The sequence below is a fragment of the Dasypus novemcinctus genome, chromosome 14, assembly GCF_030445035.2.
Source record: "Dasypus novemcinctus isolate mDasNov1 chromosome 14, mDasNov1.1.hap2, whole genome shotgun sequence".
NCBI lineage: Eukaryota > Metazoa > Chordata > Mammalia > Cingulata > Dasypodidae > Dasypus > Dasypus novemcinctus.
Window position 1 is genome coordinate 82,897,977 of NC_080686.1, and position 72,089 is coordinate 82,970,065.

Genomic DNA, 72,089 nt, shown 5'->3' on the forward strand with positions numbered 1-72,089 from the left:
CTGGATAGCTCAACTAAACTTGGCACTTGTAAATCAGGATTGAAGATGCAGTTATGTCAGAAAGACTTGTGTAAAGTCTTATTGTCTGATGGCTTGGACACCTGCTTCCTGCATGCTAAACCAAAAAGGTTTTGAAAGAACTGTATGAACAAAACCACAGTCAGCTTGGACAAAAAAGGATATGGAAAGGAGAGTTTGAAGGACAAACTTTAAGAAGAAAACCATGGGAGATGAGATCTGGAAATAGGACATCACCCTTTGGCTGACTAACATACTATGTGTTAGGTACTGTGATAATATTTTACAAGTAATATATCAGTCAATATGGGAAATATTACCACTTTCCAACAAAAGTATGACAAAAAAGTAGAGACCAGGGATCCATGAGAATAAATGACACTGAATGTAAAACTAGAATATCTCCCCATATGTTTGATAAATTTTTATATCCTCCCATATGCTGAACAGATTAATGTGTACTCACTATTTATTACAACTTCATATTTGTAGAACATTCCACAATTAAAAATGACTTCCCATCTTCTATTTTATTTCATCTCACAATAACATTGAAGGTAGGATAAGGATAGGAAAATAACCCACATTTTGTGGATGAGGAATGAGCTTCAGGGAGGTTAAATGATTTGCTCAGATAAACAAGTCTGCTTATTCCAAAGTTTATAACTACTTCCTCATGGAACTGCTTCTTCATTTGTCATTGGATGGTTTTAGCATTTCAGTGCCAATACTTTCTTCATATAGTGATTAGATTTCTTTCTTTAAAATGTGTAGCTCATAAATTCATTTCCCTGCTCTAATCTTGACCTGTCATTATAGAGTTCTTAGGATAAAGTTCGTAATCTTAAGCATGATATACAATACTTGAAGGACCAAGCCCTCTCCTAACCCTCTAGCTTCACCTCAGAGTACACTGATTTTACTTAGTTTCCTAAACACCAAACTCCTTGAATAAGGACCTTCACGTATATTGTTCCTTTTGTTTAGAATCCCTCCATCCTTCAGTCAGGCTAGAATTTATTCATCTTTCAGGTCTATGCTTAATCAAAGACTTCCCTGACCACCCACATTAGGTGAAGACTGTTATTCACTCGAGATAAAGAAAACATCTGTCAACATCCTTTCGACTGCCTAGCATATGAATCAATTTCCTATGTCTGGTCAGTTTCCCAAAGTATGAGTCATGGTAAGAGGGTCTCACAATGGAGGTCTAAGAGGAGATACTCATGCTCACAGCTTTTCTTTCATCTAGGTTGCATATATATGTTCTAAGATAAACAAATTAGATGCATCTGTTTTCAGCTTTGAATGGGAAGCTAGTGATTCAAAGAAGCATGGAATAGAGAATTTATTTCCAAGGTGGTGACAGTATTTTTAATGATTCCATTTTATCTCCTTTGTGGGCTTACATATTAGTCAGGGTTCTCTAGGGAAATGGAACCAACAGGAGATACCTGCAAACAGTGTAAGATTTTTTTTTTCATTTGCTCAAGCAATGATACCACATTTGCATTGGAGCCACCACCTTGTTAAGTTTATGATAATCTACTGTCATCCTCCAAGATCCACCTGTCTTCTGCACAGGCCACATAGGAAAGCTGAATGGGGATGTGGTGGGAATCATCACCCCTGCATACTTCAGATCCTTGATGGTGACACTAATCTTTGCAATTCTTCCAAGGAATCTGGTATTGCTTTTGATTTACTATTTTCCCAGGTAGGGGCAATCCTAGTGGCTTCCATTTGGCCTTTCTTACCATAATAACCTTCACTCCACAAGTCAGGAACTCAGTGTGGTGATTCTCCCAGTTACTGAGTATTGAATACTCAGTAATACTGAGTGTAATATGTAATACTGAATGTATTACAAGAATGCATTCTGGAACTGGGAAAATAACCATCGAATTGGTCTAGGGACCCGCTGCACCTACTGCGAGATGGAGCTGAGCTAAAACTCCATCAGTCACCTGACATCCATAAGCCCCTGCTTTGACTGGTGGACTACAGTGATATTTTGGGTCTTCTAGAATTAATGTCACTTCTGAGCCAGTGTCTAATAATGCCCTAAATATCTCATCATTTCCTTTTCCCCAAAGCACAGTTACTCTGGCAAAAGGCTGTCGGTCTCCTTGGAGAAAATTGGGAGAAAGATTAACAGTATAAATTTTTGGCAGTGTAATAGAATCTTTCCCTGGGACCTGGCCCTCCATTTAAAGGAGTCTGAGTCTGTAAACTGTCTCAAGTCTGGGAATTGATTAAAGGGCCATGATTCTTTGTGTCTGTAATTCATGTTAGGGTTTTGTTCACTCAACCTAGAACATTTCTTCTTGTACAGAACAAGTAGGAAGTTAGTAGACTGCACATCTATTTCACTTCTTGTTACCCCATGATCTATTAGCTGATGTCATAACTCTATGTGACTTTTTTGATTGCTGCTTTGAGTCTGCCTTTCATTACAGTAGTCGTACCCACCTTGTCTTTGGTGATTAGCTGCCAATACCTGACTTTTACTGGCCCAAGATCCAATCATCCCGGTAATGTTTAAGGGTTCAAGTTCTATTACCACAGTTTCTACAGTTATATCCAGACTGCAGAGAAGAGCAACACAAAGCTCTTCAGGAATGATGGAGTTAGTCTTACAAATTTATTCCTCACAGTCCAGGTTAAAGGTGTGTCCTCTGGATATTCCTGGGGTAGGTGGGCTGTTCTTAGATTGTATATCCATTGTAGCATACTAATCTCTCTAAGCCTTTGAATTCCCTCTTCTACTGTATACTAGGGCAAATCAAGCTTCTCAACCACAGACATGTTAGGCCCATCTCTTGATCCATATTTCAGTCAGCCACCCAAACAATCTGTTAGAGCCCTTTCTAACTCTTCAAGCTACAGTGTTGAATCCAGAATTTCTGCTTAGTGGGCCAATATTAATAAATTCAGCCTGATTCAATTTTATATTCTTTCCACCATTATGCCATACCTTAGTATCCATTCCCACACATATTCGCCTGGTTTCTGTATATATAAGTTGGAAAATTCATGCAGTTCTTTTAGAGTATAGCATACTTCCTCATTGGTCACAGTCTGTATTTCAAAATACAAAGGAGGTTTATTATGATTTTATTCTAGTAATAGGTCTCCAAGAGAAGAGGGGTGGTGGGGGTTGGGTAAGGAGAGGATTAATTGCCTGCAAACTACTGACCTCAGGGCACTCTTTTGCATTTTCTTCTGCTGAGACAGGATTAATCTCTTCACGCAGCGGTTGGAAGGCAGATTCCTTAGGGCATGATAACTGCCTCAAGGCTGGAAGGAGGTCCAGAATCCCTGAGGCAGGCTGGAGGCAGGGTGATACAAGGTCAACATTGTGTGGTCTCCACAGGGCAGGCCATCACAGGTTTGTCTGGCAAACTCTCAGCAGAATTTAGGGTTCCAATATCCCCACCAATATCATCATCATCCCATATGTCTCCATCCCAATCCTCAGGGTTCCACTCCTGTCCAATCAATACCTTTACTTTAATAGCAGACACCCTGTGAGGTTGCAATTTTAGTTTCCTTTGTAACTCTGCTACTCATACAGTGAGACTCTGAGTCTGGTTTTCAGAGATTTCAAGTCTGTAGCTGCGTAAAACAAGATTTTCTTTCAGAGCACATATAGAAAGTTTCCTATCACTCATGTAGTATTAAGTTGCAAATTTGAAGCCTTTAGCTCATCCCTTTCTTTTGTAACTGTATCCAAAGTATTTAGGAAGAGCCAGCCAACATCATTGAAACTTTTGACTCCACAAAACTCTGTTAAGGTGTTGAAAACATTCTCACCCAGATCCTTGCCTGTTATAAGCATGAAAGTTAGGGAACCCAGTGATGATATTTTGTGTATCTCCATTGCCAACTCACACCATGGATTGTTAGTGGCCTCTTGATTATTGGCAAGTGAGTCATTAGTACCCTTGACTCTGATTAGAGTAGAGAACCAGTTGAAAAACTCCCATGTTTCAGAAATCCCATGTTCAAAATTCTGTTCCTCAAGAACCACTCCTGGTACCAAGCTGTGTTAGTCAGAGTTCTCTAGGGAAACAGAAACAATAGGAGATGTCTGTAAATAGTATGAGATTTTATAAAATTCTCCTATGTGACTGTGGAGATGCACAAGTCCAAATTCCTCAGGCAGGCTGCAAACCAGGGATTCCAATGAAGGTCATTGATGAGTTCCAAGGAGACATTGGCTGTCCAAATCAAGCTTGAAAATTCTCTCTGAATGCTGAAATCACTTCCCTTTTTAAGGCATTAAACCAGTTGGATAAAACATCACTCATTGCTGACGGCAATCTTCTTGGTTGATTGTACATATAATCAGCCATTCATGCAATAAACTGGTGACAAAAGTTCATAAATGTCTTTGTATTACAATTAGCCCAGTGTTTGCTTGACCAAATAACTGGGCACAATTACCTGGCTGATTTGACACTTTAACCTAACCATCACAGCTTATTAGCTATAATTTTGTCATTTTTTGGTGATTTCTTTGAAGTTTATAGTATACATCTTTAATTTTTCACAGTCTAACCATGTAATCTTATACTACTCCAAGTAGATTAGAAGGACTTTAGAACATTATATGCACATTTCCCCCTCATGAGCTTTTTAAAAATATTATGGTTATATAATTTATTTTCACCTACATTATAAATTGTAAATTAAACTGTGATTATTTTTGCTTTCAACAATTAGCCATTTTAATTTAAAAGATTTTAAAATATTATGAAAGTATTTTGTATTTACCCACATATTTATCCTTCCTAGCCATTTTTATTCCTTTGTGTTACTGTAGATTTCCAACTGGCACCAATTTCCTGCTACCTGAGAGACTTCCTTTACCATTTTCTGTAATGCATTTCTGCTACCAAAATTTTTTCACTTTTCCATATCTGAGAAAGTCTATATTTCACCTTCATTTATTTATTTATTTCTCCTGCCTCATTGTTTGTGCTTGCTGTCTGCTCTCTGTGTATGTTTGTTGTGTGCTTTCTGTAACTGCTCCTCTTCTTTTTAGGAGACACCAGGAGGCAACAGGAACTGAAACTGGGACCTCCCATGTGGGAAGGAGATGCCTAATCACATGAGTCACATCTGCTCCCACTTGCTGTGTCTCTCATTGTGTTTCCTTATTTGTCTCTTCATTGCATCATCTTGATGTGACAGCTCACCATGCCAGCCCATCAAGTCAGCTTGTTGCATTGCTCATCTTTCTTAGGAGACATTGTGAACCAAACTTGGGACCTCCCATGTGGTAGGTGGGTGCCCAACTGCTTGAGCCACATCTGCTTCCCTCACCTTCATTTTTGAAAGACATTTTTGTTGTATATACAAGTCTCATTTGACTGCTTCTCCTTTTGATGACTTAAAGATGATGTTCTACTCTAGTCTAGCTTATACTGTTTCCTATAAGAAGTCTGTTGTATTCCCATCTTTCTTTCTGTGTAATGTATCTCTCTTTGCTAGTTACTTTCAAAAGTTAATCTTTGCTACTAGTTTAAGCAATTTCATTATAATGTGCCTTAGTGTAGATGTCTTCATGTTTCTAATTCCTGGGATTCATTGACCCTATTAGATCTTTGGGTATAATTTTCATAAAATTTGGGTATCATTCATCTATTATTTCTTCAAATATTTTTCTGTTTCTCCTTCTCTTCTTCTTTGGAGACCCCAAATACATATATATTACAACACTTGAGGTTCCCCCATGCACACTAAATCTCTGTTCATTTTTCAGTCTTTTATTTCTCTTTACATTTCATTTTAGATAATTTCTATTACTATGTCTTCAGATTCACTAATCTTTTATTCAGCAGTGTCTAATCTGCTGTTAATTATTGGCAGAATATTTTTCATCTCAAAAATTGTAGTTTACATTGATAGAAGTTCAATTTGGGTCTCTTAGTATTTTCCATATTTCTATGTGATATGCTCAAACTTTATGCTTAGGACATATGGAATACATTTTTAGTAAATGTCTCAATGTTCTTTCTATTAATTCCATTATCTGTTTCATTTCTGGGTCTTTTTATAAAGATAGATTATTTGCTTCATTATGGATAAGAATTTCCTGCTCTGTTGCACATCTGGTAATTTTTATTAGATGGCAGATACTGTGGACTTTACCCTATTGAGTGCTGCACATTTTTGTATTCATATGTTCTAGAGCATTATTCTGTGATTTGGTTGAGTTATTTGGAAGCAGTTTGCACCTTTCAAGTCTTTTGAAAAGCTTTGTTGCAAAGTGATGTTCAAAGAGGAATTACATACAATTGCCAAAAGATGGAAACAACCCAAGTGTCCATCGGCTGATGAATGGATAAACAAAATGTGGTATATACACAGATGGAATATTATTCAGCCATAAGAAGGAATAAGGTTCTGATACATGCAATAATATGGATGAAACTTGAATACATCATGTTGAGTGAAATAAGCCAGACACAAATGGACAAATATTGTATGATCTCACTAACATGAAATAATTCAAATAAGCAAACTCATAGAGTCAGAATTTGGATTATAGGTTACCAGTGGCTGGGTTTGAGGTGGGAAATGGCAATTTAATGATTAAATTGTATAGAATTTCTATTTGAGTTTATTGTAAAGTTTTGGTGATGGATGGTGGTAATAGTAGTACAATATTGTGATTGTAATTAACAGCACTGAATTATATATGTGAATGTAGTTAAAAGGGGAAACTTAGGTTTTATATGCTATTAGAATAAAAATTAAACAACAACAACAAAAAAAAACCAATGGGGATGTATAATACAAACAGTGAACACTAGGTTAAATTATGGACTATAGTTAATAGTACAATTTAAATTCTGTTTTCAACAATTATAACAAATGTATAACACCCATGCAAGGTGTTAATAATAGGGTATATGGAATCCTTTATTTTATGCATGGTTTTTCTGTAAGCCCACATCTTCTCTAATAAAATAAGATAAATTTGCTGACTGTGAAAAAATAAAAAAAGGATTGAATAAACAGAGATTCAGAAGCTAGGGAGTTTGCTCAAAAAACCAGCCAGCAAACGGAAGATTCCATATTCTTTTAAAGGCCACAGACCATGTTTTTAAGGCTGGAATACAGTATGTACTATATTTTAAAGAGGAAAAAAGTTTTGTAAGGCAGGGATAGAGCTGCCTTTAGTCTGAGGCTGACTTTATTCCAGTACTGAGGCAAAAGTTTTTTGAGTTCTCTAGCTAATGTTCCATTAATGAGGAGATTTTCCACTCTGGCTGATGGAAACACGAACTATTCCTGGCCCTGTATAAGCTTCTGGGATTGTTCCTCTGCTCCTTTGGGATACTTTTTCCCTGGCCTCAGGTGAGTTACTTACCTGCATGTGCTGCATGTGCTGAGAACTATTACTGGCCCTGTATAAGCTTCTGGGATTGTTCCTCTGTTCCTTTGGGATACTTTTTCCCTGGCCTCAGGTGAGTTACTTACCTGCATGTGCTGCATGTGCTGAGAACTATTCCTGGCCCTGTATAAGCTTCTGGGATTGTTCCTCTGCTCCTTTGGGATACTTTTTCCCTGGCCTCAGGGGAGCTACTTACCTGCATGTGCTGCATGTGCTGATTAGCACTCATCTAAAGAATTAAGGGGAATGGCCCACTGGATGGAACGTGGGAGAGTGTGGGCTATGGTGTGGAACACAGGACATGGGGTGCAGCGATGCCCAGAGATGTACTCACCAGACACAATGGATGTGTCATGATGATGGGGGAGAGTGTTACTGTGAGGGGAGTGGTGGGGTGGGGGCGGTGGGGGTGAATGAGGACCTCTTATTTTTTTAATGTAATATCTTTTAAAAAATGAATAAATTGAGTAGAATTTGGGGAAAAAAAGAATTAAGGGGAATGATTTGCTGATAGCCAGATCTATCTATATGTATGCAATAATTTCCTCTCTGTACTCTGTGGACTCTAGAGCCTTTGGCCTCTTCAAATTTTCAGCTTTACCAGCTCAGCTCAGGAAGACTGCTGGTCTCTACCATCTTCCTCCCTTGCACTGTGGCCTGGAAACTCTCCAAGCTGGGGAGATCAGAGGATTTACCGCATTTCTTTCCCATCTCTGAGAGATCAGTGTCTTGAATTACCTGCATACAGTGTCTGAAAGCCAATGTTTCCCATATTTTTCTGAGATTTTAGTTATCTCAGGTGGAGGATCAATCTAGTTTCAGTTCCTATATTTTGGACAGAAGTGAGATGTTTAAATTTTTGAGATATGGGAAACTTGTGCCAGTTCTTGGGGGAAAAATTGAATATAAAATAGATATTGAAAATTGAAGGGAGAACCAGTAAAATTAATCAATTTATTTCTTAAAGAAAATACAAAGGGGGAAATAATGAATAGCTGAGATTGGGCTCAACTTTGGATAGGAAAGAGACAATGCTTATGAAGCCATAAGAAAGGAGAAAAGAAATGGTAATAATGCATAGAATTTTAGATGTAGAATTCATTAGTCAGAGGATATGACTTGAACTTCTATTACATAAAGTGAATAAAACTCAGTTACTTCCTGAAATGAGGAAAAGGGGGTGGCTGAGGGGGAGGAGAGTGAGGTGCAATTTCCATCACAGCTTTCTCAAAAGAAGTCCTCTTTCCAAACACTCTCATTCCTGAGCTTTTCATATTCTTGATAGAGCAAGGGTCTTAAAGATTGTCTAACAAGTTCTTTATCAGCCCACTTTAAAATTTCTGTTGGTCTGATCCCCCATTCACAATGGTATGTGCTACCTATCATCTCTTGGTGCCACCATTGAAGTTTTCAATTCAATATTCTGTTATACTATACTAGACAAGGGATATGAGACAAGTGAAAAACATCAGTTTGGTGAGATACATGTTTTTGTGTGGAGTAAGTACAGTGGGTTATGGAAACACATGGGAGGGGGTCCTAGGTAGTAATGAATGTGCAAAGAAAGGTTGATTGAAACACTGTCCCTGTGGCCTGGATGAATAATACAGGAAATAAGTAGCGGGCAGGAGAGTAGCAAAAGGGAGGTGAATGTGTAAATGTCTGGAGGCAGTAGAGAGTTATTGGAACTTAGGTGGATCAGCAAAGCTGGTGAGGTGGGTACGCTCATCAGAAGCAACACCCCAAAAGTGACTTGAATGCTGAGATCCTGAGATCCTGAAAATAGTAGGGGATCCTAGAGAGGTTTTAAGTAGAGGAGTGACTGATTATTTTTGTGTTTTAGAAATCATTCTGATGGCAGTGTAGAGAATATAAGGGAGTGAAACTAGATCATTAGAGTAGTCATTGTGAGAAGGAAACATATCGTGAGATAGAGTAAGAGTAGTGAGAATTGACAGGACTAGGCCCCATCCCTAGCCCCTGAAATGAATAACAACCACAACTTGCAGAAGTTGCATGTTTATTATTAACCTGCCCCATTGTGGAAGTGCGACCGGCTGTTTACTCAGAAGGAGCCACATCCCATGACATAGAACAGCCCCCCATCCAGAGCCTACATGTCCAGATACAGCTCACTTCCTCACAAATATAGACACACAAAAATAAACAAAGAAGCCACATGACCCCACCAACCCCTCCCACATCCCTAGAATTCACTACCCTTAGCCCACTACCCCATAGCCATCCCTATGGACCCTCAGATCTTACCCAAGCTCCAATTGACTCCCACTAATTAAGCATGTTCTTGCCTATAGATGTACTGGGTAAATTCATCACTGCCTCTGCCAGAGGCTGGGCTGAAGTTTATTCTTCAGACCCCCTCCATTGGGAGAGCTTCCCAATAAATCCTTGCCTACAGTCACTAGTCTCCATGTCCCAATTGTCTCACTCTGACATCTAACATTTGGTGCCAAAACCTGGGATCTGGGAAGAAGAGACCCCCACAACCATACTTTGCAACCTGGGAAGCAGTGAGAAGCAGCAGCTCACTTGGGCTTACTCTTACTTGTTGCCTGATCTTCGAAAGAGGAAGCAACGGGCTGCGGTGGCTCACTCGGGCTTACTCCTTGATCATGATCATGCACTCCAGGTCCTATCCTCCTTTTCATCCTCTCCCAGAACTCCCCAGAGTGAACCCAAGAGACACTTGGGATTGCATTGAGACCAGCAGATGGTGAGAGACCTACCCTTGCCACTGCTGTAGGTCCATCCAACACTGGACTCCGATTATCAGCTGAGTGAGTTAAGAAAATTCTTCTCTGGAGGAACCTGTCCTCTCTCCCATCGTTTTAGACAACTCTGCAAATCCTAGTGATCCTCTTCATTTTTGGGGACCATGGTAGGTGTCTGACCTGTGTTCTCAAAAACCCCTCAGGAATCAGAGATGTCTGGTCCTGAGTATGGACTTCCTGCTGATAAGTTTCTGTGACTAACTTGGGGACACCTGACTTGCTCAGTTAACCTTTGAGAGTCCCTGACCTCATCCCAGCTTCCAAAAATGGGAAACACTCCTTCAGCGCCTCTGAAAACTATACCACTGGGTTGCCTTCTTCAGAACTGTAAAACCTTATATCCTAAAGGAGATATCAGACCCAAGAAACGTATCTATTACTCCACTATAATTTGGTCTCAGTACAAATTAGAGCATGAAAGTCAATGGCTGGAACATGGTACCTTTGACATACAGATCCTTAGAGATCTGCAAAACTTCATCCAACACAATGGCAAGTAGCTAGAGGTCCCTTACATTCAGGCCTTCCTAGTTCTCCAAAATCGTCCTTCCCTCTGTCAGTCATGTTCCTCTTACCAAATTCTATTGCTCAATCAGAAACCTTTCATAAGACACCCCCATGTAAAGACTCTTCTGATTTTGATCTGTCTGAACACACTTCCCCTCCTCTGTATCATCCGTCATCATCCCCTTCTGAGCCTCCAACCTCACTTGACTCAGGCTCTCCACCTCCATCCTCTCCCTCCATTTCCACCTCTTTTTCTCCCCCTCATACGCATTCCTGTGGAATGCCTCCCTCCACCCCACAAGCTGAACCACACTTGGCCCCATACTTCCCCTTACGGAAGTGGTGGGAGTGGAAGGAATCATTCGAGTACATGTTCCTTTCTCACTCTCAGATCTTCGATAGAAGAATGATCAGGCTGCTTCTCAGGAAATCCTGCTGCATACGTTAAAGAATTCCAATACCTCACTCACTCCTACGATCTCAAAAATCAGGATATCTATGTCATAATAACTTCTTCTACCACCCCTGTGGTGGTTTGATAAGGCTATGAATTCCAAAAATAGATTTTGGATTATGTTTGTAATCTGGTCTGTACATGGGCATGATTAAGTTATGATTAGAGCTTTGATTGGGTTATGTCATTAGTGCATGACCCCTTGGGGTGGGGACTCAGATAAAAGGCATGGTAAAGAACAAAGTTGGAGCTTTTGATGCAAGGGTTTTTTTGTTTTTGTTTTTTTTAAAGATTTATTTGTATTTATTTCTCTCCCCTCCCCCCCTCCCCCATTGTCTGCTCTCTGTATCCATTCGCTGTGTGTTCTTCTGCACCCACTTGCATTCTTGTCAGGTGGCACTGGGAATCTGTTTCACTTTTTGTTGCATCATCTTGCTGCATCAGCTCTCTGTGTGTGCATTGTCACTCCTGGATGGGCTGTGCTTTTATTTTGCACAGGGCGGCTCTCCTTGCGGGGTGCACTCCTTGCACATGGGGCATCCCTACATAGGGGTCACCCCTGTGTGGCATGGCACTCCTTGCACATAGCAGCACTGCGTGTGGGTCAGCTCACCACATGGGCCAGGGGGCCCTGGGTATTGAACCCTGGACCTCCTATATGATAGGTGGACACTCTATCAGTTGAGCCACATCCGCTTTCCTATGCAAGGGTTTTTGATGTTGGAGTTTTGATGTTGGAGTTTGATGCTACAAGAAGTACACAGAGGAAAGAGAAGCAAGCCCCAGGAAGAGAGAACCTGAGCCAGGAGAAGAACAGAGGAATAGAGATGGCTCCTTAGACATGGCAGAAACTCCAGGGAGAGAGACAGAGCTGTTTGTCTGATGGTAAACAGCTGGCCTTGTGGAGAGAGGGAAAGTCTAGAGAGGCTCACAGTATACAGCTGACTTTGTGGAGAAGACAGAGGAGCTGAGCCCAAAGGAACCTAGGAAGCCTGAACCCTCACAGACATCAGCAGCCATCTTGCTCCAACACGTGGAAATAGATTTTGGTGAGGAAAGTAACTTATGCTTTATGGCCTGGTAATTGTAAGCTCCTAGCCCACATAAATACCCTTTAAAAAAACAACCAATTTCTGGTATTTTGCATCAGCACCTCTTTGGCTGACTGATACAATCCCCAAGGATAAAAGCTGTATTTGGGCTGAAGCCACTGCCTTTGCTGATTCCCTACACACACAGGACCCTCACTGACATGCCCCTGACACTGACACAGTTTCTGCAGCCTCCCCTCCATGGGAATATCAGGCAGGCCCTAGAGATTTAGATCACATGGCACATTTTCTAACCTGAATAATAGAAGGCATGAAAAAGGCCGACCTCAAAGCAGTAAATTATGACAAAATCAAAGAAAATTCCCAAAGATCAGATGAAAACCCTGCTGCCTCTATGAATAAATTGACTGAATCACTCCTCAAATATACTAATTTAGACCCAGATTCTGAATCTGGATGATAATACTTACATACCGACTCTATCGCTCAGGCATACCCAAACATCAAAAAAAAGAAAGGAAGAAAGAAGAGAAACTGCAGAAATTAGAGGAGGGCCCTCAAACCCCTCAGAAAGCCCTAATTAAAGCAGCCTCCAAAGTCTTTAACAATAGAGAGGACAAAGCCAATTAGAAAAACACAAATGATATCAAGCTAAAGCCTCCCTCCTTGCTGCTGCCCTCAGAGTCGATTCTCAAAAACCCCATCCCTCTTCTTCCCTGTGGCCTCCACCCAGACCCTGCTTTAAATGTGGGAAGGAAGGACAATGGGCACACAAACACCCTAATCCAAGACCCCCACTGGGACCTTGACCAGTGTGCCAATGTAAAGGCCATTGGAAGTCAGATTGTTCTGAAAACCCAGTTTCCAAGAAAGTCCTTCCAACACACCTTACTGGCTTAGAACTTAAATCATCTTCCCTTCCTGACCTACTCAGAATAACAACAAAAAACTGACAGGTCCTGAGTTCGAGGAGGATCTGAATCTCCATCAGTAAGTCCAAACCAAGAGTTATCATCAAGGTTGGAGGTAAGCTGATCTCCTTTTTAATTGACATGGAGATCATGTATTCAGTCCTTTCAGAACATTCAGAACCTTTAACATCTTCCTCAATCTCTATTGTGGGAGTTGACAGCATTCCTTCCTCTCCCTTAATTGCACACCCCCTTCCTTGCACTGTAGAAAATCTCACATTCTCACACCAATTCCTAGTTATACCACCATGCCTCCCCCACTCTTAGGATGAGACATTCGATCCAAACTGCACTCCTCTATCTCCTTTTCACTACTCTTCCCCTAAGCTAGCTTTCTTGTCCTTTTGTCCCCAGCCCCAGCCTTGACTCCTACTTCCCCTCTTATTGACATCCCTCTTATCTTACAACAGAAAGTAAACTCCCAAATCTGGAACACTGACTCTCCCTCAATAGCCTCACACCTCTCCCCTGTAAAAATCACCCTAAAAGGCAGCTTTTCTTTCATCAACATTCCCCAATATCCTCTCTCCTTCAGTGCCAAGTGTGGACTTAAAATCACCATCAACAAACAGGGCTGTTACACCCCACCAACTCTCCATTCAATACATCTATCCTAGCTGTTAAAAAACCTAATGGCTGCATCATCAGCTGGTGCTTGGAAGTAATCCCTCAGCAGCAGGGAGGCTCATCCCTGGGAATCATGTCCACACTGGGGGGAAGATAATGCATTTACATGCTGAGTTTGGCTTAGAGAGTGGCCACATTTGAGCAACATGGAGGCTCTCAGGAGGTAACTCTTAGGCACCTTGAGGCTCTAGGCCTAGTTGAAATTTCAAGCACACAGGCTCATAAGCATAGTCATCAGTATCAAGAGCCCATCATTGGAACTTTCTTCTTCATTGTTCTTTGTCCTTGTGCTTAAATGAAAGGGGGAAATGGTAAAAACAAATGAGTTTATATGGCTAAGGGATTTCAAAATGAGTTGGGAGGTCTTTAGAGGGGTTGTGCTTGTGAACATCTCGACAGGGTCTCAGAGACAGTCAAAGTAGATACAACCCCAGGTAGTAGTCCTCCTGAGGACTATGGAGACACCCAGGCCCTATGGTCATAACAGATGGCTCTGGAGTTCAGTGCCTTGCCAGTGGGCCCCACTTTGGAATTTGTGCTCCTGAGTGTGATGGAGTTGAACTCAGATGTGACCTCTCTACGCATGCTTCTTCTGTCACTTTTACTGAACCTGTGGTTGGTGCTGGTGTTGCTGTATGCTCAGGAGATTTGAATCTTTGGACTGTTTATATGCCAGCTGGGCAATGATCCTCAGCAGAGTTGTAACACCTACTCTCCAGTTTGTTGGACTTACCAAGGTCAGCTAACAGGAAGGTGAGGATGGTCAACCACCACACCAGGGAACCGAGAAAGTCTACACTTGCAAGCAAGAGAATTCCATCCATCAGCCATGTGGGATCCAAGCCTCTTCTCAATTTAGAGGTGGAGTGCACATCACCCTCCCAGGGTCCTCAGGATGGAGGAACAAAATATGGATTAGAGTAGACTTCCTGGTATTCTACTATAGAATTATTGTGACTCCAGCAATGGAAGAAATTATATCATTGATGTGGAGACAGTGACAACAGGAGTTGATGAAGGCAAGGAGAGGGAAAAAGAGGTGTGATATTGGGGCATTTCTGGGACTTGGAGTTGTCCTCAATAATATTTCAGGGACAGATGCAGGACACTATATATCCTGCCATAACACACTGAATGGACTGGGAGAGAGTATAAACTATAACATAAACTATAATCCATGCTGTGTAGCAGTGCTCCAAAATGTACTCATCAAATGCAATGAGTGTGCCACACTAATGAAGAAGTTGTTGATGTGGGTGGAGTGGGGGTTGTGGGGAGTGGGGTAATATGGGAACCTCTTATATTTTTAATGTAACATTTTGTGTGATCCATATATCTTTAAAAAACTAATAATAAAAAAGTTTTTAAAAATAAAATAAAATACAAGGAAAAAAAAAAAAACCTAATGGCAGTTATTGTCTAATACAAAACCTAAGAGCTATCAACCAGAGAGACCAGCCTATAGTCCCCTTAGTCCCCAACCCCTATAGCTTCCTATCACATATCCCTCCCCAAACCACTCATTACAGAGTAACAGACCTCAAAGATACCTTTTTCATAATTCCCGTAGATGAAACATCTTTGCTTTTACCTGAACAGACCCAGATGACCACACGAATAATTATCTTTCTCCTTCTCATGTGTAGCCCTTGTCTCCTACAACCCCTCACCAGATTCATCTACCAAGTTGTTCCAACAACCACCCAAGAATATGTAAATGAGGACTTCTTGTTACCGGAACAACAATGACCACCTCAGAATGCAAAACCCCACCAGCCAAGCCAGGCCCCAGGAGAAGGAAACCCCCTATGCTGCCTGACAGCAGGAAGCAGCCAGAATGAGTTGATGCCCCCTTTCCTCCACCCTTCCCATGTGAGCCTGGCTCTCCACTCTTAAACCTACTTTATTTCTTATTATTATAATCAAAACATGAGAACGACAGGACTAGGCCCCATCTCTAGCCCCCGACCCTAATGATAGCCATGACTTGTGGAAGCGGCAAGTTTATTATTAACCTGCCCCATTGTGGAAGTGCGACCAGCTATTTACTCAGAAGGAGCCACATCCTATGACATAGAACAGCCCCCATCCTGAGCCTACATGTCCAGATACAGCTCATTTCCTCAGAAGAATAGACAAAGAAGCCACATGATACCACCAACCCCTCCTGTACCCCTAGAATTCACTGTCCCTAGCCCACTAACCCCTAGCCATCCCTATGGGCCCTTGGATCTTACCCAAGTCCCAACCCACTCCCACTAACTAAGCATGTTCCCACCTGTAGGTATACTGTATAAATTCATGACTGCCTTTGCCAGAGCCTGGGCTGGAGTTTATTCTTCAAATCCCCTCCGTTGAGAAAGCTTCGCAATAAATCCTTGCCTGCAATCACGTCCCAGTTGTCTCACTCCAACGTCTGACAGGAATGAAGAGAGTAAAATGGTAGAACTGCCAGAATCTGGTAACTGATTAAATATGTGACATGAGGAGAAGCTACCAAGGGAAACCCCTCTATGTTTATATTGGGCAACTGGATTGACAGTGGTGCTTTTGATGAAATAAGTACTTCTGTAGATGTTCAAAAACATCTAAGTAAAGTAACAAAAACATCTAAGTAAAGTAAGGGAAAGTAGGGAAGGTTGGGAGTGTATATTGTTGTTTTTTCCTTTTTCTTTTTTCAGTCAGGTCAGTAAAAAGAATTTATCTGGGAAATGGGGGAAAGAATGGAGCTTGCTGAGAAATGGGAGAGAAAGGTGGAAATACCAAGATTAGGTGTGGTCTCCTCTAAGCGGGAGAGAGCCGGTACATTGTTTTTATTCATTTAACATATCATCTACTTGTGTCAGGCACAAGAAGAAAAGTGAGAGAAGCTTTAGGATAATAACTGAGAAATGAGGGATGGAGGAAAATGGCAACTAGGAATCCCTAAGGCCCAGCTACAGTTAGATAGCTTGAATTAGTAGTGGAACCAAGAGTCTTGTTTATGATGTGCTTTCAGCAACCTTTGGTATTCTGAGAGTAGAAAAATAGAGGGTGGATGTAGATGGTGAGTTGTAAACTAGAAGAGCCAATAGGGGCCAGTAAGAGAATAATGAAGGAGTAAAGAAGGAATAGTGAAGGAATAATGAAGGAAAATGAAGGAATAATGAAGAAGAAGAATATAAACATTGGCTGGAGGCCAATGAACTGGGAATAAAAGAGAGACAGAAACACAGAAGATGGTCATTAGAGAGAATGTCAGTGTTTGAGGGAATGGCAGTAGGAAAATTCCAAGTAATAAAGTGGGTCCAGATGTGGTTTCAGCTGATCGAAGGCAGCAACTGGTTGTGAGGCAAGACTGTTGAAATGTTAGAAATATGAATGCTGATGTCCCAAAAAATGAAATCCAAAGGAAATCTGTGAGTAGGCTAAGAGTCTTGCTAGAGATCAGTAAACCATGGAAACAAGGATGGAGAAAGAACAGAAAGTTGAACCTGTTACGAGGTCATGGTCAATTGTGTGGAGGAACAGAGCGTTGAGGTAGGGGGTGAGAATGAGTGTTTTCCTTCCTTTGATTCCAGAGACATTACCTTTATTAGAAGGAAACTGGCATTTTCAAGGGTACACAAGTAGTGACCATGAGATGGGAAAACATTCTAGAAAGGGTTCATTTTCAAGCTCATAATAAGTTGCAAGAAAAGAAGACTTAAATTACAATACTCTTCATTTCTGTGGGCATTGTGGGAGCAAGTAGAGCAGTGAAAGCAGGAATGGTTGGGTATATACTGGGTTGCAAGGGGCAAACTGGAAGGAACACAGGGTAAAGTTTTCCCCTGGTGGCAACTTTTTAAATAGACATATTGAGGCTTTTCTGACTAATTAGCACTTCTGCAAACTCCAAAGTCATTTCAAGTATATTCACTAAGATATTTTGGGCCCATCATAATTGCTGAGCATCTCCATAATGAATTCTTTGAAGAGGTCTTCCCTTTGAATGTTCTTTAAGTGCTTGTTGAAAACTTGCAGGCAGAAAAAAAGAGAAAATGAAAAGAAAAACAGACTGAAAGACCATTCCCTGCCAATCTGAATCTGAACACAAGATTCTTTGATCAAACAAATCAACATAGAAAACTTGCAATTTCCTGTAAAGTAAATGCCACACTTTAAATACCAGAAACGTATGACTAAGAAATGAAGATAGAAGGCATATACAAAAGGTTTCACCCACGCCCTGCTTTTTGGTTTACCCTGATGCCACCACCACGCCTTTGAGTTTCACTTATTAAATATAAAGGGGAAGAGTGACTAAAACCTGCTGACCAGAGCAGAAAGCTAAATATATACTAAACCTGACAGACAAGATCAGGATTAAGTTTGGAGGATGTCGGATGATGTTAGCTAATAATTTTTCCAACCTGGTCTATATGTGTTTGCTAATGTGTGTTCATATTCGCTGGTCTTTGAAATTACTTTTATCTCCTTTACTTCACTAACAAAATTTTGACCTTAAAGCCAAGGATAGAAATTTGGGGAAAACAATCCAAATCAAACATGGAAGCCACTTTTTAAGAAAATCCCTTTAAGCATTTAAAAGACAGACAACAGCAAGGAGAAACGAGTTGAAGACAGGTGAAATCAATGACAGTTCTATATGGAAAATATACCTTGTATGCAACATCGTGTGTACAGATATGTGTGCTCATGTAATAATTAGGAAGACAGCAGCCATCACATCAGATGTCATTTAAGCAGCGTTTACTACGCGTAAAGCGCTTTACATATGTTAAATGAACTGATCTGCACATCCACAAGAGGTTGGTACCCACATGTCACTTCACAGAACAGGACGTCGAGGGCTTCCAAAGCAGCCAGTTACAGGCCCGGGATCCACCGCCAGTTGGTGTTAAGCTGAAGCATCCGACCTCAGCTCACCATGCAGTCCCAGTGGCATTTTAAAATCTCCCCAGAGCCCCATTTAAGAAATATCCACCCCACTTTTCAAATGTGCCTGGAGACTTCCATTTTTACTTTCTGGGTCACAGCCCTACAACCTATGTCTCTTTTAAAGAGGAGAGGACTGTGAGAGTTGGGAGGGGGGCAGGTGGAAGGGAACAGGTGGAAACCAAGCCCATGGGTAGAAGGAGAAAAAATACGGAGCAGCGCCTTCGCGCCAGGAAGCGCTGGGCGCGGGCCGCAGAGAAACGAGCAGCGAGGGCGGCGCAGGAAGCGCCCCACCTGTGCACGTGACGCACGCGGGCGGCTGGGCGGAGGCGCGCTCACCTGGGCCCACGTGACGGGGCGGGGCGCCGGGGGACCGGGAGCCCCGCGGCCACGCCCCCTCCCGCGCGGCGCGCCAGGACCCCGCGGACCCGCGCTGCGGTGGGAGCTCGGGAGGCGGAGGCGGAGGCGGGAGGCGGCGGCGGCGGCGCGCGGAGACGCAGCAGTGGCAGCATGTCGGCCCCGGTCCCGCCGCCCCCGAACCCCGCCGTGTCCTTCCCGGCGCCCAGGGTCACCCTGCCCTGCGGCCCCGACATCCTGCGGACCTACTCGGGCGCCTTCGTCTGCCTGGAGATCGTAAGTGGGGCAGCCTCCGCCAGGGTCGCCCCGGGGCAGCCGTGGCATCCTGGCTCCCCGGCTGTTTCCCTCTGTGCCCCTTTCCCACCAGCCCACCAACTTCCCTCCACTCATCGTGGCCTTTTCCTGCGCCCCCTCCCGGGGTTGCCTCGGTGCCCAGCGCCACCCGAGCCTGGGCGGCGGCACAGCCGCGCGGGCCCTCTCTCCTGGCACCTGTTACCCTGCACCTGCTCTCCCGCCGCCGGCGGAAATGGCCCCTAGAGAGTGAGCAGGTGTCGCCGCGGGTCGGAGGATTGGGGGCTTTGAAAAGAGAGGCGTGTTTGGGCTTGGGGGCGCCGTCAGAGTCCTCCCGCGTCTTGGCCAGGGGTCGCGCTTCGCTGCGGCCTGAGCGGGCGCTCTCGGCCTCGCCTGTTGCTAACCTGCCATTTTGTTGGGTGGTGAAAGGTGTAGCCGGTGTGTGACCAGGAGGCTGGCAAGATGTGGAAAGCGGGGGCGGGAGGCGCCAGGAAGAGGAGGAGGACTGAGGACCTGGGCGTGTGTTTTTGTTTGTTTTATTTCTTTGCCATCTTTAGTGGCCTTTGGATCGGGGCGCGGGGCAGGGAGAAAGGTGAAGTATGTACGGTGCCCTTGGCAGTTTCCAAGCCAAGTGGGCATGAGAATGGTGAGGCGAAAGCTGGGAATGTGGTTGTCTCGTTCCTCTGCTTGCCTTCCTACTCTGCCTAGGCAACCCCAAGCTTCATCAGCATGCTTTGGCCCAGGTAAGGGTGGTGCCACCTGGCCTGTCATGAAACTTTGTTAGGCCAGAGACTTGAACTTTTTAAAAGGAATTTTATGGAGTTGGAAGCTTTTGAAGCTTACTATGAACAAGGGTAAATGTGCAAATATGAATTGGGCAACCAGAAGTTGCATCATGCCCGAGAATGACAAATAAAGAGTGAATGTTAGCGAGTCAGTGCCTTTCCTGCAGGTTGGTTTTGTTTGCTCAGTTTGGGATTTTCATCTCCTCCTCATCCCTTCCTTTGAGTTTGCGTAAGCTGGATTTGAGCTGCTTCAGTTTCACGTTTGTGCTGTGGGGCTGGGATGCCTTGTTTCTGTTCTATTGTGCCAAGGTGTCCAAGGCACCCTAAGTTAAGTTTAGCTCAGATTTGAATCAGAAAAAGGAGACACAAGTAAGTTACAGGCTGTGACATCAGTAATCAGATCCTGACTATGAGGCTAGCAGAGGCGGGTTTGGGTTCGAGCCCAGATCAGGAGCATGGGAGTGCCTCTGATGCTGTAGTCTCAGCACCCACATGTGAAAAGTCCAGAGAAGGGTATTGGGCTGGCTGCATTGCTATGCAGAAGGAGACAAGTTCAGAGAACAGTGAGATCTGTGACTAAGGATTTTTAAGGTTCAAGGCAGCATTAGGTTCCGTCTTCCCCATACTTAAGTTGCCTACCTACCTCCTGTACAAGTTTTTGCCATATCCACATTCCATTTGTACTAGAATTTACATAATGTTCACTTAAATAGACTCATTTCCTAAACTACAGTATCTACCTTTGTCTCCTCCTCAGCAGTAATACCCATGGAATCTCAAATTTTATATGCTAGTTTTATTTTTGTAATATTTATTCAAATATTGATGAGTGATGGATAGGTAGCTTAGCCATGTGTCATCAAATCAAATACCACCTCAAGAACTACCTGTGGTTCTTGTTACCTTACACCTCTGGTAACACTGCCTAATTCTGAGGGATGAAAGTGGAAGGTGACTTTTAAAATTTTTCCTTTCTCCCATTCCCATATCTTTTTCATCTAGCCCAGTGGTTGGTTCTCAACTCTGGCTGTTCTTAATTACTCAGGCAGCTTTTACAAATACTGTTGCCAGCCCCAGACTAATTAAATCAGAATCCCTGGGGGTGCACCCAGACTCAGTTAGTTTTTTTTTAAACGCTCCCTTGGAGAATCTAATTTACAGCTGTGTCTGGGAACCACCTTGGTCAGGGCTTTGTAGAGAGAAGACAGTGCTTTTCTTGCAAATGTGAATTTGCTAAAACTTCACCACTCCCCTCCTAGGAGGGATCCCAGGCTCTTTCCCCTGATCTCTTCATTCCCTCTGCCTTCTTACCTCTTGAAACATGTCTGGGACTCCTATCTAGGCAGAACAGCATTGCTTCCAAAGGCCATTTCCGTTTGCTTTTCACTTTTTATGGGCAAATATCTTGATGGGCTTAAATCTAAGGCCCCATTACCTCTTTTACTTAAATATCCACCTTCCCCACCTCTCAAAAAAGGACCAAAATGTTCCAATGAAACAAGTGACTTTGGAGAAGCAAGAGGCCACACTGGAGCAATGTGGCTCTCATCCTTCCAGATCACTTAGGGATCTTGGATTTATGTGTTAAGAAAGCCAGGACCTAGGCTACCTTCTAGCCCTCTATCTAGAATGCCCACAGCAGGTGGATGTACAGTTGGGAGCTAAGGGAACATTTTTGAAGCACCATTGATCCTAGCTTACTCAATTTCACTCTGATTTTCTGTTTCCTTTAAAATATTTGAGGTCCTATAGCTCCTTCAGAAATCTCTTACCCTGTAGATTAAATGTGAGGATTCCCCAGATATAGTCTTAAACTCTGGGTGATCTCTTACTGGGAGTCCATTATTTTAGCCTTTGCCAATGTGTCTAGGTAGCCCCAAACTCTTTCTTAATTTTGATTTTCTATTCAAATCCATTTATCTTCAGGATTTCTCCATTTATTTCCTGTCATCTTTTGAAGCTTTACATGTGAAAACTCTATCTGACAAAGATGGACTGGGCTATCAATATTTGACTAAGATAATGAGATCATGATCATTTTTCACACTAAACAGGTAACCTTGCTCAAAGAATTAGATTCCAACGACCTTTTCCATGCCACTGTGCAATCTCTGGTATAAGCCTTTTTTTTTTTTTAGGCAAGGAAGTAAAGAGTTTATTAAGAAACAAGAAAACAAGAAAAGTACACGGTCTGAGGGTATACGCCATTTTAAAAGAAAGTGGGTATTATGGAGATCATGCAAAAGACATAAATAGTGCCAGCCTACCATGCCCAGGCCAAGCAGTTTTATAGCACTGTTTTCATAGGTGGTGAATAATGCAGCCTCACATGCATGGTGTGGTTTTTTTGAAATAAGCGTGTTCCCCTCCTAGATACAGAAATTGTCAGTCCTTTGATTTTGGGCCTCAGCTACGTTTAACAATGTATGGTACTGCTTGCCACAATAATTTTAATAGTAAGTTAGTTTTGCAAAGCAAAGCCTTTTAGTCTAGGATGGAAAACATCACCTTCAAAAGTTATTTGCAGTCTCTTAATATTTGCTTAATTAATGTTTTCTAAATTATTCACCAGGTATTTATTGAATGCCTACTGTGTACAAGACACTCTTCTGGGAACAAAGATGTTTAGATTCTAACTTCTCCAGAACAGCTTATAAAACAGTTGAAGGGCTATGCACAAAAATAGCTACCATTCAGGAAAGAAAGTGAAGAATGGAAAGTGCTACAGCTAAAGCATTTTCCAGGTGGGTCTATCATGAAATGCCTGGGAGAGCGTTGTACTGGAGACGGGCTTGCTTCCTGAAAAGACAGAGTTATTTTCAACATCATTGATTAGTAGCTGAGTATGGATGGGTATGTGGTCTCAACTAAGGGCGGAGGTAAAAGTAACTGGAGCTATAAGAAAATGACATTGAGCATCTGTCCTCTTGGGTTGAGAAGATATTTAGGGCCCCTGTCCTTAATGAGCTTATATTATAAAATGCACAGGAAAGATTGGATATAACATAAAAATAAAGGTCATTGAACTAAATGTGTTTCACAGTTCCAGTGTTTAGGAAACTGTCTATATTCCTCCAAGTTATTTATTACATTTTTCTACTTGGGAGATATTCACAAGCTTCTAACTGCAGTGTTTTGGTACCACACTAGTTTTCATTCATTCAACAAATAATTAGAAACAAGTCATGTATCAGGCTTTATTTTCTGCTCTGGGAATATGATAACTAGCATAGCTCTTACTCTTAACATAAATTACTATATGGTAGAGTATAAAGTCAAGATATAAATACAATACCACCTTTCAAGGGCTAAAATAGGTATATGAAAGGTACTGGGAAATATAGGATACTGGGAAATATACTGGCTACTTGGGGAGGTGGCATTTGAATTTAGCCATAAATGGTGGTAAATGCCCAGTAGACTGAACAAGTAGGAAAGTGGATTCCCAGTAGATACAAGGGCATGTGCAAACGTCAGAAACAAAAACATGGTGTGAAGACTCTAGCAATTGTTAGTGGTTTGACATGACTGGTAGGAAGATGGCAGGAGATGAAGGAAGAAGAGCAGGGGGGGTCAGGTTGTGATTTGGTGAGGCATGAGAGGCCAAAGCATTGAGTTTGTTCTGTCTGTGGTGGGAAGCTGGAGAAGGACAGGGATAAACATGATCAGACTTGTGTTGTAGAAATCTATGAGTAGTGAAGTTTGGAACACAAAGGGTTTGTGGCAATACTTTAGATGAGGAATGATGAGACCTTGAAATAGGGCAAAGGAAATAAGGACTGAGAAGAAGAGATAGATATTTGAAGTTATTGTGGTCAACCAAGTGTATAAAGTTTGACATGTTCCGAAATGGTACTAAACCAAACTTAAATATGAAAATGTAACTCAGAGGAATTATGACAGAAAAACCAATGTTAATGAAGATGGCAAGGGAGGGGCTATGGAGGAGGTAGGCATAGTCAAGCAGATAAATCTAATGGTAGGGATTTAAGGTTTTTTCAGTCCAAAGATTTGACTCTAGGCTGACTTACACATGAATGTTGAGATGTACAGAGTTTTCTTTTCTTGCCCAGAAAATAGATTTTGATTCTTGAGGAATGTTGTGTATTTACAGTGGTAAAGATATGGATATAAATATATCTTTATCTGTAGATATGTTTGCCTCACTGGAGGCATTTCAATACTGTAAGTAAGATTTATTCTTTGCCTTTGAATTAAAAATCTCCATCCCTGCCGAGCAGGGAAAGCTCAGTGCTTGAATACGTGCCTCGTATATACGAGGTCCTGGGTACAATCCCTGGTAACTACTAAAAAAAAAAAAATCTCCATCCACATGAGAAGAGCCTTTAAAGCTTCATAAGAGAAAATAAACCAATGCCCTACCAAAGATTATTTTCAGCAGTCTTTTGCCCTAACTGGCAGGTCCATAAAAAAATACTAAGAACTGAAATATGAAAATCTTTAGAACAAGTTACTGAAAACTGACTTTGAGCTCCAAAGGAAAGGCCAAGATGAGGAGATTTGTTTTGTGGAGCCAGGAAGAAATGCTGTGCCTGCTAGTAGGAGCTGTGGACTTGGCATGCCTTGTGTTGATATGGCTAAACAGGAAGGACTTTGAATGACAAAGCACAGGAACTATGTTGGCACACCCGATGCCGTGCATCAGTGTTATTTGATTGTTCTGTAGGACAAACCCGTATGCGAAAATATCCTAGAGAAATTGGCAGGAGTTGAGAGGGGCAGTTTTGGAGTAGATGTCCTCCTATGTCTTATCCAACTCTTAAGGTGTCTTGATTATTGTCCAGGTAACTATACTCTGACCTGAATGTCGTTCTTATTTTTTTATTGAGGTAAATTTCATATAACATAAAATTCACCATTTTAACCATTTTTATATGTACAATTTTAGATGTACAATTGAGTGACATTTAGTGCATTAGCAATTTTGTGCAGCCATTACCACAGTGTAATTCCGGAACATTTTCATCACTCCAAGAAAAAACTCCTTAAGCAGTGACTCCCCATTGCCCTTCCCTCCTTCAGGTCCTGGAAGCCACTAAACTGCTTTCTGAATGTATAGATTTGCCTGTTCTGGACATTGTATATAAATGGAATCATAAATATGTGGCCTTTGTGATTGACTTCTTTCAATTAGTGTAATATTTTTAAAGTTCATGCAAGTTTAGCATGTATCAGTACTTCATTCTCTTTATGACTGAGTAATAATCTCTTGTATGGATGTACCATATTTAATTTGGCCATTCATCAGTTGATGAACATTTGGGTTTTCCCACTTTGGGCTATTATGAATAATGGTCCTATGAACTTTCATGTCTAAGTCTTTGAACATATAATTTCACTTCTCTTGGGTGTATAACTAGGAGTGGAATCTCTGTGTCATATGATAATTCTGTGTTTTAACTTTTGAAAAGCCACCAAACTTTTCCCAGCAGCTGCATCATTTTACATTCCCACTAGCAATAACCAGAATTTCTTAAGTTTCCTATTTAGAGGGTCATATTCTTTTATAGCCACCATATTTTGCCATTCTTAACTTCTGTATAATAGCTTCCAGAAGGAGAGAGGTAAAAAGAAAGACAAGACACCGTGATTGGTACAGTGGTTGCTGATGCCAAGGCGTTGGTTTGCATAAACATGTTTACTGAGGTAATAGCTAATTATGTGCAGACATAACTAGATAGCTGCAAACATGAAAAGTGAATTTTAAAAATCAAGTGAATTTTAAAATTAAAAGTGAAAATAAAAGCGGGCAGGGACATTTTTCTCCTCTGTGCATTGTGCTTTCCATTTTAAGGTTATTGTCGACTATTAGGAAACTTGACATGGAAGTTTGGGTCAGATGGGGAACAAACATACTTTTAAAGCTTTTAAATCTAAAACTAAAAAGCAAAACTTTTTTGTATTAGTATATTTAGTAATAGGTCCCTTCTGTATATGTCACTTCTCTTTTTTAAAATATGTTTTTAATTTATTTTTAAAAGATACTTAGATTATATAAAAAGTTACATAAAAAAATAAAAGGGGTTTCCATATGCCCCCCTCCCCACACCTCCCACCCTTCCCCATATTAACACCTTCTTTCATTAGTGTAGTACATTCATTGCAATTGCTTAACACATTTTGAAACATTGCCACTAATCATGGATTATAGTTTACATTGTAGTTTACACTCTCCCACTCAATTCTGTAGGTTTTGTCTATATATATAATGACCCATATCTTTCGTTGCAGTGTCACTCAAGACAATCCCAAGTCCTAAAATTGCCCCTGTAGTACACCTCTTTGTCCCTCTCCCTGACTTCAGTACGTCCAGTGGCCACTGTCTCCACATCAGTGATACAATTTCTTCCATTGCTAGAATCACAGTAAGTCTGTGGTAGAATACCAGCAAATCCACTCTAGTCCATGTTTTATTCCCCATTCTTTAGGATTCTGGGCTGGTGATGCCCGCTCTACCTCTAATTGAGAAGGGAAGGGGATTCAGTCCCATATGGCTGATGGATGGGACTATTGCTCACAGTTATAGACTCTCTCAGTTCCTTGGTGTGGTGGTTGTCCATCCTCACTTCCTTGTTAGTTGTCCTGGGTGAGTCCAATGAACTGGAGAGTAGGTGTCGCAACTCTGCTGAGGCTCAGGGCCCAGCTAGCACATGGACAGCCCAGAGATTCAAGTCTCTTGGATATACACCTACTAACTCTGGCATCAACTATAGTTTCAAATAAAGGGGACAGAAAAGGCATGTGTAGAGAAGTCATATCTGAGTCCAACTCCCTCACACTTGGGAACACACCCTCCAAAGTAGGGCCCACTGGTGAGGCACCAACCACCAGAGCTATCTGCCATTACCATAGGACCTAGGTGTTTCCAGAACCCTCAGGTGTCCCACTATTTGGGGTAGTATCGATTTTGGCTGTCCATGAGATCCTGCTGAGATGTGCATAAGCGTTACCTCTGGAAAGACCTCCCAACTCATTCTTTAGTCTCTTAGCCAGATAAATTCATTTGTCTTTACCTTTCCCCCTTTTATTTAAGGTCTTTTTCCATGTCACTTCTCTTTATTTCCTGTAACTTGTCATGCTTTCCTTTTCCTGATTTAAAAAAAAAAAATCCTGCCAGTTTATACCCCTAATTTGGAACTTGTGTCAGGGAAATGGTTTGGGGAAAGTCAGTGGGGATTGGTGGAAGGGAGTGGAAAGGCTGGCACTACCCTGGGCAAAAGATCAGTGGCAATTTGCAGTAGAATAGGTCAGCTGGGAAATTCTGTGCCCAGAGAATATTGAAAATGGACATGTCATGAGCTAGACTGGAAAGAGGTGCCAACTTCCCCATAATTTTTCATTCCATTCTCCAAAGATCTTTCCTTAGGTGGTGGGTGTTACCAGTAACTTGAAAATTGAGAAATACATGTTCCTTCATCTTCATGCCTATTTTTCAATATCCACCATGTACCAGGAAATGAAGCTCCAGAGAATAGTGTATTTTAGCATCCCATGCTGGACTTCTCGAGTATATTCTTATAGAATCGTCATTATACAGCTTGGTTGGTTTCTGTTCACTTCGAGGAAGTAGAGATTGAGCATCTTCTATAAAAGGCACTGTCTTAGCTTCTGAGCCTACAGGTTTGTTTAAGGCAATGTTGCTGACTGTGACGTCACTATCTACTGGGGTAAACCGACATATGAACTCATGAGTTCAATCCAGTTGTTGTAGGTGCCATGCATCAGTAACAATGACCAGGGGAGACTTTCTGGAAGACACAGCACCGAAGTGTACTTATCAAGCAAAAATTTCTATGACAGCATGATAGGCAGAAGGATAGACTAGTGTAATCGAATCATTGTGTGCAGTTGATGAGGGAAAGAGACCAGAGTTCTAAGAGAGGGTGATAGGAAAAAGAACATTGCCAGGGAGAAAGTGAGCATGGAGAAGTAAGCAGCATTTTTCTCTAGTATTATCATGACTGTACTACAGTTACACTGTGAATGAATTTAGACTTTTATGGATTGCCTTGTAAACACATTTTCCAATAGTTGTATTGTATCTGTTGGCTGAAATATATTTCCAGTTTAAAATATATATATTTGGAATACAAGTTATGTATAAAATGGAGGTAATTGTAGGTAATCAGTTAACTAGATAAATTGTCTGACTGTAGTAAATACTTCTGGATCCCTTCATGTTGTTTTTATGTGCAGGAATTCAATAAGAATAAGTAAGAATACATTAAAATTGCAGGGGTTATCCAGCAGATAAGATAACAGCTTTTGAAGGGCCACAAACCACTTTGTGATTCTGATGAAATTTGTGAACTGTGTCCTCATAAAAGGGTGTATGCATTTATCCATCCAATTTGATATGATTCCAGGGAATCAGTCCCACTCCCACTTCTACAAGCCAATCTATGGAAAAGGGATAGAAACCCTGCTCTAGAATGCGTACTAAACTTTGAGAAAGGCAGAATAACATAATGTTAAGAGCATAAGCTCTGGAATCCACTTGCCAGGTTCATATCCCAAGTCTAACATTTGTAAACTGTGTAACTTAGGGCAAGTTATTAATGGATGTGTGCCTCAATTAACTTATCTGTAAAATGGGAATAACATTAGTAATTATATCTTAAAGTCTGTGAGGATTAAGTTAGTACAAATAAAACCTTTATAACAGTACTTGGAACATAATGACTTGGTAAATGTTAGCTAGTATTTCAGTTATCTTCTACTTCAACCCCTTTCCCAGGATAAGCCTATAAGCCAGTCTGAGAGACTACATTTTTGTTTATTGCTAGTTTATTCATTTTCACTGCTATAGAGTAATGAAATGCCCAGTATGTGAAGAGAGTAGAATTAGAAATGGGGTAATATGCTATAAACAAAAAGTTCTGGGTAATGAAACATTTTTCCTTAGAGGTAGTCTAACCAGTCTTTTATACCTTCAGATTCACTTACCTTTCCCTGTTTTCATTCCAAACATTCACTGAAAATAGGTCAGAGTAGGAATTAGCCTGTTTACTTAGTACAATAATAAGGGGGTACTAAGATGAAGGTGTCGAGTTGGTTTGAAAATTATTAGCTAAGATATCAGAGGGCATGTTTAAAAAGAGGTTATTAGGAAATAAGTGACACTTGGGGAAAAAAGGGTATTGGCAAAAGGGATCCTTTGAGAACGAACCAATTAGAGACAAATTGAGAAGCCTGTAAGCCATGCAACCAGAATTGTAAGAGTTGCCGCTTGCTTAATACCATGTTTTCCCATGGGGCTACATATTTTTACCAGTGCACAGTCTCTAGCAAAAACATGTTTTAACTCCAACTCTGAGGGTTAAAGTCAGTGTGATTTGGTGATGAATATTTCTGCAGTCTTCTTTTGGGAGGGATTCAGCCAAGTCACACCTTTCTGACCTGCAGAGTCCAAACTAAAGTGATAAATATATATTAAGCCACAAAGGAGATCAGTTGTTTTAGGAATGGCAGCAATTTAATAACTACAACTCGAAATATGTTTGAATATTTGTGGTGTGTGCCAAGTTTACCTAAAGTTATCGGATAAGAAGATAAAGGTTACCTGACTGAGAGCGGGGAGGCCGATATCTAGTGCTAGATTTTCAGTTTTGCAATACCTGGAGTAGAAGAGTCTTTTTTTTAAAAAAAAAAAAGCAAACCCTGGTTGGGTGTTTCATACATAATTATGAGACATTTTAGGACACCTGAGAGCAATGGAAGGCAATGAGAGGCAAGAAGTCAGAATGCTGTGGATTCAGATCCAAGATGAGAACAGTGTGGGCGAAACACACCTCCCACTCTTCTTCACTGTGTGCACGTTCTGTGGTTGCTACGATACTTTCACAACCATTCTGTCTCAGCTTTTGAGTTTAACCGTTTTTGTGCTCCCTTCAGGGTCATCCCTCCAAAACAGGGAAGCTGATAATTGTTGTATGTCTGGTGACTCCTCTCAGCTTATTAAAAGCCCAGAATTAGATGAAATGAATAAACTGAGTACTAGTAATGTGATTAAAATGCCCCGTTTTAGAAGCTGGAGCCAGGTTGGGAAGCCTTGGGGGAAAGGGTAGCTTTTGGCAAAAGGAAATCCTGAAGTAGGGAAGGTCCCAGGGGCCCTATGCCGGCGTGGCACTGTGGCAGTGAGGAAGCTTGATCTCCAGAGAGGGTTTATTCTCTTCTCTGGCCAACCCCCTGTCTTCTCAAGCAACCCTGGTGAGCAGAACTGAAATCTAGACTTCATGGACTCTCTGCTCTAGGGTTGTAGTAGAGGTGTTTATGTGAAAAAGACAGGGGACATTCATATACCACCCCCCAACCCCTGCCATGCAACACACACTACAAACCTCGAGGCGAGTCTTTATTACACTTTTCATGTAAGCACTTAGTTTCCTTTCCAAGCCTTTGAGGTGTTTAGAAAGACTGTAATTTTGAGTATGAGGAGAACATTTGAGCTATACTGTTTCACGTTGTAATGTCACTTGTCAAACCCTGCCCTGTCTTGAAAGCCTACTTCAAAACTTGCCTCCCCTGGCACTTTCTAGGTTCCTTCCATTATATTTCTTTTCCCCCTCCCCAGTCTCTCACAGCGTACTGCACTGAGCTCTTTTTACAGCACTCACCACAATCTGCTACTTGAATCAGATTTATTGGTGTCTAGTTCTCCCTTATTTAGAGCTTCTGGAGATGGAAACTTGTCTTTTATTTTTTTCTTGAGTATTCTTTCACATTATCTAGCAGTATGTTTGGTGGTGGCTCATTTTGAGGTCCTGTCCAAGTTTATTGAATATTTTGTTTAATTCCAAAGGATCAAATAGGCTTTTTTTAATGTGAGCCTATCACAATTCCTATATCACATTATTATGCTTATCTATTTGGGTCTACCACCCCCTACTACACAGAGGCCAATTGTTCTTTATTCCCCTTTATACCAACACAAAAGCACTCAGTAAGTGATTTTAATGGGTAGCTAATAATGATGTACAATTCTTAAATTGAATATATATTAATGTAAGTTATTTGTAGTAAGGAGAGTAAGGAAAGGCAATCAAAAAGAAGAAGGTGGGGTGGGGGGAGAAAGTTTGGCCAATTGAACACATTCTTATCGCCTTCAAATATTTATTAAATAGTATGAAGGAGGAGAGAAATGTTTCCCAGAAATAAGTTTATTTCTTCCATAGCCACTAATAAGGCTGTGGCTAAAAAGTCATCACTTAGATTTGTTCTATAAAATTTTCTGGGTTGATTGCTAATTTTTTATTTGAAATTGGGACTTGAGATATGCCACTACAATGATAGATTATACTACTGCTTTAGTTACAGCTCTTGAAGTGATCATTTACAATGCTTTCAAAATGTTTTTTAGAAGTAGTAAGAAATTACATGACTGGGATTGTTTTTAGAAATTTGAATTAAATCTTGTTGAAATTGTTGAAGTTCAGTGGTTTGTACAATTTGGATATTTTCTAGATACTAACTTAAAAAGCAAGATATAGATGATTATTGGTTTTTAATATTTGTAGCTCAAATTATTCTCATACTGGTACCAGAAGTTCAGTTGTTTACTCAGGAAATAGCTGAGAGGCTCTACCTGTCAGGTATGTATGCTTCTGTCATATCACTGGTATTGCTTTTCTGCGTGTGAGAGAGAGAGATGTTCCCACTTGCCTGTGGGTGCCCTCAGGACAGATGTATAGTCTAGGTTTTCTGTTTTGCCAAATCTAGCATTTTGCAGGACCAGTGGTTAGGAAGGGATCTTTGCACAGATTAAGAAATGGCATCAGATGCAGAGACACTTAAGGCAGGTGCTGCCAAGAAGGCCTAATGGTACAGATAGACTGACAGCCATGAGAATTAAATTACAGTGTGCCCTGGGAAGGTAACAGAGCCACAATAGGAAGGTGGCCCACAGGAGGGAGGGGAACTGAGCATGGAGGGTTCTCAGCAAAGACTTTTTGGATGACGTGTTATCTTAGGTGAGCTGTGAATGGGAGTCTCTCCTATACTCTCAGGTGATGTGCTATCTTAGGTGAGCTATGAATGGGATTCTCTCTTATACTCACAGGAGGGAATGACAGTCCAGGTCCAGCACGTGTCAGGCCAGCTGCTCAGATGTGCTACAGCTTTGTCTTTGCACTATGAATGGTTCTTTCTCTACAGTGCAGGCATAAGGGGCTCAGTGGCAAAAGACAAAGATGAAAAAGATGGATCATAAAGGGCCTTGTAGTGTTTATTGCTTCAGTAGTAGTATGGAGGAGACCACTGGTGTTAGCTTCATAGAACTCATTGTCTCCACCACTTCTTTTCCTTTGTTCTCTAACTCACTCCTACTTGCCCAACCCAAAAATTGGGGTGTTTTCTTGGTCTCTTCTTTTTCTGTCATGTCCCGTAGCTGATCAGTTACCAACTACCATCTCATCTGCTTCTAAATTTCTCCCTATATCTGTTCATGACTTCATACTTACTGCCTGAATCTAGTTCACATCTTCGTTGTTCGAACAGTCTCTGGTGTGGTCTCCAAGCTCTCTGTCCTTTCTTCTAGCCCATTTTCATACTCTAGCCAAAGAGAAACTTAGAAATACAAATCTGAGCATACTAGTTCTGCTCACAGTGATTCTGTGGCATCCCTTTGCCCTTAGGTGAAGTTCAGCCCCTTGGCCTGACCTTGGTCTGACCCTTCCATTCAGTTCCCAACTCACACCTGACCCCATTCCCCACTTGGGGCATGGAGCTCCTGTCCTGCTGAGCTCTGGTCTTCATTCTCCCAGCTCACTCTCAGCTCTCGCCAGGTCATCCCATGTCTTATCTGGCCTTGAATAGTTTTTCCTCCCTGCTTCTCCCCTAGCCCTGTCCTTTTGGTGGATGCTTCCAGGAAAGAAGTGTTTCTTAACTTTTCAAATATGGATTTAGAGCCCTTCCTTTGTGGACCTACTGTGCTCAGTATTTGCCCAATTTTGACATTTATCAAGGAGCATTTTTAACTATTTTCTTAGTTATCGCTTTCTGTTCTTTGGTGACAGAGACCAAGTGTGGCTAGTTTATTATTATTTTCTCAGTGTCTTCCTGACAGAGTACATGGCAAAACATAATAGGTATTTATTAAATATTAGATTCATAAACACCTAAAGTTCTTATTTATGCCCAGCATAGTAAATATCTAATAAATTATGGTAAATTTTCTTGTTCACTGTTATCTACAACGACAACTGTTATTATCCTCATCATCTTCATATAGGCAATAATATCAAATTGCTACAAATAGATCATGATAAGGACTGCAAAATTACCATTGGATATGGTGATTTAGAAAGTAATGGCTGACCTTTACTAAGAAACCCTCTGAGAAGTGGTGAGAGCAGAAGCTACTTTATAGAATTTGAAAAATATCTTTAAGGAGAGGAAGTAAAGACCTAGCATGGGTCAATTTATGAAAATTGTTGTCTAAAAAGGAAAATTCATAGTGAGAATGGTAGTTGGAGAAGTTGCAGGGCCAAGGGAAAATTTTTTGAAAGATAAGAGAAGGGTTGGCATGTCCATGGATAAGAAGAGAGTCCAGCTGGAGGCAGATGTAGAGATTCAGGTGTGGTTAGGACTCTAAGTAGAAGAACTAGTCTTGCACCTGGGGAAAGAGGACACCTCTCGGAATGAGAGAGAAGATGATAGGTGGGGTTCTTGGAACATGTACAAAGGTCTGGGAGAAGGGGGAAAAAATAGTGGTGTGGGTGATACAAGTATGTTTAATTCTGTTGTACAAAAGCTACCATTTAAACCAACCTATTATTCTTTGTCTTTTTTCTTTCAGCTGTTTGGTGGACTTGTCTGGATTTTGGTGGCCTCCTCCAATGTGCCTCTACCTCTGCTACAAGGATGGGTCATGTTTGTTTCTGTGACAGCTTTTTTGTTGTCCCTCCTCTTCCTGGGTGTGTTCCTCTCTGGCATGGTGACTCAAATTGATGCTAACTGGAATTTCCTGGTAAGATATTTTTATTTTAAGTCTCCTTCAGAAAAATTTGGGAAACTTATAAATATCTCATTCTGTTCTGAAACGCCTGATTGCATGTTCTGACTGTTGCCTCTAGTGGGAAAGAAAAGGTCAGACCACAGGTTCTCCTATGATGTCTTGGGGTTGCCTTGCTGGACAACAGAATCTCAGTTTGTGAGAGTCCCATGTTGATAGAGTTGAGCAGTCTTATTGCTACTCCTTTTTGAGTTAGGTGACCTTTACTCAAAGATTGTTGTATTTCATACAACCAGATGAATTGCTTTATAGTTACTGAATTATTGAACAGATGCCTTTGGGAGATAAATGTTATAATATGAATCTTGAAATTTTCTACTGGTTTGTGCTTCAAATATTTAATAAGCAAATAGTCTGTTCAGAAAACAGGTAATTGTTTATTCTGATGTCCAAATACTTAGAAAAAAATGGAATATTTTATATTTATCATCAGTTCCTGTCCTAAATTAACAAGAATTAATGGTTTAAAAAATTAATTTTCAAACAATACCATTTTTTAAATTATGAAACCATTAAATTGGATCAACTTACTTTCCCCATATAATGTTTGGGGCCTCTCATGCTTGTGGTTATTCATTCTCAGTGATTATTTCAAAAGGGCCCAGTGGAGCATGAATTACAGTTCATGATCAAGAAGTACTTTAGTGAAGCTCATGAAGATCCCCCATTATGTTTTTTAAAACCTGGTTTTCAAAATATTTAAATCAGGCCTTTCAACAGGCTTTATAAGCATGTTTCTTTGAGGTATGATAGCTTTAGAGCAGATGTTAGAGGAAATATTTGTGTTTGTCTTATACAGAGCAGTAAAGTAGAGCTATAATACCGAATATTATCAGCCGTGAAGCCTAACGAATGCGGATGTCCTTTACATCAGTCCAGGGACAGGCAGCAGGGTTACTGTGAAGCTGAGGAGGAAGTGTAGCTCAGTGGTTATGAGCACAGGCACAGAGGGCAGATCTGGTTTGTTTAATAACCTTGTAGCCTTGGGCAAAATATTGAACTTCTCTGCATTTCAGTTTCTTCCTCTATAAAATGATAATGATAATAACTACTAGATACTGTTAAAGAATAATGGAAATTATATATGAAACGCATAGCTCTGTGTCTGGTTTAATCATTGTAATCCCTTATATAGGATTAGGCTTGCCATTTGAAACTTTGAGAATGCTTTCTACTTCTTAGGTTGCTAATACAACGTGTTTCTACATTTTTACAGTTATTTCTCATCAGTGATGAGAAAATATTTCTAAAAATTGTGCAAGTGTTAAAGATCAATGGTCCCTATGTAAGACAGGTATAATAGATGCTTAGCCTCCTTTTTTTAAATGCCTGGCTTTTCCATAATAATGTATGAATGAATCAGTCAAGCCCTTGTGTTGATAAGGGCCACCAGGCTCTTTTAGTAAGAGAGACAAAGGTGATATTCATCAGTATAGCCCTACAGGTACTTCAGTACTATTAATAGGTGGTAGCATAATCACTGCTCCAACCCTCTACCTCTCTCCTGGTGCTATGCCACCCCCTACAGGGTCCTTCCCCCTGGGACTTTCCTGGATCTCCCAGTAGTCCACTAAATGGAACACCTGGAAAAGCAAGGAATCCCCATGATCTTGCAATGTCTGTCATCCTTTCTAGTTGTTTGATGCATGTGCCTTACCCATGTTTAAATATATTTTTTTAAATATCAGTCCCAGTCTGCTTAGATGTATATTATTCATGCAAACCTCCTTTTTCCTTTTGCTTGTACTGAGTCTCATTTTTGGTACAAGTCAATAATAATAAGTATCCTTATTAATTTATTAATTTTCCTAAATTTTTCAATTTACAGTCTTGTATCTGATGTTCAGACAATAAAATATAAGGATTGTTATTATTTTTTAATTATACCACCATAGGAAAGGCAATTGAATTTGGAAAGGGCTACTAGTCTGTTCCAACGTCAGCTGCATAGATTATCTTGGTTTTTTTTGTTTGGAATAGTCTACTCTTTCTGAAAAAAGTCAGTAATAGCAACACATATCTCATAAGATGGGGATGTCACTGCACAGTGCTTGTCCCATGCTGGGGGGCATATTACAAAGAGCCAGTTCTTGCTTTCAAGGAGTTTAAATGCTTGCTGGATTTGGAAAGAATTCCTTTTTTTCCCTCTTCGTTTGCAACTTTTCTACATACTCCAATATCTGATCACACACTTATTTTTTATAAGTTTTGAAATGTATTTTGTATACTCTAGGCCAGAAAATTTGGAGGCCATGCATACATCATGGAGTTGTCACCAGATGATAAAAAATTTTGATTGCTGCATTCTGCAACATTTATTGCCCCCCCAAAAAAGAATTTTTTTCTTCCTGGAATAATAGTTTAACGGTGCTGTATTAGTCAGCCAAAGGGGTGCTGATGCAAAGTACCAGAAATCTGTTGGGTTTTATAAAGGGTATTTATTCAGGGTAGAAGTTTACAGTTACCAAGTCATAAAGCATATATTACTTCCCTCACCAAGGTCTGTTGCCACATGTTGGAGCAATATGGCTGCCAGTGTCTACAAGGGTTCAGGCTTCCTCTTCCTCTCAAAGCTCCATGGTCCCAGCTTCTTCCAGTATCAACTGTAGATCAGGTTAAGTCTCATCTCTCTCCTGGGGCTCATTTCTCTCCAGGGTCAGCTGCTCTGCTCTCTCCACAGGGTCGCCTGTAGACTATCAGGCTAATGGCTTGTCTCTCTTCCCAGGGCCTCTGTCGTGTCTAATGGAGTCTTCTCTCCTTCCTCACATATCTGCTTCTCTGTGTATTTACTTCCCAGGACTCCAGTATTAAAACTCCAACCAACTCCTCTGCCTTGTCATTTTCTCTGTGAGTCCCTGCCCACCAAGTGGGTGGGGACTTTATGTCTTACTGATGTGACCCAATTAAAGCCCTAGCCATAATTTAATCAAGCAAAAGTGAAACCTCTGAATTCAGTACTATTTAAGGGTATCACTAGTCCAGAGGAGCAGACCAGTTTACAAACATAATCAGTATTTCTTTTTGGAATTCATTGATTCCACAGCTGCCTATATACTATGTATGAGGGTAACAAGAATGCATTTTGATAAAGAATTAATATTTTCTAAATGTATTTGTTGTGGGAGAGTCACTTTAGTATTTCTCTTGGTTTTCATTGATCCTGAGATTAAGTTAACATTCATGGAGATATCTTCAATATTTTCCCTAAGTTTTCTAGCTTTCTTATAAGTGGGAAGATAAAAATACAACATGTAATAACATATATATGAATGCTAAAATCTTACCATTCAAATTTGGGGGAAGAAGCAGATTTTGGTTTTGAAATGTTTTTTTCGTTGAGTTTTTACAGAGTGGAAGGAATACTATTTTGCCTAATTTTAAATAAGAGCTGCCATATTTACATTTCTTTTTTTTTTTTTTCTGGTGGGGTCGGGTAGAGATTTAGAAAAAATGTATTTTAGAAAAATAAGAGTTGTAAGAAAAGTCCTGTACAGTTAAACATGTTTTCCTTTATTCCCCCAAAGTGTAACTGGCACACATTTTATTATAACTCTTTGCCTATTATAGAATCATTCAATATTTTAAATGTCCTATGCTATTTTTTCTGTCCTCTTACTTTCATTTACTTGTTTGATTTATATGACAGTTCTTTAAGGAAGACAAATAGTATTGTCCTCATTTTACAGATAAAACTGAAACTAACAGTGCCTGTTGACCCCATTTCCTTCTGCTACCATGCAAAGCAGGATTTATACACTATAGCTTTTTTTTTTAATAGCTATTCATTTAAAGTTTGGCTTTGAAGCTCAAGAGCAAAACATAGGCTCAAGACAAGAATGTGGGAAATAATCACATGTTGATGAATAAAACAAGCTATGATTTGAACCTGAGGTTGCCCAAGGAAAAGGTGAAGATAAGGTACAGCACTGTGGGGTGTGAGCACTGAGAAGATTGGCAGAGGACTTAGGACATGTAAAGCAGAATAAGGGTGATGGAGTCATCTCTTAATGAGACAGTGCGGATGGCTTAGGACAGCTGCTGACAAAGCATGGTCCCTGACCAGCAGCAGGGACCTGGGAACTTGTTAGAAATGCAAATTCTCTGTTTCCACCCAGTCTACTGAATCAGAACCTCTGAGGGTGGGGCCTGATAGTCTGTTTTGTAGTGAGCTTTCCAGGTGATTCTAATGCATATTAACGGGTAAGAACTGCTGGTTTAAAATGACCACTCTGTCTTGTCCAAAGCATTGAATGAACCTTGAGGAAGTTGTTCTTGCACACATCCTACACCTAGCAGGAATTGGAATAAGATACCCAGAATGGGCAAATGTAAATGTGGAAGTGGCTCTCAAGTGGCAGGGAATATATATTTACATATAGTACCTGGCCCTATGCTAAGCCCTAGAAATGCAATAAGACATTTCTAGGTATGGTAGCAGGTGACTCTCGAAGAGTTTGTTGTGGTAGACCTTGGCAATGAAAAATATAATTGATATATTAATTAAATTTTGTTATGGGCCAAGAAGGGAAAGCTCTGAGTGCCAGAGGAACATATGTGTCATCTCACATCCACTGGAAAACAGATTCTAAGATGGATTTAGAAGTGGGATAGGTTAGTTTTAATTTTGGGGTAGAAGGAGGGGAGCTATCCCTGTGAAAGATATTAGGGGGTTAAGTAGGATAAGGCAGAAGAAGTCTCAGATAGTGACATAGATTGATACAGCCTTGGCCAAATCAATGAGAAGCTCCAGCATAAAGACTGCCCATTAAGTGTCTTGTTTTGGCCAAAAGCTGTCAAACCCTAGTAGCCCCATTGTTTTCAGTCCCTAGTTGGGGGCTGCCCAGGAAGAATGTGGCCTTGGCTCAAACACTGCACCAGATCCTAAAAGCACTGAAGCTGGAGTCTGCCCGCCAACAATACTCCTCACTGCTGAACACCAGTTTCTTATTTGAAGGAAAATTTGTGCTGTACACCATCATGCATGTGCTACATTCCCTCCTTGCACCATGTGGATCCATTTCTTCATACATATTTGAAGAGTTGTTCCTCCAGGAGAACTTAAAAGAGAGAAGTTAGAGGGACAATATAACCCCTGTCACTGAGACTGATCTTGACACCACAACTGGTACTCATCATCTCTCTCTTCCATGTCCATTTTAAATCCTCTTGCTCAACTATCATCTCTACCAGTCTTGACGGTTTACCCTGTGGTCGTATCCAAACCCTCATCCCTGACCCCTGGTAACCTCTTTAGACCAGGGTTGCTGCACTTATCCATTTATAATCACAGTTGGGCTAAAGAGTACCAAGAGGCCCTCAAGTGAAGAACCTGAGTTCCATGTATACTTCTTTCTGCCATCGTGTAGCAGCAGCCCTACCTTCTCTTAATAATAATGATCAAGTAAACTTGCCAAGATGGTGACTCCTCTTCTTGCCTGCTGGTCCCTAGACACAAGAAGTCCAAAATGCCATGCAACCATGGCTTGTAGTTCAGTGGGCCTCTTGCCATAGCCTCTAGCTCAACAAGCTCACTTTGGTCCCTTCTAACTGGCCCAGAGTTATGGGGACAGAAATCACAAAGTCCTTCAGTGGGTCATTGGGAATGATGGTAAATGTACACATTGCTCTTTCCACCCTTTGGTGCCTCCAGGATGGTGCTTCATTTGTGCCTTCAGCCAACCATTCCGTCATGCATTCAGGCCAGCAGCTCTTGGATGATTCAGCCAGTGAGTCACATGGTCATGGACCCATGCCTCCTTCTCCTTCACTGAGAAATTGGTCCCTTATCAGATGCTGTAAGAAGATCACTATGCAGGTTGCTGGAGTTCTGGAGTAGGGCATGGAATCTGCCATGTATAATTAAAAGTACAAGAAGTTCATTGGGTGGCAACATCTGTGACAGATAAAGGGAGAGGAAACAGGATTGGACAGGGAAAGCTTCAGCCACATTTCAGTTCAACAGTCCTGAATAGGAAGGGGCAAGCAAAATTGGGTGGGGATAAAAAGGGGGCAGTGAGGGCTGTGCAGGAACAATTCCTTGTAAAAGGTCTGAGATTAAGTTATAGAACGATTGCTAGGGACCAAATGAGGCCACAGTACCTGATGCTCAAAGAGGTGTGAGGATGGCCTCAGATGAGCTGGTGAAGAACTCTAGGGTCATATAAAACCAAAAGTTGCAGGGCCATGTCACAAAAAATTTTTCCTTTTCTTTTGAGATAAAATAAGTTATTTTTGAGACTCTACCTCAGTAAATCAAATGAATGACTAATGACCCCAAGCATATTTTTCTCTTAATTATTATTACTAATTAAGACCCAGCTCTATCATCATTAATCCCTAAAAGGTAATGACTTCTGAATTTGAATTTTAACCATCATCAATTGTAGCAGTTTGATATGGTTATGAATTCCAAAAATAGATATTGGATTATGTTTGTAATCTGGTTTTACCTGGGCATGATTGAGTTATGATTGGGGCTTTGATTGGGCCATGTCATTAAGGCATTGAGTCCCCACCCCTTGATGGGTGGGGACTCACAGATAAAAGGCATGGCAAAGGACAGAGTTGAGGGTTCTTAATGTTGGAGTTTTGCTGTTGGAGTTTGATGCTGAAGTCTTAATCTGGTGCCCTGGGAAGTAAGCACACAGAGGAAAGAGAAGCAAGCCCCAGGAAGAAAGGAACCTTGAACCCAGAGAGAAGCAAGATCCTGGAAGGGAGTAACCCAGGAAGCCTGAACCCTCACAGACATCGGCAGCCATCTTGCTCCAACACATGGAAATAGACTTTGGTGAGGGAAGTAACTTATGCTTATGGCCTGGTATCTGTAAGCTCCTACTCCAAATAAATACCCTTTATAAAAACTAACCAATTTCTGGTATTTTGCATCAGCACCCCTTTGACTAATACACCAGTTAACATCTATTGAATGACCACAGCATGTCTTGGAACATATCTCCTATAGATTAGGCACATGATTGGTATTAACACTTCCCTTAAAATTTTTGAAGGCATTGGTGGATCAATTTACAAGTTAGAGATGTTAAATATAACTGTTAGTTGTGTGTGCCTTGGTAGTTCTCACCCCTGGTTAGGTAAATTTGATCTAGCAGATTGTTCTAGGCATATTAAGAACAATTCCTATGAACAATATTTTTGCTACAGGGGCATTTTCAGAGGCAATACAATGTTCTGTGTTGTAGTATTGTTACGTCAATAATAAAGGCAATATGAAAGAAGGAAAGAAAGTGGACTTTGGAGCCAGGCAAACCTACTAGGTTTCATTTCTCCCTCCAGTAGTTAACTTTATTTCTAAAATAGAGATAATAAATGGTACCCATAAGAATAAGTCATAATGAATGTTAAGTGCCTGGTATATGGGAGCCAATAACAACAATAAACAGCAATATATTGATGACATATTAATTCAGGTAAGACAATGTGAAGTTTAGTAGAGTTATACTTAACATCAATGCCTGCAGCATACAAATAACTTCCTAAACAATTGAGTTTGTAGGAAAAGTTCCTATACTTTTTGTCAATGTATGTCAGTGAATTCTATGCCACGATAGGCCTTCTGTAATCTGTCAGTATATGGGATGATGATCTAATGGATAAAATAGTAATTGCTCAAAAACAATTACAAGATGTGCGTGTTGTATTATAGATACGACTATCACAAAAAGATGCTGTTTTACTTGAATTTTAAGGATAGAATATATTACTCCTTTTATATTAGTTAATATTGCTCTCTGTGGCACCTTAATCTAAACTGGAATTGTACATTTTATTATAAAATTTGTATATGAGAAGCTTTACCACTGGATCCCAATAGGCTGACATTGCTGAAACAGTCAAAAGAAACAGTGAATATAAAGTTAAGATTATTTAATTAAATGTTTTGATCTTCCTGAACCTAAACTTCATCATTAGAAATAAAGAACAGGAAAAAAAATCTTATTTTTAAGTGTAGATATCTTTCTTTTCCCATCTCTTTCAGGATTTTGCCTACCATTTCGTAGTGTTTGTCTTCTACTTTGGAGCCTTTTTATTGGAAGCAGCAGCCACATCCCTGCACAATCTGCATTGCAATACAACTGCAACTATACAGCCACTTCTGAATGATAGCCAGTATAATATAAATGTAGCAGCCACAGTAAGTGTTATATTAGAACAGTTTACTGAGTGCTTATCCCCAATGCCAAAATCGCCAGAAAAACTCTTCAGAAAACAGTAGTTTGATTATAGCCAATATCTTTAAACATAATTGCTTTTTATCTGTACAATAACCCTATGAGCCAAAGTACTATTATTATCCCCCAGATTTGGAGTGATGAAATGGAGGGAAAAAGAAGTTGGCATTCATGTAGCATCATAGCCAGTTGGTGGTAATGCTTGGCCTTGCACAACAAAATCTACTTTGTAAAAAGAGTTAACTGTGCTTTTTTCCTTCTTGTAACTTCAGACAAGAAGAGAGATTTGTTCCCAGCTGTGTTCTTCAGTATTCAATACCTGTTTATGATTCATTTTAATTTGGTAAATATTTATTAAGAGCCTACCATGTATCAGGTAGTTTAGTAAGAGCCTACCATGCATCAGATAATTTGAAATAAGTTGTAGTTCCTGCCATTGAGGAAAGTAAAAGCTAGTATGGGAGACTACTGAAATAGACAATATACAGATGAAATACATTTCATGGGAAATTTTTTTGAAATATTCTTATCCACTTTAATGCATATACTGGAGAGTTCATCATTTTGCATTTGAAGATATGCTCTGTTATTTCTGTGGTTTATAGATCATTTTACAATGTCAGAAGGCCAAGTTATTTGAAATGTCTTGATGGAAATGGTCTATATATGCACTACACAATATAGTGGCCATTAGCCACGTAGGACTGTTGAGCAACTGAAAAGTGCTGAGACAAAACTGAATTTTTAATGTTATTTAATTTTAAATAATTAAAGTAGGAATGCAGCAGAAATGTGTCATGGCCCTAGTTTTGAACAGCTTATAATTTAGATCAGTGATTTTCATATTTTATTTTATAAAAATGGAACCCTTTTACTTAATGAAATCTTCCTTAAAACCCAATCAAGGTGTTGGTGGGGTGATGTGTGGGACCCCTGTATGATATTATGCATGTTTATTATGTAAGTTCACAATTTTTACTATACCTTATTGTTTATGTATGTTCATGTATGAATGATATACTTCAATAAAATTTTAAAAATGTAATAGAAACACACACACAAACCCAATCAATGAAGAAAATAAAAGCATTGGTGCCCCCGTTGTTATGGGAGTAGTGGGCTTTGAATGATGTCCATCTGCCCTCTCATAAAGCCACCCATCCCCACCTCATCATCCCTGAGGTATCTCATGGAATCATTGTGATACAAAGAGCACAGTTTGAAAACCACTGGTTTTAATAATTTTACAAAGCAAATAAAAGTTTAGGGATTTGGAATTGACTTTTTTTAACCAGGTGTCCTTCCTATTAGTCATCAGTTTCCATTGGATTTTTCTTTACATGTTTTTCTGTCCATCCCCTCTTTTTCAGTGGTGCGGCCAAAGTTCTCATTTCTTCTCTCCAATTATTGCAGTAGTCTCCTAATTGGTCTACTAAGATTCTGTTTCACAGGCAGAGTAAATACTCAAGTCCTTCATGGTTGGCTGATGTCATTATTCTTCTGACATTCCTTTTCCTTAAAGGCCCAGTAGTTTGGTGTTCTCCATAGTGTGACGCTTTTCTGTCTGTCCCTCTCCCGTGACTTTGTCCCTGCTATCCTTCTCTCTCTCTCTCTTCCTTAAGTCAACCTGCCTTAGCAAAGCCCTCCCTGCTTCAAGTTCTACATTGAGTCCCATACACTCCAGTCTAAGTTAATCTACATTTTAATAGCAACTTAAATATATAAACCATTCATTTGTGACACTATCTTTATAGTTTCTTGCTTTTCTTTGTATTTCAATATACCCAAGAGAGAGAAAACTTCCTTTTCACTAATAATAGATATCAAAAGAGGTCATTCTTGTTCAAGGACAATGTCAAGACTAGAATTATATCAGAGAGATGACCAACAGAAGAAGGGTGGGGAGAATAGCAAAATAGTAAACTATGACCATTTTCTACAGGGGAATCTGATACTCATTCTCAAAGCTCTAGTTTCATGGTTACAAATCCCTGCACTAAATCTTAATGTTTTATCATATTATACTATTTATCTTGTATTTTTCTATGGCTCACGAGCCCCAAAATGCTGAGAACAATATCTTACCATTTATTTATATGCCCTCAATGTAGTACTGTGCATATAGTTGGTGGAAAGAAGTCCTTGTTGAATATTAAGGACAGTAGATCAGGGCACAGTGCAGTCTTGTGCACGAGGACTGTCTCCCACACAAAATGGAGCCAGCCTGATGGCTCATCGCCATGGGTGTTCTTTGCTCAGTTCTGAAATCACTTTGCACTGTCACAGAAATAATCTGAAACATTCCGAGTTCTGATAATTTCTCTCTTCCTTGGCTGTGAGATCACATTTGAATAAATACCTCATAATGAGTTTTTGAATAGAGTGGCTACATTTTTCATAAGCACTAACAAATGAGCCCAGTAAGTGAACAAATGTTCAACATAAGGCTGTCTACAGATGAAAAGATTTTTAGAGGCTAAAATGTTTCAAGGAAGGAGTAATGGCGTGAGACAAGGGGACAGGAGAGTAATACAAATCAAAAGTCAGTCAGTCAAAGCAAAAACAGCAGGGCGGAGGGAGGGAGAGGGGAAGGGGGAAAGAAAGAAAGAAATCCTAAAAAAAGTCAGTCTTCAAGTGATTGTTCCTTAGGATGATGGTTTTCTTAAATCAGTGTTATAAACTGATTGAATTCTGTTTCTCTTTCCCTAGATTTTTGCCTTTGTGACAACAGCTTGTTATGGTTGCAGTTTGGGTCTGGCTTTACGAAGATGGCGACCGTAACACTCCTTAAACCTGAACTGTCTGTGTGTTGGTTTCCTTTATGTACTTCATATGCCTGGTCAATTTACATACTATTTTGTTCAGATGTAACAACATTCTAAAAGTAATATATAGAGAGAACTCAAATACAAGTTTTGGTTCATTTCATGGATGGAATCTGAATTTTAATATGATGTTAAACGGAAAAATGATCTTTTATCTCACTTTTTAATTCTACATCTATATTTCTTTTTATTTTATTTTTTCAGAAAATTGCCTTTATAGCCATAACATAAAGTAAATATTCTTCTTGAAAAAGTCATATCCCTTCTCTTTGGTCGCTAAGTCATCTGAACCTTAATTTTAAAAGGTAACCAAAATACCCTAGAAAACACATTTCAAGCAGGCTTCCTACAGTAGATGCCTGTCTTTTAGTGTAATACAGGGGTTGGGGCACACTATTTTATAATGGGCCAAATGATAAATATTTTAGGCTTTGCAGACTGTGCAAGCTTGGTTGCAACTACTCGACTCTGTCATTGTAGTTCGAAAGCAGCCATAGGCATCATGTAAAAGAATGATTGTGGCCATGCTTTAATAAAACTTTATTTACCAAAACAGGTAGGAGGCTGGTCTTGACCCAAGGGCCTTAATTTGCCAACCTCTAGTGTAAAACCTTAGGTATGTGTTCTTTATTTTATTGATCTTATCAGGAAAGATATGAAACTAAAATAGACAAGCTACACAATAGTTTCATTATGCAATAATCATATTACCTTTGTATTAAGTGGTCAAATATTTACCTTCAGAGGGGCTTATAGTTTCTCAAGCTACTTCAAGCACAGTCTTGGATAAACGAAAAAGTAAATTATAAAGTGAACCCTAGTTGCCTAAGCAAACTAGTTGTCTCCTAACACCTGGGCAAGACCCTCATCTGACATCCTGAAAGTATTGTCCCCAGAGATCATTAATCCTTAATGGAATTTGTATTTAGCTCCTTATGTTTTACTTTGGATTTATTTATATTTCAGAATATAGTTGCTTGCCCTGTGCATGAATATGTGAATTTGGGTATATGGATATGTGAGGCTTTCCAAGTAGAGCTCCCTAAAGAGTTAACTTTTTACTTTTGATTATTTTGCAATACTTTCTGAATTAAATTAGAATAGATTATTAACTAGGATTTATGGTTGTAGAGCCTTATGTGTTTTGATAATAGCCCAGATATTTATGTTGCCTCTGTACTGGTGACAAATACGCAAGATCAAATTTTGAAACAGCATTCTGGTGTGAAGATATTTTCTCCGGCCAGATAGCACAGGAAAGTATTTTAACCCACCTATAGGAACCCTGGTCATGGAAAGGTACATGAATGCCTTAAATGGGAGGACAAGTTAGAGCTAGGCCCCTGCTCCCACCATGCTGTCCAAGCAAGGTATTTGCTCTTTGCCTTAAGAGGGCTACTCGGGGAAAAGAGCCCTTTTTGATTATTATATTTCAGCCCTTTGTTTTTTTACTAAATCTACCCCTAAGGGTGCCATGTATATGTTGGGCAGTTAGATTTCATGAAATATAGAACAACCATGAACGAGTACTGTGATTCCTGATGAAATGCTGTTTATCTATTCCCTGAAAAGAAGAACCATGTTATAGTTGGGTTTATGCTATAATTATAAAGGCAAATACGTGTTTCCATATGTGGCTTAAGGAAATCAGTCATGACATTTTACTCATGCCATATATTTTCTGTAATATTCTACCTTCTTGGTATTTCTAGCTTCATATGACAGACCTAAACCTGTATTATGAATTGTGTATTACAAGGTCATAAATGTGCCATAAGGATATATATAGTCTATTCTAGTTGGGATTGTTTAAAGTTAGTCTGCTAGATTTAGTTGTGAGATATTATTTTTGTTTCTAAGATATAACTGGTCCATGCTTGATGGCATTAAATTAAATGATTTCATTATAATGCTTTGGTGGCACTTTTGTAAATGGATTGCTTCTAGATCATTAAGAACCAAGCTTAAAACTCAACTAACTGTGAATTCTTAGATTCGTAGATTAATTGTATTTGTGAGTTAAGTGACAAAGCACTTGAACAAAAAATTCAAAAATTTAAGAATTTCTTTATATATGTTAGCTGTAAAAATGAGAAAATATTGGTTGGTTTTAAAATCTGGTAACTCCATGATGAAAAGAAATTTATTTTATAAGTGTTATGACTCTAATAAAGTATTCATTTGGTAATCTTTTTGGTTTCTATTTTTTATACAGTTCACTTTGAAGTTCGGTTAAAGGTTTGATATGATTTGACAGTTATGGAATTTCTTGTCTTATATAAAAGAGCCTGCTTTTAAAATTTCTATTTAAAAGAGAGCTTTACTTTGACATTGTCAATAGATCTTTTCTCTTTGGTGAAGGTTGAAGAGACTTAAGTCTTTGCAAGTAATATTTCAAAAAGTTTTAAATGAGCATTCTGTTTTATTTAGGGGAAAAAACACATATAATTGTGTATGTCTCAGTTCTCTCATATTTTACGTATTTTATCTATCTAAATATGTGAATTCTTCCTGTGAGCCTCTTTTCCCCAATGGAGGTTTTAGCAGGATGTTTAATAATATAATTGTTTGTGATTTAAACTTTTTTTTGCATAACCAATGACTTACAAGTTTAGCTGTATGAAGGCCAAACATGCATCATGGGGAAAAGGATAGGCTGCTTAGGCCTGCAAAGGTCCACAGAGGGTTTAGTTGCATTAATATTTCTCTGGACTGTGTGCCTCTGGATGGAAGTTTACTCTAGTTGGACTATGGGACTTCAGTTGACTTAATTGCCTATTGCCTTGCATTGAGTCAGCCCTTTTCTGAATTAGCTCCTTCTTGGTCGTCCCTGGAACTGACTTCAGAAGGGTTCTGTATTCTGAGATACACCATTAGATCTTGACACATTGACTATGAATTTCTGCCTCTTTATAGGCTAGACTCTGAAACTCTAAGTCATCTTCATGTAGTTTCTATCCTAAACATCTTGTTTCAAGTTTAAGCCAGCATCTCAGGTAGCACCTTAATGTAGTCAAAGGGGAGAGGTCCAGATTGAGGGGAGGTAATCATCTTTAAAATATATACATTTTAAAATACTTAACATTTTAAAGCTTAGATTTTTTTAAAAAGTATTTTGCTTATACTTTTTTAGGCTGTGCCCCTAACAGGGGGTCTATGCTAGTTCCTCTCTCTGGAGTCTTCTTGAGTACTCACAAGGCTTTCTTTGGGCCCTTCTCTCTTTCTCAGTTGTAATCTTCAGAGTGAGCCTCCCCACCCCTGAGAACCATATTTAACTTGCATCCCACACCAGCATTCCTGTTCTGCTTTTCTGCTGTATTTTTCTTCATGGTATTTATGACCATATAAAATAGTGTATATTTTATTTTGTTTGATCTCTTTTCCACTAGAATGTAAGTTTCGTGTAGAGAAATCATCTGCTTTGTTCACTGTTATCTCCTCCATGCCTAGAATAGGGCTTTAAAAATAGCAGACACATAATAAATATGTGTTGAATTAATGAGTGGATGGATATTAATGGCAATACCTTGCTCTTGTTTTCTAGTCAATACATTCTATAAACATGGATCTTGTTAGCACCTGCAAATTTCTAGCATAAAGCGATTAGGTGTTTTTACCTCACTCTGGATAAATTTAGGTTAACTTTTAGTCCGATAGGTTCTCCAGCAATTAAATATATGTCTCTAGTAAAAGTGCTGTATAATAAGGTCCTCTATAGCAGAGGAGTTGTGCATGTAAGACTTAGGCAGCCAAACTAACCTTAATAGAGCTTTCTTCCCATTTATTTCATTACTAAAGATGTTACTGTAAACTCAAGTGACTTAGATAATCCTCAAAGCATTGTCAGAACTAAGAACTAGTTGTCAAAGGCTCTTGTTTTTGAATAATTATAATGAGAGTGGAGGACTATTACTAATAGTTTTGACCAGAAATTATTTTAAGCATTGTTCTCAATCTTTGAACAAGTTGGAGGTATCTGTGTATGCTGGGTGGTATTTTAACTTTTCATGTATTTCGTTCTCCAAGATTTATCCTGGGATACGAATGAGTGGTCTTGAAGAGGAAGGATATTGTTGAATTCCCCATCTGCAGTTTTATTGCATCATCCTATGTATGCTTGATCCCCCGAATCAATGTATAATGTTCACCTGAAGCAGTGAAATCATGGTGCATCAGAGGTCCACTGGGTCCACACTGCCTTTTCATGAAAATCATGTACTTTGTTAATAGTTTAAATATGCCATCTCATTAAATATACCAAAACTTTGTGTGGAAGTTTTTGGAAGACAAGCAATCTCATTTATTTATATACATAACTTTATAAAAACATTTAAAAGTGATGAGCCAAACATTTGTTAAAGACAGTTGGTTTTAACAGTTGTCTTTAAATTTTGATAGCTTGCCCTTATTTATATATGTAAAAAATATATAATAGCGTCAACTTATTTTAACTCTTTATAAATAACTACATCATAAAATATGGTGAAAATATTTTCTTCTGTCACTCTGTGTCATAGGTTATTATTATCTTTTGGAGGCTATATGAATGGAGCATTGACCTGGGGACCAGGAAACTGGATTTATCACCTTTGTTTTGATGGAAAAGTTAAATAAGATAAAAAGGTGAAGAGTCTACTAGAAGGTCTGGCAGGAGTAGGCACTGGCTTTTATGAGTATATATGTTTTGGTTTCCTGGTAAAATGATAGCTACTCCAGTGACAAAGTTGCCTAAATCTCAAAAAATTGACTCTTGACCACATAAATTTTTATACAAGAAATACTCACCAAATGCTATGATATTTCTCTCATTCCCAAAGGGAGATGACTAAATTGTCCCAAATAAGGATTTTTTTGTTTTGTTTTTATTTTTATTTTTACTTTAACAGTTATATTTTAAGTGTGGACTAGGAAAGTATAACTTGCACATCAAAGACATGGTTCATAGATATGATTCAGCATGGAGCTAAATAAGCATTTAAACAGGGGATGATTTCCACTTAAGAGCTGTGCAACAAAGTGAGTCACTCAGTTTATCCAAGCCTATATCCTCATTCTCTCAATAGTGGTCATACTTACAAAACAGTGACAGTTAGGTCTTTTGGAAAGAAGCAGCCAACATCAGGCTAGAAGTGCAAGAGATTTGTTTGTGGTAAAGGCCTTAAAAGATAAAGACGAGAGGGAGCAGGAGCAGAAAGGTAAAGCCTTCTGTCCCTGATGCACATATCTCAGCCAACTTAACAGGGAGCTCTAGCACAAAGATTGCTCACAGAGCCCCGCATGAACTAGATGTGATGAGCCTATGTCCCAACACCATGCTCAGTCATTGGCTGGGAATTGACCAGAAAGAACATAGCTTCAGCTTGGTAGCTCAAAAACTGAAGGAAGATTATGGTACATTGAGTAATGTATTGCAGATAAAAATGTGTTCTTCATCCAGTTCCATTAGCGTGAACCCATTGTAAACAGGACTTTTTGAAAATGTTTTCAGTTAAGGTGTGGCCAAATAAGTCAGGATGGATCTTAATCCTGTTCGTGGAGGCTTTGTAGAGAAGGCCACAGAGAGAAAGCCACAATGGGGAGCAAGAAGCATGAAGTCAACAGAACCCAGAAAAGAAAGGAAAAGACGCAGCCATGTGCATTATGCTGTGACAGAAAAGCTAAGGATCCAAAGATCACCAGCAGCCAGCCCCAGAATGCCAGTTTTCAGAGAGAGAACATAGCCTGGCTGATGCTTCAATTTTGGACTTATCCTAGACTCAAACTCATGAGTCATTAAATTCCCATTGTTTAACCCATTTCATGGTATTGGTGATCACAGCTGGGAAACATACAAAGAACATGAAGGCACCTGCAACTGTAGGCTGTCAGATAACTGCACTTCCTATGGATGGTTCTCTGTTAGAGATCTGAGCAGCATGTCTCCATGACTGCTCCAGTCCATGCCTTGTGCCAAATAATCCATGTTTTGAGAGTCGCTTCTCTGGGGTTCCAGTGGGCCTCTCATCCTGAGGGGAGACAAAAGAGGAAGGTTAGTGGGACAAACTTCAAACTCCATCACTGCAGTTCATCTTGGGGCTACAGATGGTCCTCATCTCTCTCCCTCACTCTCCATTCTGAATTATTTAAGAGCAGTCATCTCTGCAGGTCTTGGCTTACCTGGTGGTGTGACCCACACCCTCATTCCTGGGAGCCATCCCCTTTTTAGGTGGTAGTTGCTGCACTTGACCATTCACAATCACAGTTGGGCTAGGGAGTACCAAAAAGGTGCCCAAGTAGATCACCTGAGTTCTGTACATATTTCTCTCTGTCTCAAGCATAACAGCCCTGCCCCTTCCTGATCAGCATCATTTAACTCTGCCAAATGGCAACACCTTGTTGGCTGATTCTTAAGGAGTTCACAATGCCTGGGTAGCCACCATAGCTTGTAGATCAGTGAGACCTGTGCTCTGTCCTCTAGTAAGAGTGAGCCATGCAGTACCCATGCACAAGGGCATGAATTACGAAGTACATGGGTCAATGGAAGTAATGGTGAGTGGGGCCACTCCTGTTTCCACCTGCTAGTTTTCAGCCCCATGGGTTTTTCCTTTTGAGGGCAAACTATCGCAGAGGTCTCTGATTCAATGAATGGCATCCAGCACCCTGACTTTATGCTGGTGCTTCACTGGTGCTTTCAGCAGGCTCTTTCAATACTCTTATCAGACTAACTGCTTCTGGATGGTGCGTTATGGGATTTGACTGATGACCATGGTTATGGCCGTATCTCCCTGGCTGGATGCTAGATTGAATAGGATTCCATGTCTCTGGATTAGGCACTCCATAAGCCCAGTGGCATGGTAGACACTGTTCCTTTGCTTTAGGTCTCACTCCAAGCTGGTTCCTTTTTATGTTAACCAACCTAATGGACTAGAGCAGTATTCCTACACATGAAATGTGCTGCTTTCAGAAACCTGAAGTGACCTGCATAGCACTGGACTTTCTTCTTGGTGGTTAGGGAAGCAAGATGCAGTAATTTGTCTTTTCTTTGGAAGGCATGTCCCAACATACCCCTGACCACTAGACACCTACAAATTTTAATTAAAAGGCAGATTTCTGAGTCTCTATAGGATTCATCTCATGCCCTCTGGAGTGCATGTCTTAATAAGGCTTCCAGCCTACTCTTGCTTATCCTGATGTCATTGATGTAATGGATCAATATCATGTTCTGTGAAATGTCCAGATGGTCTAGATTTCTTCAGACTATTTTATGACACTGACGGTTAATTTTATGTTTCAACTTGGCTAGCTTATGTTGGTCAAACACTGGCCTAGTGTTTGCTGTGGAGGTTATTTCATAGATGGGAACTAGCATCTATAATCAGTTTATTTTTTTTTTCTTTTTACTTTTTATTAACATATATACAACTCAAAATTTCCCACGTTAACCACTTCCAACATTCAGTGGTATTAATTACATTCAAAATATTGTGCTACCATCACCAACATCCATTACACCAACATTTTTTCATCACCTTAAACTAAAACTCTGCACCAATTAAAAAATAACTCCCATGAAGGACCTTTTACGCAGAGATGAGGCCTATTTGAAAAGCTGTGGGTGCCTAAGTGCACTGACATTATCAGAATTTTCTGTTTCAAAAGGCCTCTCTAGTAGCAGGCTTTCAGTGTTGATTCCACGGTGGCCAGACAGAAGCCAGGGAGACCCAGAGCAGGTTGAGTTGCAATGAGTCAAGGCATTGTTTTAGGATGAAGAGAAGGGAGCTGATGGGAGAGAACTGAGAGAAAACAGGGCTAACTGGCTGGTGGGGGTGAGGGAGAAGAGTCCACAATGACATTCGGTTTTCCAGGTTGAGTGTTGTGGGGCAGGGGCCATTTGCTGAGTTAGAGAGCACAATAGATTTAGAGACTCAGCAAAGAATTTAGTTCAGGGGCCACCGAGTTTAAGATACCTATTGAATATCTCCTTGCAAATGTTCAGGAAACAGCTGAGTATGAGGTATGGGGTTCTGGAGAGAGATTTGTCTAAAGATGGGGATGGGACAGATGAAGTTTGTTGGGGGAGTGTAGGTTGAAGGGAGTCGCGGGGGGAGGGCTTAATTAGTCGCTTGTGTATAGGCTTATGATATGTTCTGTAGAAACTGACATCTTTTTCCCTCGCCCGCTGTCCCTCAGAGCCCCAGTCCCCACAGATGGTGCAGGATCCCCAAAGGGAAGGATTGATGGCAATTACCCAGCTGATTTCCTCATTAGAACTATTTAGTTTAATATTTTGTTGCGATTACACTCCATAATGTGGGTGGTCCTCATCAAACAGCTGGAGCTCTTAAGAGCAAGAACTGAGGGTTCTGGGGATCAGAATTTCTGCCTCAAGACTTCATCATCACTTACAAGAATTTCTAGCTTGCCAGCTTCCCCTAAGTAATTTGAACTTCTTTATGAACTTTACCAAAATTTCCAGCCCACCCACCTGCCCTACAAAATTCGAATTTGCCTGCCCCCACAATTGCATGAGCCAATTCCTTAAAATAAAATCTCTTGCCTTCTCTCTCGCTTTCATTCTCTGCAATTTTTTTTTTGCCAGAAACAGATTGCATCATTAATGAATCACATAATACAAAAGAATGAGAATATTCAATGGGCACTTGGTAAAACGCTGCCTTTTCCCAAAAAGCAGGCAGAAATTAAGACACAATAGATGGTTAAAAAGCATAAGTCTGAAGAGTGAAAACATGGCATTTGTGTACATACATATATACATACACACACACACACACACACACACACACACATATATAGGTTCTATTTCTCTGGAGAGCCCTGACAAACACACAGAGCAAGAGCATTAACCTAACTGTACCCTCATTGGTTGCCCATCTGTTTTTGCCCCTATGGTGCCATGTTCTATTAACCACCTGCTTACATGCCTGTGGGTCAAGGCTCCTTGGCTAACCTTTTCCATAATTGCAGCCCTCTGGATTTGGGTAGTTAAGTATCACCATCTGGACTATACTGCCTCAGGGCCCCATCATACTCATTGCTATTAATGATCCAAGCTCTGTTAATGTCTCTCACGGCATCAGTCATGGCCTTTAGAGAAGATCCATCACTGACCTTCTTAGTAACGCTGGCGTCCTTCTCACCAGTGCATTCCTGGGAGCCTTGGTGAACTATGTGTCCTCTGGGCTCCCATGAAGTATAATCTTTGTAGTTCTTCTGGCCTCACATATCATTCCAACATGCCCACTTCTCTGACTTTTTTAATCCCTTCTTCCACTTGTCTTCCTTGGCAGTTGAGCTGGGAGTTTACACCATCCTCTGGAGTTAATGAATTCTCACTTATCCAGGCTTATGTCCCAGCCCTCATCCTTACGCATCCTTAAAATCCAATCCCATGGCATTCTCCTGGTTAATGCAGTTAGCTTTTGCAGCAACTCTGGGGTGTAATTTCCTCCTCCCGTATCAGACCCAGCATATATTCAGCCAGGTTATCCTGGAATTTTGCCATAGTTATCAGCCTGGCGGCCAAGAGAGAGAAGGGGGCAAACCCTAGGAGTTTGCCTCCTGGGCGAGAGACCTCTGCATGGGGAAAGTACCAGTTCTTAATAGAAAAGAATATGCCACCTCTACAACTTCAAGGGTTTGGGGAATTCCACAGGTCACAGTTCTGAATTGGAGGCAAAGAGTTGAGTGATCAATACTTTTTAGATTTTATCACAGGCATGAATTTTGCTGATAAAAGCTGGAGAAATGCTAGTGTGTTTTACAATGAAAAACAGAACATTTCCCATGAATCTCCAGCTGCTGCTGTTTTTTGCACCTCATCCAGGTATCTGCTTCACTGAAATAGTACAAAGGGCACCAGATTATGAAGTGTATAATGGAATAAAAAGAAATGCAACATTGGTGTTTCCAGCCACCAGGAAGTCTTTTCCTACAGTTTATGAAGCCTAAGCCTAAGCTGTACAGAACTTGGATGAGCTCCAGTCACTCACAGTGGATACGTATGGGACAACCCTACTGATCAAATGACCCCCACATAAGACATGAGTCCAACATTAAGATGCTTTTCCATGGAAGCTGTTTAGCCTAGGTTTATGTTTGCCCAGCAGAGTCACAAGTGAGAACTCTTCTTTGGTCTTACCATTTTTTGCTTTCGATTATTTGGCCATTTTTATTTCTATTAAATTGAGTTTAGTAGATGTTGGGGACCAACCAATGCTAAAAGCAGTGGTCATTACTGCTCTTATAGTTGTTCTTACTTCTAACCAGAGGAGGGCAGTCAGAGTACATTTTAGAGATGGTGCAGCAGCTCATACATGGGAGACCTCTGAAAGATTTTCCATTTTAATATGACATAGTCTTGAGTCCTTTTCCTCAGAGCAACATGTAGATCCAAATTTAAGGCCAATTGTAGATGAAAGATGAGGCCTCTTTTAAGGTACTACCCAAAGCTTAAGCATTAAAAGCATAAATAGCAATAAATGTTATCAGAATATCTTTTTTCCACTGGAAAGAAAATTAGACATCAGAGCCTTGCCTTTCATGTCCTTGATATACTCACTATGTTATAATTAAAAGTTATTTTTTCAACACCTTTCAATATATTTTACTGTTAATCAAAATACAATTTTGGCACAGAACATTGTCTCTCCTACTGAGGTTGGGTGCTGCTCTTTTAGCTTTTCCTTAAAACCCTAATGGTGATTTAGTAATTAATAATAACACAGTTAAGGCCATCATGCATTTGAGGCAATAAGCAAAATGAAGAGGAAGAATGATGGCTCCCAGAGTAAAACTTTCAAGTTTTGCCTTTGCCTTTTTGATTGAAGTCACAGTCATTCTCACAACCAAACTTGTCAAGCAGCACGTTGAAAGCACAGGTTTTGAAGCCAGGTAGAATTCATTTCCTTTTTTGGCTCAGTTGTGAGTTTTAGGGTAAGTCTCTTAATTTCTGAGTCAGTTTTTTCTCCAGCCTGGAAGTTGAACATTGATCTTACTGAGCAGTAAAAAATGAAGCAAGATCTATTGCTGCTAGTTTGACCACACTAGCCAGGCACTTACCAGTCACTCCCTCCAAAGAGTAGAAGAGCCTTTGCTTTGGTTTGGTCATACAGACATTAGCCCAAATATATCTGGTTTTTCTCTACTAACCCTATTTTCAATATTAAGAAGCAAAATTCAGATTTTGTTATCATACATCCCAAAATTGTCATAATTCTCAAATTTCCACTTTTGTATAAAATCCATTTTCTTCTATGGGCGCCTCCCTTTCCTTCCAGAATATCAATACCAAAAGTAATAAGAAGTGATACATAAAAGTGTTCTCATTTCCCTAGTTATAGGTTAATCTGAGTGTGTGTAATAGTTACCTCTTTGTAGGAAACCTAGTTTGGTTTTTTAAAAAGCAGTGTATTCAGCAAATACCATGAACATAGTGAGGTATCTCTTAGGTGCTTTGCATATTGCATATTGTTTTATGCAATATGTATGACAAGGTATATGCAATGTAAATTGCCTGCAGAAATAAAAACAATTTAAACAAGGCACATTAGTAAATATAATTTGATATTTGCAACAGTCTTCTAAGAAGAAAGATATTCCAACTGAGAAATATGCTGATGTCAATAGATCACAGTGTTAACTCTAAACAGACCTCAGAAGCCAGATTTCCAGACTCCTAGTCCATTACTCCTTCTTTGTACAACATCATCCTAATAGCCCAATCTTGGGCAAGTTAAATAAGGTTACGTTTATAAAAGATCAACAAATGTTCTCAGCATGTATGGCAGTGGCTGGTGTAACATCCTTTGACCACCTGTAATAGTGGACTTATAACACATCATCTGTTCCCAAGGATAACCAAAGATTCTTATGTCATAAGTGGGATGGACTTAGTCCATGAGGAGGCTATGACAGCTAAAACAGCAGATTCTTTGACCTTCAATCTCAACAACTTGAATGGATGCATCACTGTTGGAAATCAGCAAGACTAAAATGTCATTTAGATGACAAAATGAATTATTCATTGCAAAGAACTGAGTTAGAGACACTCACTTAGTTTTCATATGAAAGTTTGGTATTCATGTGTTGGTTGCTGTGGTGGCTTGGAGCTATATATCCCAGAAAAACAGTTCTTAAACTGAATCCATTCCTATGGGTATGAACCCATTGTAACTAGGACTTTTTGACCAGACTACTTCATTTAAGGTGTGGCTCACCTGAATCAGGATGGGTCTTAATCCTATTACTGAAGGCCTTATAGAGAAGGCCTCAGAGAGAGAGAAGGTGACGGGACCAGCCAGAAGCTGAAAGTCAATGCAATGCAGAGAAGCCAGGGGAGGCCACTATGTGCCTTGCCATGTGACAGAAAAGCCAAGGACCAAGGATCACTGGCAGCCAGCCCCAGAACACCAGTCTTCTGGGAGAAAGCATGGCCTTGATGACTCCTTGATTTGGGGACTTTTCCTGGCTTCAAAACAATAGCCAATAAATTCCCATTGCTTAAGCCAAACCATTGCATGATATTTGATTTAGCAGCCAGGAAACTCAAGAGTGGTCTCTGTGAATCATAAGGAATGAAGGATGACATTGGCACACTGCAGAAGCACTGATAATTAATGGTGGCATAGAGGAGTTTCTGATGTGCATCAGAAAGGTCATGTATTAGACAGCTAAAAGGGTGCTGTTGCAAAGTACCAGAAATCTGTTGGGTTTTATAAAGGGTATTTATTTGGGATAGAAGCTTACAGTTACCAGGCCATAAAGCATAAGTTGCTTCCCTCACCAAAGTCTGTTGCCACTTGTTGGAGCAAGAGGTGTGCCAATGTCTGCAAGGGTTCAGCCTCCCTCTTCCTCTTAAGACTCCATGGTCCCACTTTCTTCCAATATCAGCTGTATCCTGGGATAAGTCACATCTCTCTTCCAGGGCTCATGCCTTTCCAGGCTCAGCTGCTCTGGTCTCTCCACAAGGTCAGCTGTAGACTATCAGCTCTCTCTCTTCCCAGGACCTGGCCATGTCTATGGAGCCATCTCTATTCCTGTGTGTTCTTCTCCTGTGTGTTTACTTCCTCATCCAAAACTCCAACTAACTCCTCTGCCATGTGCTTTTCTCTGTGAGTCCCCACCAACAAAGGGGGCAGGAACTCAACATCCTACTGATGTGGCCCAATCAAAGCCCTAATCATAATTTAATCAAGTAAAAGTGAAACCTCTGAAGTTAATGCAATCTAACAAGCCCAGAGGAACAGACCAGTTTACAAACACAATCCAATATCTAATTTTGGAATTCATAAGCAATATCAAACTACTATAGGTGTAATGTGTATTTTCAACTGTGTGATGTAATAATATCAGGGACTGACAGTGTGTCAGGCAGTGTGCTGGGGGCTTTTCATATAGTGTTTCATTCAATCTTCATGACTACACTATGCAAAAGAGACTAACATTATTAAGCCAGTAGAAGTAAGAAATAAAATGTTTGAGATGGTCCCTTGCATTATTCTCTGTGTTCTGGAGAAACACTGAAACCCAAAGTAGTGTTTTAAGAGGATTATTCTGACTGCAATGTAGAGCAACAGATTGAAGAAGGAGAGACTAGAGATAGCCAGCGAGTTTGTAGTATAATCCAGATATGAAATAGTGATGCTCAAGGTGGTCAGTGGAGCAAGGAAGGAAGGAAGGATTCCCTTGATGATGAAGTATATGGTCATCTAGGGGTTATTCAAGGCTTAGTGGCTGAGAGAGTCATGGCTGCAGATGCTGATATGGAAGAATGAAATAAATTCATATTAAACTAGAAGTTGTTGTTTTTTTCTCAACCTGTGATATTAAACTGGCTTGTGCCTTTTCTCATAATGTGAAATCCTAAATATGGAAAAGCAAACTAAAAGTCTTCATATCTAAAATTCTACTGGTGCTCAAATATTTCAGGCCTTCCATGGTTCCAGGCATGTGCTAAAACTGCACTGCCTGGGGCCTCTGTGAAGGGCCAAGGCTTTGTGATCTCTGAAATTTGGGGGTTATTACTGAAGAATAACCTTGCCTGTTCTGAATGATTTACTATTTGTTTGAATCTTGAAAAACGAGGGTTGGGAATCACTTCCTAGAATTAATGAGCCAATATCTAAAACTCTAGGAAAGTAAAAGAACATATTGGGTGCTTTAAGGAGCCTAATGTTAGTGTGTATATTCATTCATTCCTCCATTTAACAAAAATTATTGAGTGTTATCATGCATCAAACATTGTCTAGGAGATAAGAATATGAACTTCATGACCTTTGCTCTCAGAGAGCTAACAATTCTGTGAAAGAAAATTATAATGAAATTTTAATTTCAAATTATAACAAAAAATTATAATGAAAGACATTATAAAGCATACTACAGTAGGTTTATAAAGAGTATACTATAGATGGGGTGGGGTGCTGATCCAAACTGAGCATGATGAGGGGCAACTTCCTAGAAGGGGATGTATCTAAGCTAGATCTAAATCATACCTGTAAATTAATTAGGCATTTGAGGAAATGAGCAAAGGAATGACGCAAATAGCTTGAGTGTGTTGGAAGAAATAAAAAATAGTTTCCTGTGAATGGAAGACAGAAGTAAGGCTATAAATAGAGGCCAGTCACCTGGAGTGTGGCTTTTGTGTAAGGAGATTTGGGCCTGATCTTCAGGATAAGGGAAGCCACAGGATTTGAAGCAGTGTTGTAACTTCATTATATTTTTGTTTGAAAAAGATTTCACTGGTAGCAATGGACAAAATGGATTCTAGGGAAACTGGAAATAGGGAACTGGAAATAGGGAAGTGAGTGAGAAGGCCAGTGATTAATTCAGACAAGAGATGATGAACATCATAATTAAAAGAGTGGCAGAGTAAATGATAGAGAAAAAGAAACACGTAGGAAAGATATAAACTGGGTGTAACAGATAGAACTTAATAACTCACAGGAATCTGTCTTGGGTATCTGAATGGATGGTTGGTACATTTTACTAAGGCAGCCTGAAGGTCATAAATGCAAATTGAGACTCATTGGTACAGTTAGTCTGAAAACATCTCATCAACTATATGTCCTATTTTATTAGTTTCCTGGCTGCCAAAACAAATACCATACAGTGGGTTGTCTTGAACAATGGGAATTTATTGGCTCACACTTTTGAGGCTAGGAGAAGTACAAAACTGAAGTATCAGAAGGCAATACTTTCTCCCTGAAATCAGTGATGTTCTGGGACTGGCTCCGGATGATTCTTGGTCCTTGTCTTTTCCATCACATGGCAATGCACATGACCATGTCTTCTCCTTTCTCCTCCAGGTTCCATTTGACTTCCAGCTTCTTAACATGGCTTGCTCCCTCTCTATCTGAATTTCATTCTGCTTATAAAGAATTCCGGTAATGCGGAGTCAAGCCCAACCTGATTTAGTTAGGCTACATTTTAACTGAAGTGACATCTCTTAAGAGATCCTATGGATCTATGCCCATAGGACCAGAGGTTGGGGCCTGAACATACTTTTGTGGGGGACATGATTCAATCTCCACCAGGTCCTGATCACAGAAGATGAATCTGAGCTAATGATACAACTTTGTGAGATGTGAGCATACACGAGGTACGTGATGCCTAGAGAATCTATTAAACACCAATAAAAAAAATGTGCAGTGGATAAAAAGAAGTGTGTCAAGGAACAGGAATACATATGAAATGGGTGGAGGAAAATAAGCCCAGGAAAGAAATCAGGGATCATTCAAAAGTTTAGATAGAAGGTAGTCTGACTAAAGTCAATAAGAAATACCCAGGAAATGTGGTCAGTCATCAAATGCTACAGAGGCCTTTTGTGATCTTGATGTGAAATATTTAGTAGAGGATTTGGGCCAAGATGAGAACACAGCCAGTGAGGAAAAATGTGTAGAAAAGTATTTATTTCACAAATAGTTACTGAACACCTACAATAGACTAGGCACAGATGAAAAAGATAAATTCTTTACATCTTAACATCAGTAAAGAAAAAATTTTGATATATCCATTTACTTTCCAAATTTCATCTCTTTTATCTTATCCAAAATGATCTTAATCAGTTCTGGTTCCACGGTTCCAATAATCCAAAATCCAAAAAACTCTGAAAACTAAGGTTTTTTTTTAAAGTTTATTGGCAGTAAATCTAACCTGATAGAACAGAAGACCATTTGTGGCCTTTATTTATCTCTTAAACTTATTATTTAAACATTATTGCTGCAGAAATAATCATATATATGCTTACAGCATGCTGCACTGTACTGCACTCTCAGTAATATAATCCATGGTACATCTCTGTATTTGCTTTTTAAAATGAAAAAAAATCAATTTCAAAACATGATTTTAAGAATTTTTAGATGAGAAATTATGGATGTATAGAATTGTAGCACTTGCAAAACTTCAGAAAATAATTTTTTTCTTCTATTTCCATTTTAGAATCTACTGATTGGAGCTATATATAATTTTTATTTTGAATGTGAAACATTCTGGCAGATACCAAGTTATTGCACCAAACAACAGTCTATTTATCCCTCTCTATGGCAACTATCATCCCGACTCCAGTGCACTCACTTGCAGAGAAATCAGCAGAGACTAGAGATGCTCCTCAGCCTGCAGAAAGATGTCCTGTCCTGGAGTTGACCTTACTCCCTTGAGCATTCTCTATGCTTCCTTCGCTCTATGGCCCAGGGTCTGCTGGCTCCCTTTTCTCTCCTGCACCTGGGCCTGCTTCCGTTTTCTTTTCCATGAATTCCCAGGCCAGCAGAATCTTCCCATTCTCATTTGGCAAGCTTGAGGTTATTACCATCTAGGAGCTGGAAGAAAATTTGGAGAGACCATTGAGTTTAATCTCCTCCTATTAGAATTGTAGATACTGAGGTGCAGGGAGGTATGCCATACTGCATAGTTAATTTATGACAAAGCTAGGACTTGAAACCAGGATGGTATTTTACTTTCCCAATTCAAGGGATTCAACATCAGATGAATGGGTGCAGTAGACTATGTAGGGGACATTTTTTGTTTGGTTTTGTTTGTTTTGGATTGTTTGTTTTATTACCCAGCATTTATTGTCTCTTTTTTTGGTAACAATATACCTTAGTTGTCCTGAGCTGCTATCACAAATGCCACACAGTGGGTTGGCTTAAAAAACAGGAATTTACTGTCCCATGATTTTGAGGCTGGAAGTTCAAAATCAAGATATGGGCAAGGTTTGCTTTCTCCCTGAAGACTGTAGCACCGTGCAGCTCCTTGGCTTGTATGCCTACCTCCCATTGTGTGGCAATGTCCTCTTGTTTCTTCTCTGTCTCCACTGACTTCTGGCTTCTCCCTGTGATTTTCTTTTTATAAAGCCTCCACCAATCCAGATTAAGGCCTTCCCTGGTTCAGTTTACTACACCTTTACTAGAAATAACATTTCAAAAGATCCTACTTACAATAGGATCACACCCACAGGGACACAGATTAAGATTGAGAACATGTGATTCCGATGTTCATAGTGGCAGAATTCAAAATTGCCAAAAGATGGAAACAACCCAGGTGTCCATCCACTGATGAATGGATAAACAAATTGTGGTGTATATACACAATAGAATATTATGCATCTGTAAGAAAAAATGAAGTCATGAAGCATATGACAACAAAGATGAACATGAAGGACATTATGTTGAATGAATCAAGCCAGATACAAAAGTACAAATACTGTATGATTGTGCTTTTATGAACTAAATATATTGTGTAAACTCATGGAGCTAATAATTAGAATATAGATCACCTGAAAATAGAAAGAAAATAGAGAATGGAAACCTAATGGTTAATCTGTGCAGAACTGGTTTAAAAAAGGCTGTTTTTAAGTCTTTGGAAATGACTAGAAATGGTGAAAGCACATCATAGTGTTTGTAACTAGCAGAAATATTATATGGATGTGACAGTGGTTGAAAGGGAAAGTCTAAGGACATGTATATTACTAGAAAGATAGCTAAATTAGGTAACATGGGACTGTATAACATCATGAAACCTCGTGAAATATAGATATGGATAATATTGCTTATATAGGACTGTTTTTACAAAATATAAATACAAATAAGCTAGAGCATCAGAAACAGAATAGCAGCTATGTATGGCAGGGGATACAGACTGAGAGGTGATGAGTTTGTTTGTCTGGTTTTGTTTATTATTATTATTATTGGAATAATGAAAATGCTCTGATAATGATTGATGAATGCACAACTGTGATTATACCAAATACCACAGATTATACACTTTGGATGGACTTATGCTTTAATTAATATGTATCAATAAAATTGATTTGTTAAAAATTTTTAATTTAATTTAAAAAAGAACACATGATTGTTGGGATACATAATTCAACCTACCACACAATACTTCAGTTTTCTTCTAGAATATCACTTCCCCATCTCAATTCCTGCAATTCAGTCTAATTCACTCCACCCCATAGTTTCAACTGGGTCACATATCTGGGACTTGGCCCAGCAAAGTGATTGGCTCAGAAATGAACTCCTAAATAGAGATGAAACAAAATCTGGAAACTGTTGATACAACTACTAAGAGAGGGACATGTTTAGTTGTTTTTGTTTTAGTCCCCCATTAGTCTTGAATGGAACCTGGTAGCATATTGCCTCAAGTTTGTTACAGCCATCTTGTCATTACATGAAACCAGAATTAGAAGTCAAAGGTGAGAGATGGAATGATGACAACATTTGAGTTCCTAAGTTCTCCCATGCCTGAAATACCATGTACTCCTGACTTTTTCAGCCACATAAGCCAATTAATTATTTTTTTTGTTAGGCCATTTGGGGAGGATTATTTGTTGCTGACAAGTAAAAGTGCCTTATTCAGTACAATGACCTTTTATAAAGTCTCTTCAAATACTGTCAGTTTGATGTGATAATTTTTTTCTAAAGGTCTGGTATTTCTGGAATCTCTGAAATTTGATGGCTTGCTGAATTGAGGTAAGATAAGGAAATATGCAGAGTGAAACTCTTACCTCTTAATAATACACTATAATTTTCTACTCTACATAAAAGATACCATTGTTAATTTTACCGAAGTCTGCTTTTCTCATTATATCATGGATGGGTGAATCTATTTGGCCAATTTGAAGCTTACGCAATCATCATAAATTTTTATGTTGCAAACTGAACTCAACATTGGGCTTTTCCATTTATTAGTGTTTATAAAATCATAATTTCCTGTTCCTAAGTACAAAAAGAGTTGAAAACATTTAAAAAAAAAATAAAATACTCAAGAGGTTTTTTAAACTTCAAACCCTGAAAAGAATGACATGGTAATGAACTAAATGTAAATGAATCAGAACCTTCCGGATTAAGTTTGCCTTCAAATCCACATGAGTTTAAAAATCAAAGGCAAAGTTTGTGATTTGTGAAAAACCCCATGGGGGAATGGATAATATTTAATGAGTTAGTCTCCACTAAATTCGGCCACTTTTGTTGAATAATTACCTTATTTGCATATGGACTGTATCTTCCCATGGCCTCCAAACCAGGGGGTTTTCCTGAGTAAAATCAATGGAGGGAGGTCTGAGTTAGAGAAGACTGCTCATATACCACTGACTGATGAGACAAGCCAAAGATTACAGGGCAGTTTCAGGTTTAGGAGAAAAGGACGAGGATTGCTTAAGGATATCAACAGGAGTCAATTATGTCGACCTTCTTTTGAAAGGAGACATCATGCCTTTATTCAGATTCTAAATCACCTGCCCATTTCTATCGTCATTCCTATTTTTGGCCACCTGCTTCTCCACCTCACTCCATGCCACTCTCTCCTTATGCCCCTTTTATCAGCCATATAGCAGACTCTTTACTGTATCTTGAACTCGTCAAGATTTTCCTACCTCAGCATGAGCTATTTCCCTGCCTAGAAGGCTATTTCCGTGGCTTTTTGCAAATTTACTTGTGATATTCTCAGAGGGACCTTCTCTTCTCATCCTATCTCAGGTAACCTGCACTCCATTATTCATTCCCATACTGACCTAGCTTCCTTCATATAATGACTGTACTTGTTTATTTATTTACTTGACTTAGGGTTTTTGTCTGTTTTTTCCCTTTACAGTATAAGCACCTAAAGCACAGGGATTATTTTCTGTTTTGTTCACTGTTAGATCTCCAGCGCCTGGAGCAGTGCCTGGCAAATAGTGTCTAAGCAATAAATATTTGTGGAATGAATAAGTAAATGAAAGAATGAAAGATGAAATCATGCAAATATGCTCCTTTTCCACCTTTTTTTCACCACGATTTCCCCTTTGCCTTGAAAGATTGTTTCTAGAGAGGGAAAACTGTTATGGTTATATATTAGCTATCATAGCTAAGGTTGGGGGAAGAAAGCTTTTCTTTATTTGTTTAGCTTCCATTAAATTCTACTAAGAAAAGCATCATGTCCACGTCTTCATGGTCCAGAATGTAATTTAAAAAGGTGAATACATCCTATCGAATTGTTCTACCAATAACTTTAGACTATTGAATTATCTCTACAAATTAGGAAAATTAAATATACTGACTTCTAGGCTACTAGAATAAGTTCTATGATTTTTCTCCCTACCCCCAAGGCTTTCACTTTGAGATGAACCAGAAGTATAGCTTGCTTCTAGGTTTAGGAAGAAAGACCAACTTCCCAAAGGACAAGTGACTCAATAGTGATGGAAAACTGGAAAGCTATCAGGCTAGATATTGCTCCATGGAAGATTACAAAAAAATGTATTAATTGTCTTACATCTATTTGTACTCACAAAGCACATCAACATAAATCATAATGCATTGTTTCATTTGGCTTTACTACAACTTAGAGGACAGGAATAACATGTATTTCATAACCCCATTTTCTATGTGAGAATCTAAGTTCTTCAAGGTCTCAAACTAGGATTTCTGATGACAAAACTATCTACTATGAGAAAGCTACTTAGAGACCAGAACTCTGCTGGAATTGGGAAGCCAACTGAAAAGAAAAGCCAGGAGAAAGGAATTAAAAGGGGCCTTACTTTTTATTTCTCATATAATTAAGACTACATAAATCAATAATTTATTGTGCTTAAAGTTTATGCCAGGTTTGGTGGGTAATACAAGAATACATAAGACAAAAATGTCTGACCAAGAACATTCAATCTAGTTAGGATCAGACAGGCACACATTAATAAGTTTCATAACAGTACAAAGCATAATTTCATACTGTAGAAAGAGATTCAGATCACTGATGCTAGAGGAATTTGGGGAAAAGGGGGTAGAGGATGAGAGAGCCAGCCCCAAGCTAGAGTAGAAAATGAGAGCCCTTCTTGGAGAAGATGGAAATTCAGCTCAGCAGAGCAAGCTTGGGCACCAAGGTTTGATTAATCAAGTCTCAGCATAAACAAACATATAGACCAAGAGGGAAAATATTACATGTTTCAGGAAAGGAACTGACTTAGACAAAGCGTCTAACCTAGTAGGAAGAGGCTGGGCTACAAAGGACCTTGATGTCAAACTATGGAAGTCGAGATCCCTGGAGGTGTCATTAAAGGCTGACATATATAAGGCAGAGAAAGGAGAAAGAGAAAAAAAGGAAAAGACATATACAAGAAATGAAGGAACGAAAGAAGGGGTTGGAGGGGGAGAAGGATAAAATGAAGTGGTGTTTATGGTACAAAGTGAAGCTAGTTCAAAAATACAGCCATTATTCTTCAAAGATACCAAATTTTCCAAGAATGAAAAATAACCTAAGACACATGATTGAACTGTTACAGAAATTCTGGACATATGGCTACCATGCCCATGGGCCACACTGCTTATGTGTGATACCTTTAAAACACATGCTCTTAAATTAAAGCATGGTGGGGTTTTTATATTGTCATTTTCTTATTTTAGTGGAAACATGCTTGTTTTAAGCAATTATAAATCTCAAGCACATCTCCCAGTAAATTAGGCTACCTTTGGTGATATCCAACTGTGATCTGGACATTAAGGGAATCAGAAGTAAGGATAGATGGACTTGGAAGTTAGGAATAGGATTAAGGCCACAAAATTTGGGAGAATGGAAAACCAACCATGGGAGGTAGACCTGAGAAAGATGCTACAGGGCTGAACACATGGGTCTTGAGGGTCTTGGTTGGCTGGAAAAGGGAAAAAGCAATCATTGAGGGCCTCTTAGGAAGGGTACTATCACAATTAAGCTGGGACAGTAGGCATGAACCAGGACTGTCCCAAGCAAATAGGGACTTGAGATCTACTATAGAGCCCTTCATGGCCTGTGCTTAACTCTCCAATCTCACCTGCTACTGCATCTCCTGTTGCCTGCTTGGACTCTCACTGCACTGAACTACTGGAAGTCTCTTCTACATCGTATTCTTTCTACCTCTGATCCTTGGCACACACTTACTCATCTCCCTGGAATGCCCTCTTTACCAATTTTTCTTCACCTGGCTAACTCGTACTGATCCTTTAGAACCAGCTGAGGGTTTACTTACCCTGAAAAATCGTCCCCAACTCCTCAAAGCTGGGTTTAGTGCTGCTTTTATGGGTTCCATTTCACCATGTACATGCCCTAGTATTACATTTACCAGAATGTACCATCATTGCCTATTTTCCTGTCTGTCTTCCCATCTGATTGGATGGCCCTTTAGGCCATGATTATATATTGCTCATAATTATATACCTTGCATATAGTAGGAGTCTATATTGAGAGACTTAATAACTACATATCGAATGGACAGATGGATGGAGGAAAGAGTGAATAAATAAAAGGTAATTCCCCAACTCATAAACCACTAGTATGATTCAGTCTTGGTATCTTTCAAGGCAATGATTTCTTTGTGTGGGTGTGCTGAATTGTTATATCAGATATTAAGACCAAGGAATCTATATTTTTCAAAAGACTGCTAGATGATTCATACGTAGCCAGGATCACTCCAGTCCAGTTGGCCTGGATTTAAGAAACTACATCTTTTCAGTGATTATCTTATAGATTTTCTTCATTCCTATATACCTTGCTCTGCTGCAGAGAAATATTAACCCTATATCTGAAAATGAGGGTTCCCTTGGAGCTATTATGTTGTAATATCTGCAGTCTAACAGAAGCAAATCAAAAGAAAGTGAATCCTTGGTGTACTAATATGTGTTTTTGTTAGAAGTGTTCAGTATACCAACTTTATAGCAATGGACTAAGACCTATTCCGATATGCATTCTAGGATCCCTACCCTGGAGACCAAGCTCTTCAATCCAGAGCTAGTGCCTATTGGCTCACTCCAGTGGTCAACACTTTTAAGATAAGATTCCTTCAAATAAGTCAGCAACCAGGAGTGGAGAAAGGGCAGGAGTGCTCTTTCAAGAACACATTTGCTGAATATTTTTAAATTGCCACATTTCCTATCTTTAGCATTTAAAAAAATATTGACTGTACTGAAAAGTTTTAAATTTATGGCAGGTTGCTAGGTATTTTCAGTGTAGCCTGATCCAACTATTTCCTTTGAAGTAGTGCCTATAATATAGCGCACTGCACCAAAGAAGAGAAAAGAAAAACAGCCTGTCTCCTTGAGAACAAGAACAAACGATTGCAAACCTGAATTGACAGTCTCCTTTCCGAGTGGAGGAGCTGAGCTCCTCAGAGCGAGGGACCGGCAAAGCCCTAACCTACCTCCGCATTTCATTCAGCTGCATCTGAGAGGCAAGATGGGGTAAATACTTGTCTCTGCTGACTTTTAAGAATCTTTGGCCTCTGGACTATCAATCTACAGATAAGAAATCTTAAAAATGGAAGAGTGAATTGAACTGTTAAGGAGGGCAGAAAAAGAAGACAGACTTCACCACCTCTCCTGCTGCCAGTTTGTTGTAGGTGTTGGATGAAACACCCAAATTCTGGGCTCAGTATTCTATCCCTTCATAAAAATAAGCCTTACAGAACTTGCCCAACATGCCAGACCTAATTACCACAATTCATCACTGTAAAATGCTTTGCATTCCTTGGTGAAAGCCATCACATAAAAGGTCAGGAGACCATCCCAGGCGTGTTATTTTTCTTGGGAACTTTATTGTAGAGATTAAAATTTTGGCTTTACTATTTTTAAATACCTCTCATATAATAATAATCTAAGGCTCTGGTGACTTAGCCCATAGTCAGTTGGGTGTATCATGGTTGGGGATAATGTTATGCTTTTTATCTCCATGTAGCAGGAAATTGTAGCAGGAAATATAAATCAGAAGGACATCTCTGTATGGTATAAATTATAAGACAAATGAATAGCTGTATATCAAGATGGAAAGAACAAGGTTGAAATTTAGGGAATAAATGAGTGTACTTATGTGGAAAATCTAGACTAGGAAAAGGAAAAACTCTGATGTAGGGAGTCTAAAAGAGATTATCGTTGTTTGAAGAAATGCGGCAAAAAGATTATTTATTAAGCACATGGTTTTCTTATTTTGAAATAATTTCAGACTTACAGAATAGTTGTTAAAACACAGCAAGTTCCCATATACCATCAGCCATAGTACTATGAACGCGGAGATTAGCATTGATACAATACTATTCTAAACTACAGTTGTTATTTAAATTTCACTGGTTTGCCCACTATGTCCTTTTTCTGCTCCAGGATCCAATTTAAGATCCCACATTGAGGGGGGTATATGGGGACCTCATATTTTTTGAATGTGACATTAAAAAAATAAAGACAAAAAAAAAAAAGATCCCACGTTGAGTTTCATTCTCATGTCTACTTAGCGTCCTTCAATCTGTGAGGGTTTTTGAGTGTTTCTTTCATTACCTTGTCACTTTCGAAGAGTACTGATCATTTATTTTGTAGAATATCCTTCAACTTGAATTTGTCAGGAAATGATCCTCATAATCAGATTGAGGTTATACATTTTGTGCAAGAATACCACAGAAATGATATTGTACCCTTCTCAGTGCATCATATCAGGAGGTACACTATGTTGATATGTCTTATTACTGGTGATGTGAAATTTGATCACTCAGTTAAAATTGTATCTGTCACATTTCTCCACTGTAAATTTACTATTTTTCCTGTTCTAATTAATGAGTACATTATTGAGAGATATAATAATAATATGCAAATATATTTTCATCTCATACTTTTGCCTACTAATTTAAGTATTTATCAATGGTCTTGTCTGTAACAGTTATTACTATTCTTTTTTTCTTTTTTTTTTTGCCTAATGATGATTTTTCTATTTCCCTTATTCCTTCTACATTTATAACTGAAATTCTAATGTATGGAAAGGTTGCCCTTATCTCTCATCCAAATATTTATTTAATTATTTATATCACTAGGGATTCATGCATATTTATTTTACTCTGTGGGTTTTAATACAAAAAATATTATTTATTTTGTATTATTATTTTAATACAAAAAATATTATTTATTTTGTTTAAGCATATACTTTTGCAGGATATGTTTGGTAGACCAAGAAACTAAAAGTCACAATTCCAAGTGAGATTTCAGAGTGAGAAACAACACTTGTCCCTCAATAAATGAGTGAATAAACCAAGCATGGTATACACATACAATGAAATATTATTCAGTTCTATAAAGGAAAGAAGTTCTGATACAAGCTACAATATAGATGACCCTTGAAAATACTATGTTGGGTGAAATAAGCCAGACACAAAAGAACAAATATTCTATGATCTCACTTATATAAAATATAGAAAATAAACAAATTCATAGAGAGAGATTAGATATTGCCAGAGGCTACTGTTCAGAGGGGGTAATGGGGAATTATAGCTTAATGGGTGTAGACCTTCTTTCTGAGGTGAAAAAATCATTTTGATAATGGATGATGGTGGTGATATCACAAAATTCTGAATGTAATTAATGCCACTGACTTGTACACTTAAAACTAGTTAAAATGGGAAATTTTATGTTATATTTATGGTACCACAATAAAATTTAAAGTAAAGAATTGCCAATAAAAAAGAGTGGATGCTGGGAGCCTAGGTGAAAGACATTATCATTTTGACTAGGATGATGGCAATAGAGATGGAAAAAATTGGGAGGCTTTACAATGCATTTTGGAGTGAAATAGAATCAAATTGTTTATGAGTTAGAATTGGGGGAGAATAGGGTAAAAGAAAGAGAATAATGGAAAATGACTTCTATTTCTTCAGTTTGAACAACTAGTGGTGCCTTTTAAAAATAGTTTGGTTATTACAGGATGTGGGAAATCAAGAACTTGCTTGAAGTATTTATTAGATGGAGATGATAAGTACATAGATTTATGAGTTAGTATGCATTAGAGTATGGGCTGGAGATGCAAATTTTGGAAGCACCAGCATCTAGGAGGTATTTTAAGCAGTGTTACTAGATGAGATAACTGAAGGATAGATGTATGTAAGAAAGAGAAAATAAGGGGAGTATACTTGGTCCAATGGATAGGGCATCCGCCTACCACATGGGAGGTCTGTGGTTCAAACCCCGGGCCTCCCTGACCCGTGTGGAGCTGGCCCATGTGCACTGCTAATGCGCACAAGGAGTGCCCTGCCATGCAGGGGTGTCCCCCATGTAGGGGCACCCCACACGCAAAGAGTGTGCCCCGTTAGGAGAGCCGCCCAGCAAGGAAAGAAAGTGCAGCCTGCCCAGGAATGGCGCCGCACACACAGAGAGCTGACACAACAAGATGACACAACAAAAAGAGACACAGATTCCCGGTGCCGCTGATAAGGATAGAAGCGGTCACAGAAGAACACACAGGGAATGGACCCAGGGAGCAGACAACTGGGGTGGCGGCGGGAGGGGGGGGGCAGTGAGAAAATTAAATAAATAAATCTTAAAAAAAAAAAGAAAGAGAGAAAGAAAATAAGTTAGGACTGAGCCCTAAGTCACTCTATCTAGAAACCAATTCTGCTCAAA

The 72,089-nt window shown here is 39.5% G+C and overlaps 1 protein-coding gene across 1 annotated transcript; it reads left to right on the plus strand.

The window, feature by feature from the left end:
- The first annotated feature begins 19,139 nt into the window (after nt 1–19,139).
- On the plus strand, nt 19,140–47,416 carry MAL2 (mal, T cell differentiation protein 2). The gene is made up of 4 exons (XM_004480728.4): nt 19,140–19,382; nt 33,999–34,169; nt 42,211–42,366; nt 45,113–47,416. The coding sequence occupies exons 1-4, from the start codon at nt 19,260–19,262 to the stop codon at nt 45,182–45,184; spliced, it is 522 nt and encodes a 173-aa protein (XP_004480785.1). The 5' UTR covers nt 19,140–19,259; the 3' UTR covers nt 45,185–47,416.
- The last annotated feature ends 24,673 nt before the right edge of the window (nt 47,417–72,089 follow it).

What these genes read in the sequence shown, in the direction of transcription:
- MAL2 (XM_004480728.4), top strand. Translation starts at nt 19,260, where the DNA reads ATGTCGGCCCCGGTCCCGCCGCCCCCGAACCCCGCCGTGTCCTTCCCG. An exon ending in ATGCTAACTGGAATTTCCTG is followed by an intron (nt 34,170 to 42,210) that starts GTAAGATATTTT and finishes CATCTCTTTCAG; the next exon opens with GATTTTGCCTACCATTTCGT. An exon ending in ATATAAATGTAGCAGCCACA is followed by an intron (nt 42,367 to 45,112) that starts GTAAGTGTTATA and finishes CTCTTTCCCTAG; the next exon opens with ATTTTTGCCTTTGTGACAAC.